The sequence below is a fragment of the Leiobunum rupestre genome, chromosome 6 (genome assembly GCF_980474605.1).
Source record: "Leiobunum rupestre chromosome 6, qqLeiRupe1.1.hap1, whole genome shotgun sequence".
Lineage (NCBI taxonomy): Eukaryota > Metazoa > Arthropoda > Arachnida > Opiliones > Sclerosomatidae > Leiobunum > Leiobunum rupestre.
This window is the reverse complement of record NC_143389.1, coordinates 48019325-48089797: the sequence shown is the minus strand read 5'-3', so window position 1 is coordinate 48089797 and position 70473 is coordinate 48019325. Positions and strand designations below refer to the sequence as shown.

Genomic DNA, 70473 nt, shown 5'->3' with positions numbered 1-70473 from the left:
AATACTCTTCGATTAGAGCTTTTACCAAATTCGTCAACCACTAAATTTGGGTTTTCTTTCAAACAATTCGACAAATCCCGATTAATGGACAACGTAGCCAGATTTTAAAGTCTAAATTACCCCATAGTTGTTCAAAGACGTGTTTCTATTCTTTTCAGGGAACTGAAACTTCTTTCTGAGATATTGTTTGCGACAGGAATGCATTGAACAACCTTGTAGTACTTCCATGGGCATTAAATCGAGCATTAAATAGTGGAAGCAGTCGCTTACGCTGTTAAATTTTTTGGGGATAATTAGATTTCTTGCAATTTTAATTTGACATTTTAAGGAATCAAGGTCGAAATGAAACCTATCGTATATGTGTTACAATGTGTTAGGATATCGATTTCGTATAGGAAGTTCTCAGAGTTAGGGTCAGACGCCATGATACCATTATATAGACCAGAGTTTTCTAATAGCCGGATTTTCATTTCAGAAATAAATTTGTCTATTAATTCGAAATAGGTGGACCTCATCTGGTCTATTAGGGTTTTTGCTTCAGTTTCCCTGGTCCCCGTTGTAATTGTTACCACACTATGTTTTAATCTCCTGTTAGGGATAATTTTACGTTTACGTAAAGCTAATGGTTCGCTGTTGCGACGCTTAATTTTTTTAATCCTTACTTTATTACAATAATTTTTAATTATCCTATATTCTTAAAGTTACCATTCATTTCTTAAAACATCTGGCAGCACTTTATTTCGCTCTTCGTAAAATTTCCTAGCATCTTATCTTTTCGTTTTCACACACGTGGAAAGCATTCTCGTTATCCATTAGCTATTTTACTTTAAGCCCCTTTATATTTTCTATCCCCGTACGGGTGTCCAAGCCCTGATGTTTATCATTAGTGTATTATTTTTACAAAAGGTGTTTTCTCGTTCGCGAAAGTTTTTATTACCCCAACATTTGTTACAATGGCTCTCCTCTACACAGTGTTTTGCGCGCGTTAACATCTTGTCCCATTGTGCGCCATCGAACCCCTCTCTCTCTATTCTTCGATATCCGCTCTTCTCGACATTGATCGGAAACGTAAAGTGTAAAGACTACTCTCTCTTCTTCCGAAAGTGCCGCGGGTTCAAAAAGTGGTACCACACGCGGACACGTGTCACCAATTTCCACAACCGACTTTCAAATATACTTCGACTAATCACCTTTCAAAGAAACGCCTCTCTCAAGCTTCCTTTAACCTTTCACCTTCGCCAATCATTGACCTACAAATTGACATCTTCGAAATTTGATTTAATCACGTGACCTCCCTGTACAGTAAACCGAGGAGTTGGCGATTTTTCAAGAGAGTCCCGCTGAACCAGGGAACCTGAGAACCTCAGGGTAGCTGAGTAGAAGGAAGAGTCCGGAGACAGTTAGTCCCGGGATAAAGCGAGAAGTTAGGAATTAGACTAAAGAGTTCAGGCCCAGTATTAGGCAGAGTTTAATTTAACAAGTAAAGAAGTTATCCAATGGAGTAGGACCAAAGGCCCAACTACGGAAGTACCCATCCAAAGACTCGAGCAGACATCTCAAGTGTGAGCCAACAGACTAACCGCAAAATTGGTGAGCCAAAGTCGAGAACGGTTTCCATTTAATATTACAAAGAGAGAGAGAGAGAGAGCCCGCGTTGTTCCCCCTCGTGATTCCGCGAAACGAACGTAATTTGCATGTTGTTTTTATTTTAGTGTGGTGTATACATTTATTTAAAGTGTGGATATTTGTATTTTAGTGTAGTTGTCAATATTGGTTTATATTATATTACTTGGACACCCGATCATTTGTTTATTTATTTCTTTAACGTGTAATCATACCCCTAGATATTCTTATACCCGGAATAACGTACAACCAAAACGAGAATCCTTCTTGCTTTTGCTGACGCTAGGGACACCCTAGAGCCGAAATTAAATATATAATGGTTAATTACACTTATAGTAGAAGTGTCTGAAATTAGCGTCGCACTGTTACGGTCAGGTACTGCAATAACAGCCGATTTCGCGTTTTTAGTAGCTTCTTCCCAAATAGAATCAAAGCGTTCAGAGTTTCTACAATCTTCTAAGGTCTTGACAGTAAGTTGGCCAATGGCAACGGCTTCCGTAAAAATAACTTTGGAACTTTGTAAATATTCCGACAGGGAATTTGTTACGCCTAATACTTCATCTAATGCAACGACTAATATTAAGTTGTTAAAGTTATGTAATTGGGATATATACCCACGGCACTCAGCAGCCTTGTCGGGTTTTCCGTTTTCAACCAGATTCTCTAAAGTTAAAACTACGGAATCGAGTCTATTTCTAAAATAGTTAATCCCTTTTTTTGCTCCACCATCGAGTGTCGCAGCTTTGTAGCATTTTCAGTATGTCGTACCCTAGATCTTTTTGAGAGTTTTCAAAATATTCACTTCTAATAACCAAATTGCTTTGAAAGTTGTAAATTGCTTGAACCAAACCAAGTAATTCCCTAACTGTCGATATTTTGGAGCAACAGTCAACTAAAACTAAATTTAAGCGGTGGGCGTAGCAATGAACGTACGGACAATGGCCACCTACTGCTTCTTCTACTTCAACCCTTACTCCTTTTACGTGGTGGTTATCACCTTCCGGTAATTTTTTACCCATTAAAGTAGTTAGGGGCTCATTAAACATTTCATTCAGTATATTAGGCAGTTTTTATCATTGGGTATCAGGTCAAAAGGGAGATGTGTTCCCCATTCTCAACTTGACAGTTTTGTGTCGATAACAATTTTCCGGCTTTCCAAAACAAATACAGCAGATAATTATGATGATCTATAATAAGATTATTTTATAATACAATTGCTCCCAGAGTCACATTTTAAATATATAAAAACGAAAAGATCTTTCTTTCTTCTTTTCGTTTTGATATTAAATAAAAATAATGATAAACGAATTCTTACCTGTGTAGCAAAATCTAATCTATGGGGTGTCTTCAATTCGGGCCTTGGTCATTCCCATTTGTAGCTCAATAAACGCGGTTTCAGGTAAATGTTTGATTGGTAGTGCCAAAAATCCTTTTTTTATATTCAATTCATAGTATTGGGTCAATCGCGATACATTATTTTCAGGGGGACATCGGTTTCGATATTGTTTACACCTTGTTTAATCATGTTAGCTCGAAGAAACTCCGCCGCCATTTTTTCACTATTTTCGCCTTCGAACGCGTTAACGAGAGCTCGTCTAGCTCTCGTTGAAAAACAAAACTTTTTGTCTCGTTCAAATGTCTCTGGAACGCGTTTTTGAAAAAGTTTCGTTAATTAACAAGACACGCCCCCTTTTTCGTTAGTTAACGAGAATTTTTCGTCTCTGGAACGGGCCCTAAATCGCGTCGAAAAACGTAATTTTTAAGAACCAATGAGATTGCAGTATTATTTGATTTTATTAAAGCGGAGGAGTATACCGGGGGCCCCAACGGGTGGAATTGGAGAAACGCTAAAAATTATCTCGATAAATAAATACATTCTTGGTAAAAACGTTTCATTTTTCGTTTATAAAAAAAAATTTTATTGTTTATTTCGTCTTTGGTTTTTGATATTTTATGTTTGGTTCTGTAGGAGTCCAGCGATATCCGGAATCTAATAGGAAAACGTCTCTTACTGCTTTTCCCATAGATATAAGAAATGTATATAAAGGTCTAGATAAATTTCGGGGCGTCTAAGCCTAACATAAAATACGGATTTGACACCTAGCAGACACCGAGGAAGGCACGTGACCAAGAGCGCGAGCTCTCTTAGCATTTTAGTACTAAGTGCTTGACCTTTCCGCCGGCCGTAGTGTTTAGACACCATCTGTTGGTGACTTTTAGTATAATTTTTAAGCAGGAGACAATGGCTCTCGCGACGATAGCACGAGCTTTCTTACCGATAGATAGCGCCTTATAAGGATAGCCTGCATAAATTACGCGTTTCTGCTAGCTGTCAACTCCGTATTCACTCCCTTTGAAATATTTTATCTAGACCTTTATATACGTTTCCTATATCTATGGCTTTTCCCCTTTTTTTCTGTCAGATTGACGGTGGTCAAGGTTCGTTGAGAAAAATGGACGGTGGTCTTAGAGTACAGTAGGGTACTCGATGCGGCGAAAAATAATTTTAGAGTAAACTAAATCCAAATAAGTTTAAAATTGTCTTTACACAATAGAAACGAAATAGAAAATCACGTTTTCAATGAGAATTACCTTAACATAATTTAAAATATCGAAAAAAAAACTACTTTTAGAGGGAACCTTGCAGCGCAGCGCGCGTAAAAGGCGAGAGAGTAGAAACCGTCCGAAGCCTGGGTCTAATAGTATCGCTAGATAGCATGTGTGTAAGGCGACTTTCGATAGAGAACCTGTCAGTGCACGTAAAGTATGTGTAAGAGGGGAGGGGATTGAAAGGCTTTTTTATGCATTTGCGGGAGAGAGGGAGATGAGAAGAATGAAAGGCGGTTTTTTATGCATTTTTTATTTAATTCTGTCCAAAATGAAATTCATGGTTTCCACAACTTCAATTTCAATGACTCTACTGCCTAATTTTACAACTATTTCCCCAGGCATTAAAGTAACTGGAATGAAATTGGCCATTTCGTTGAATTCATCGTCGCTGTCGAACGCTGGGTCATCCAAAAGGTGTCTCCTTTGGAAATAATGAATTATTTGTAGATCGTTACATTTGTAAATAAGTTTTTTAATTATTTATTTTAGTTAGTTCTTCATATATTTTAATTAGGTATTTAATTAGTTCTTTATATATTTTAATTAGGTATTTAATTAGTTTTTAGGTAATTAACTACTAATTTTAAATTGTTTATTTACATTATTTAAATTTAAATTTAATTATAATACGTACTTTGCTGGTGGAGCGGCTGCTTTTTTGTTAGGGGTTGTTTGTGGCGATTGAGTAGCGAATGTAGGATTTGTTTTGGCAGCAACGTTTTGGGGTGAGGCACGATTTGTTTTTGCTCCAACGGTTTTAACAATACGGTTTTAACAGGCGTTACTCATTAAACGTTGGATGGCATAATCTTCGATCCAGGTTTCAATTTTGAGCGCCTTTTGAAGGTTAATAGTAAACCCGGGCTACCAACCAAAAAAAAAAGAACTAGAGAGATTAGAGCTTTTGTAACTTTGGCGATGTATAAAATATGTTTGCTCAATTTAATAACTATTTCTTGTATGCTCTTATTTCACGTCTCGCTCGCTCCGCTCAAGTCTGTGTCAAAATACCCTTTGGGTTTTTGTGACGTCCTAGTTTAGTTAATACCAACATCAAATGATAGGTAGCGTCTAAGTAGTTGGAGTATTTCAATTTTAATATTAGGAAATAAATTCCATAAAATATGTTTCGTGCTCTACAATATTAATGATGTAGCGCTTTGTCATACGTTCTTATTACACAAGAACAGTAGTATGCTCTTATTCGACGTGTCCCTGAGACCAGCTATTCAAATCCGTCATTCCAAAATATAAATGTCTATACTATCTTTCGATAGGTCGTGAAGTCTTCTATAAATGATAATTTAAATTAGTTTGACCGTGTCATATTTGAGAAAATTAAAGTCGAAAAACGCGAAACATAGTAAACGCCACTATTCTTTGGTAATATTAAATAATTCATAATTTATCCCATATAAGAGGTACACGTCTATACTTGGTGTCTTTCGATAGATCGTGAAGTCTTCTTTAAATTACGTAAATTTAAATTAGTTTGACCGTGTCATATTTAAGAAAATTAAAGGCGAAAAACGCGAAACAGAGTTAACTCCTTTATTCTTTGGTAATATTAATTAATTCATAATTTATCCCCTATAAGAGGTACACGTCTATACTTGGTGTCTTTCGATAGATCGTGAAGTCTTCTTTAAATTACGTAAATTTAATTTAGTTTGACCGTGTCATATTTAAGAAAATTAAAGGCGAAAACGCGAAACAGAGTTAACTCCTTTATTCTTTGGTAGTGTCTCCGCCGTTATAAGGTTTATTTCTATAGAAGGTATCTTTAGATAGATCGTTAATTGTAGTATTTTCAAATAGATTTGATATACTCGCTCCAGGATTCGAAAAAATTCAAATGATTTTGTTCGCGCCTTTCTTAATCCGACTGGAACTGCACTGCAATTTATTTATTTTTTTTGCAAATTATTGATTTTTCGCCCTTTTTTGATCTAAAAGTAGTTTTTTTGGATATTTTAAATTATGTTAAGGTAATTCTCATTGAAAACGTGATTTTACATTTCGTTTCTATTGTGTAAAGACAATTTTAAACTAATTTGAATTTAGTTGGGTCTAAAATTATTTTTAGCCGCATCGAGTACCCTACTCAGCCTACTGTACTCTATATTTTATTTTTCCGACAATTGGAGATTTTGCCGAATTGACTCTGGGACCGCCCAAGGTGATGGGGACCAAGGGGGGCGCATTCAATATACGGGTTTTGAACGATTTTCCGAAACGGCTTGGAGAGAGAGAGACAGTGACGTCATACGTGGGCGACTCACATTTTTCGGGTAGCTTCTTTTTGCAAAAAGATGTCCGTCAGAAGCCCAAAATTCGAGTAGCGGGTATAATTCTAGGTTACTCGAGAAAAATAAATCTATTAAACGACTGGTATAGTTGCCTTTTACCGTGCTTTAAAAATCTTTTTAAGATTTGTGTACAATGTTACGTGGTTTTGGTTTAAGGCAACCTTATATTCATTTATTATTTTAATTTAAACAAACCATGATTATACATCAATTAACTATTTCTTAATTTGAAAAGCTTGGAAATTTAGATTAAAATCTCATAGGAAATACTCAAGCTTAGTTGCTAAATAGTATTTGTAATAAGCTTATCACATAATTAGAAAACTAATTCTAATATTTTATTTTATTTTGGCATTTAGTATTATGACATTTTAATTGGCACAGACTCAGATTCGCACAATACCAAAGTCATTTCATCAATTAAAACACTTAATTTTAATTAATTTTTACAGTATGTGAAAATAAAAATGACTCGCTGAGAAAGCTTTTAAAAACTAACATATTTCAATATCACAGTCATTTTATCAATTAAATCCAATATAACTTTTAGATTCATTTTTACAGTACGTGAAAATAAAATGTTTTTCGCGAAGAAAGCTATTGAGTGGTAACATTTCATTTCAATACCACAGTCATTTTATCAATTAAAACAAGTTTACTTTTAACATTTTTTACAGTACATGACAATAAAATGACTTGCTGAGAAAGCTTTTAAAAACAAACATATTTCAATATCACAGTCATTTTATCGATTAAATAATATTGCACTTTAATATATAATGCACTTTTCAATTATTTATGTCCGATCTAAAAATAATGAGAGCTTTAGAGGTTCATATCATTTCATTACCAACCAATAAGAAAATAAATTTAATTCTAGTTCATAATGTTATTACGTATTATGTTGTTAATTTGAGCATTTTTTTAGCTCTGGTTCTATTTTTTTCTTGCTCCTCCTGTTGATGTTGTTGATTTAAGTAATTCATTCGTACGATTGTTCTAATTTTAACATATGAATGGACGATGTCAGATGGATATTTACATGGAACATTGCGGATAATTTTTTCAACAACACTTTTCACTATTCCTTGTTCATTGGAGAGTCGGTTATTCGCCATTTCGATAGCATGAGCCTCGATGAAAATAGACTCATACTCTTTTACTTCATTTAAAAATGTTGTTGAAGGTTTCACGAGATTTTTCAAAGTTAATTGAGAGACCCACGATGGTACATTATAGTTATGCTCATTCGCAATTATACTGCTACATTTTAGATCTAAATCCGGATATTTGTCCAAATACTTTCTTGCTGCCCATCCTGCTAAATATTCGATTCCTCCTTCTTCAAATTCTGAAAATATCTTTGATGTTTGAGGTGAAATGGGTTTTGAAATTTTCTTTGGCGGAGATGCGTATGGATTTTTGGCTTCTGAACTATTTCCAATTGGTTCAATAACATTTTTCTCCCACTCAGAATTGATATCGTTTAAATCGTTTTCTTCAAATGCATTCTTAAAAATGTCTGCGGTGAAATATTCATCTGGTGCTTGGGAAATGGTATTTGAATTTGTTTGGACCACGCCAGGGTTTTTTCCCAAAATTATCATCCTAACCCTGTACAAAGCATTTAAGGGTGTAGGATGATCATCCAGACCTCCACGTGATCTCAACTGTGAAAAAAAATTTTCCAAACAGTCTTGGTTAAGTCGATGGGTTAATAAATATTTTATGTTATATTTGTTTCGTAAAGAATAATACAAGCTTTGCAATGATTGTATTGAAATTATTAAGCCTTTCTGAAACATTTGAAGACAATGCTGGGATTTTCCCACACACCTCATCGAAGTAACCATTTTCAACATTTTATCTAAGGCATTTGATTGTTTTTGGGCATAAATTCCAAAACCACATTTCAAATCTTTCTTATCAAATTTCTTATAACTATTAAAGATGTCGAACCAACTATCAACAATTTTAATAAATTTGGCAAGTTCTAAATAATGAGGGAGTTTTTTCTCTATACCTAATCTACTAATTGCTGTGGCTGTTGTCTGAGACAGTAGCTCCGCTGCAGTCCGAACATTTTGCCTCTCAGTTTTTACACATTCTACGTGCTGTTTGGTTAATTTTGGGCAAGATTGTAATTCATTAAAATCCAATTTCAGTAGAGCCTTTACTGGTTCTATACCAATTGTTGTGCCATTTGTCAATTTAAATCCGGTATCAATTAACCAATTCCGGATCAATTTGAGAAGGTGTGGTGCATCGGCAAAAAAATAAATTAATTCTTCAGGCTCAGCTGGGTTAAAAAACCAGGTCTTATGAACTGATATCCCAAGGGAATTCCATAAACTCATATTGCCTCCACCCATGTCGTTCACACAAGCTACAACTTTAAATCCGGCTTTGTGAAGCTCTGATACAATTTTAATTAATATTTCTTTCGTCATTTTTTGGTCGAATCCCAAGTATATGGGTTGCTTCCACGGTGAAAAGAGGCTTCGAGCCATAACCACTTGCAGTTGATTAAATCTTCCTAATATTTGATCGTGTTTAGTGTCGTATTCTAAAATGCTACGCACTTTCACTTCATCAAAGGTCAAAACTAAAAGTTTTTCTACCTCTGGCAAGCTTTTCGCCCTTCCTGACATTAGATTAATTATGTCACTGAGAATTCCGTGAGTTAGGTCTAATTTTGCTGCGTATCTTTTTAGTGTGGCTAAATGTGGTAAGGGAATTCCTCTTTTCTCTCTCATGTAAATGTAAGCTCTTTTGCTGAGATAACGGAGACTAAAAGCATTAGCTAAATCCTCATTTGACCACTGAACCTTCTTCTTTCCTGTTAACATCTTGATTTGGCTTTGCGAAAAAACATTTTGCAAAGTCGACTGCCTTTCATTGTACAGTTTTTGATATTTAAATTTTTCTTGCCCAAGTCTTTTAACATTTTTTTGTAACTTAGTGCTGGAAACTTTCTCTATGGCTATGTTTGTTGTCAAAATCTTATTTTTCTTCTTAGATTTTAAAAACTTTTTCTTTAAATTACTGTAGGAATTGGCGTATTTCTTGCAGCGATTGGTCATTTTCTCATGGGATTCTTTGTACTTCATTGCTATTTGTTTCCATATTTCAGCTTGCCCATTATTTTCCAATATTACATTGCTTGGTTTAGGACAATATTTTGAGTTTTGTTTATAAGAAAATCTAGTGTCTGAGATTGAATCGTTGGTGGTCAAGTTCTGAGTAGGTGAAAAACTATTATCTGAGATTGAATCGTTGGTGGTCAAGTTCTGAGTAGGTGAAAAACTATTATCTGAGATTGAATCGTTGGTGGTCAAGTTCTGAGTAGGTGAAAAACTATTATCTGAGATTGAATCGTTGGTGGTCAAGTTCTGAGTAGGTGAAAAACTATTATCTGAGATTGAATCGTTGGTGGTCAAGTTCTGAGTAGGTGAAAAACTATTATCTGAGATTGAATCGTTGGTGGTCAAGTTCTGAGTAGGTGAAAAACTATTATCTGAGATTGAATCGTTGGTGGTCAAGTTCTGAGTAGGTGAAAAACTAGTATCGCTGACATTTGATGCAAAACTTGAATTGGCACTTGAGTTGTTTGGAATTGATAGACTAGGGTCCGATGTATTTTCCAGATTTGATCCACTAAAATCAGTACTAGAATTGTTTGTATTTCGAAAATCTTTGGTATTGAATTTGCTAGCTTTTGTCATACTCCAAGTAGCCAGAGTTTCTTTATACTTAAAAACTTTAGGAATGTCATAAACAATAGTGCGTTTGAAAACAAGAGAATTTTCATTATTGTTTAACAGTATAGGAACTTTCGTAGTAAATACTTGAACTTCTTTAGTAGCACGTGGTGTAAGAACTTCTTTAGTAGCACGTGGTGTAAGAACTTCTTTAGTAGCACGTGGTGTAAGAACTTCTTTAGTAGCACGTGGTGTAAGAACTTCTTTCGGAGAACCCAGTTCAGGAACTTCTTTCGGAGAACCCAGTTCAGGAACTTCTTCCGGTGTAAACATTTGAGGAACTTCTTTCGGAGAACCCAGTTCAGGAACTTCTTCCGGTGTAAACATTTGAGGAACTTCTTTCGGAGAACCCAGTTCAGGAACTTCTTCCGGTGTAAACATTTGAGGAACTTCTTTCGGAGAACCCAGTTCAGGAACTTCTTCCGGTGTAAACATTTGAGGAACTTCTTTCGGAGAACCCAGTTCAGGAACTTCTTCCGGTGTAAACATTTGAGGAACTTCTTCCGGAGTAAACATTTGAGGAACTTCTTTTGTAGTATGCGTTGTGAGAACTTCTTTTAGAATACAAGTTTCAAGAATTTTTTTTGGAGTATGCGTTTCATGAACTTTTGTACTATTTAAAATATTTATATTCTGGCTTTTTTCGTCTGGATTTATGAAATGCAGTTGAAGGCTCTTTCCTCTTTGCGTAGTGCCTTTAGGTGGATTACAAAAGGATTGATTTGGTTTTATTGCCAGTAAAGTTAAGCGCGAGTTTTTATTTTTCAAATTTGATTCTTGTATATTTTTTATGGGTAAATTTTGACTTGGTATTGAATTTTTCTTCAAGATATTCCGGGTTTTCACGTTCAGCAACTGTGATTTGAGCTTGTTTTCAAAATCGTCCTCGTTGAAATGCATTGAGCAAATTCTAGCATTTTTTACATTTTTAATGTTGCGAGAACATTTCAAGAGCCAAAGATTTTGTATGTTTTCATCTTTGGGGAAGCAATGATATGAAACACCATTGTTTTTAGTTTTGCCAATACCATTTGTACACCCATTCACTGAACAGTACATTCCAGGCATGATGACTTGCTATCACAGTAACCTTTAAAGTAATAAAAAATATATAATACTATGTATTGAACTTGATTTTGTAAAATATTACTATGAAGCTATGATAACTTAACAAAAAAAAAACATTTTTCTTCTCACTAATAAGACGCCTCAATAAATACTATATCAATCACTGATAATCAGTTATTGCGGTTTTGAAACTTTATATTTAGGCCTTCGCCACACACAGGGCGCAAAAGACTCTTTTTAACAGCTCTAGATATTTATTGAAGCGCCTATTGCATAAACATTTTATTATTAATAAGAAATACCATTTAAATTATAATACGAAAGAATATTAATGATACGTAATGTACTTACGACGATATTAAAAATCCCCTTTCTTTCATCGATGACAAGGCGGAATTTTTATGGCTCTTCTTCTCGCCATGATTCTGACTTCCCTATGAAACCGGCTGCCCCAAGGTTACTAGAGAAAACGCGACTCCTGTTGCGCCCACGTATGACGTCAAAATCGAGGCACAAAGTGTCTCTACCCCCCGACCTGGAAAACTGGCTTTCGGGCGATTTTTTGAAGCGGGAATGCTCCAACCTAATGGTGTATTTTTCTCTAGTAACCTTGGATGGGGACCGCCGTCTATTCGCCGAAATCATTTTCAACGAAAAATATTTGTTGGGTAACGTAGGACTCAATAAGACGAAATAACGGTTAGACTATACTAAAATACTTAAAATAAAAACAGATGGCGTGAGAATACAATAGAATTTCTCTGCTTTGGGAAGTGCGCATTTTTAAAAAACACAAAATTTTTCGCCAGTTCTCGAAATAGAAGGTCTTATAAAATAAGGGTCAATTGGTTTTCCCGATATATTTATATTCTCGCAAGGTAGAACTGATTGGTTTTTAATTATGTTAATCTGCATTACTAGGCCTATCGAAAGAACCAATAATTGGCCGGTGAGCTCCGATACGAGCCGAGCGAAATTGATTTTAATTACGGAAAAAGTTCTCGAAATAGAAAGTCTTATAAAATCGGGGTCAATTGGTTTTCCCGATATATTTATATTCTCGCAAGGTAGAACTGATTGGTTTTTAACTATTTTAATCTACATTACTAGGCATATTGAAAGAACCAATAATTGGCCGGTGAGCTCCGATACGAGCTGATATATAACGATTTTAATATTGGCAGTAATTTCGAAATCTAGCCCGATTGTCCTACATTTGAGGCGTTATATCTCCATTCTAGTTTTTCCCAATAACAGTAAGCTGTAATAGGCCTTATTAAGGTAGCATTAATTAACAAAAATGGATAAGCAATTTATAGAAATTAATTTGTGAAATAATTAACAAATCTTTTACATTAATATATGTTTATTTTTATTGTTAAACATAGTTAACACCTTTTATTTACCGTTTATAATTTTTCTGAAAGTCAGATTAATACGCGGTTTCAGCGCGGAGCATCTTGGTAGAGAATGGTACCAAAATTCGTTGGTTGGGTGGTGCATTAATAGCAAAGAACCGTTTTCGAGTTCCAGAGTTTTTTAATTGTTTTTATTTTTCTTTTCTTTGTTTCGCACCAAATGTTTATGTCGCACAAGAAAGTCTCTATTCTGTCCTAGAGAAATTGATGCAATTGGCACGGTAGCGTCTAGATCGGGTTCATTATCTTGGTGTTCTCCAATGAATTGATAGCCATCGTTGTACCTGTTGACCAAGACAAAGTTGAAGTCTGCCTCTGCAATTTTGGAATGAAGGATGGGAGGCCAAGGTTTGGCGGGAAAAGTATTCCCTGAGTAGCTGTAGGTTAATCCGTTGTTTCCAAAGGCAACCTGCTGGCGAGGAATGCTTCTGAATTGTCCACGTATTTTCACCTGGGACATTCGACCCGTAAAATAAGAAATATTTTTTTCTAAATGATCAAACATTTTTTCGGCGAAACCCCTTTCCAAAAGGTTAAAATATGATAATTTCAAATTGTTTCCCGAAATTAAAGTTGGTGGAACATCGAGATTCGAGAATAGTCTTTTTCCGTTTCAATAGTCCACACATTAGCCTTTGTTCGTCAGAGATTTCGTTCCTTTTAAATACAAATGTATTATTATTATTATTATACTTTTTTTACGTTAAGCCTAATCAAACATTTATTATTATAACTTTTATTAGTTTTTGTTTTTAAAGAAAAGTGAAATAAATATAATCAATAAAATATATTAAAATTTAAAAATGCCAATATAGGGCACTCTGATTGTTTATTATGCCTTGTTATACTATAATCGTAATAAAAATATATGATTTATTAATATTATTTTTTTCTGCATCTTCTGGCGTGATGTCCACCGCCTTTTGTCAGTTTACTAAAATTTAGAACATCCTATTTTTTTAATGAAAGTCGGTTTCGACCATGACCAATTAAATCATTATGAGGCTAATGACAGAACACATAATTGAGTATTTAATTATTTTGAAATTTGAAAATATTAAAAATTATAATTTGCCTGGCTATTTCGCCAGCAATGAGATAAAGTAGTGGGGAGTTTCCCATTCTTTCACTGAAATTGTTCAGTGTCATACTTAAGTTAATACGTTACTTACGCTACAATTTTATTCTTACCGTGCAATTTGTTTTGGTAAGATATCCGTACTTATCGGTGCTTTCCGTTTAACGATTTCTTTAGTGGAGTCGCTTTTAGAAATCTCTCCGAGGTCCACGGCCTCATTTTCCGGGAAGAGTTTTCGGTATAAGAATTTCGCTATTTTTAAATAAATTCATGAATGAAATTAATTTTCAAATTTGCTATAATAAAAATTCAAAGTATCTTACAAATGAGACAGGGTCCGAGGTTTTCCGTGTCTTTGGTGACAGCGAATGGTGCAACTAATTGGTTTCCGTCATTATTTTGAACAGCAAACTCTGCCCAGCCTATATGGTTCTTGTTTCCAGTTTTGACTTTTGGTGATAGTTTCCGATGGCGAGCATCGCTCCACATTGCCAAGGTCGTTTGGTTTCCAAACGAATTGTCTACGACTGTCGCGTTCATCCATCGTGACCCAATTTTGATTCTGACTTCCCTGAAGCGGAAGATATCAATTTACGTTTTAGAATAATTGAATTGTAATTTAAAATATAAACACTTTCATTAATTTATGAAGAAAAATCTAAGCTATTAGAAAATTAAGCTTAAATTAACTGATATATAGACTACTCGAGAAATTAATTATTAATTAATTTAGGAATTTAAATCATTAATACGCATAATGATAAAATCAATATATATTATATCATAAACAAAGATTACCGTATAAAAACCTTTTTACCCTATTAAAGTATTGTTAATTTCATTCCAATATTAATGAACTACCGCAAAAATGTTAAATTATTGGCTTTTATGTAAAACTATAATGATTAAAGGTACCAAAATATTTTATACTCACATTGATAGAAGAAACTTGGTGCAGGTTAGAAAAAGAAGCCACTAACAAAAACCAACTATCAAAAACTAACTCCCAAAAACTATCAAAACCTAAACCCCAAAAACTATCAAAACCTATATCCCAAAAACTATCAAAACCTATAACCCAAAAACTATCAAAACCTAAATCCCAAAAACTATCAAAAACTAACGAAAAAAACTTTTGGTAATTGGATATCGCTCGAGTGCTCTGTAGTAGAATCAAATCGAAAGTGACAAGAGCAGAAATACATGAACCGAAATTATCAGCGAACAAATTTTTCTCGGGCGGCAATTTCCCCGTGTGACAGGGGAGGGTTAAATAGGGAGACCTTGTTAATTTTCCGCCTCCCGCGACTACAGAGAAAATTTCGAATGCACCACGGGTAACTAGACCGCCATCTAGTGAGGCTAAGATAAATTATTTCATCGAAGAAAATTGTGAGCAACGTGGTCTGCAAACCTAGGCTTAGCCGTGTTTTGTTTTTGATAGAGGTCAGTGGAACTGTGGAACGCGGTAGCTGCAGCTAAAAGTAAATAAATTTAAACCTTTTTAACTATTCTTACCAGACCATTTATGTATGAAAGAACAGAGAAATACTTAAGTTTTATTAGAATTAGAAAATATACCAATTACTTAATGGAGCTACTTAAGATATATGAAACCCAGATAAAAATATTTAGGCCTGCAGTAGTAAAGAATATGGGAAGACCAAAGAAACAGAAGGCTACGGAAGAAGAAGAAACTGAAATAAACCACGAGAAAAGAGCTAGTAGAAATAAGAAATAAAAATGATGATTTCGTTTACGAGTAAGGCTGCATTTACGTTGCTATTCAGTTTTATATTTCAAATAAAACAAGTACAATTATTTTAACAAAATAATACAAATATTTATTGTTTATAATTCTTAACGTAGTCAAGTTAGTCTAGTTTTTATTAGTCGTGAACTGGGCTTCATTAACTAATAACAACTGATTACGATGATATTTGTTTGAGCTATTCTTTCCTCGGACGTTGCTTCTAATGGTGACAGCCTTTCTTCCACTGACACATGATGCACTTGTAATTTTTCCCCAGCAGCATATTTCATTTATTTGTTTTTCGAGAAAGTTTCGCTCGGCCGTCGCCAGGTAGCGTATTCAAACCTTCTCCGCGGAGGTGGGGAGGTTCTCTTTTCGAGGAGGGGAAGGTAGCACGCGGCCACTAAGATGGGGGAAAACGGGGAACTTGCCTCCCGTGTTAGAGGAATAGGACGCTGATAATTTCGGTTCATGTATTTCTGACAAGAGTTAATGAAAAGTGTCTCTTTATAGGCCACAAAAACAGCGGCCCACTCCCTAAAAGGTTTTACTGCCCCCTCCTATTGACAACGAGGGTCAGCCTGCCCCGAAAGGATTCGGTTCTCGCTTCAATTTGGGGGTTCAAAGCGGAAATGCTTTCACGGCCATTTAGCGGAATTAGCCGGGGCCCCTACTGAGAAGTCAAGTGAATGGCGTAGTACGGTGTCTGAAATTCCCGTAAAGGGGACAGTAGACATATTGGGAAACCCGGAAATGAAGTTTATAAGAAGTTTAAATCCTTTTTCCACAATAGACTACAGCTGTTCCTGTAAAATGGTTTATATTACTTGATATATTGAAAAACCATTTTTATTTCTAGGTTATGATGTTTCTAAGTGCGCGTCTAAATTTAATTTCCAAAAGTTTAAATATTCTGTTGCACGAAGTATTTTTAGAAACGGTTTAATTTTTGTGATAAAAATGCAATTGAAAAGTACGAATATAAATGAGTAGTGACGTCGATCGCCTCGATGTCCAAAACGTTCGAAACGTTTTAGGAAGTTGACCTTGAACGAAATACAGTGAATTTCCTGGATTCCAGGAAACTTAATGCATCCACAATCTAGCGAATTAACTATAATAGTTTTTGACAATAATCATTTGAGTCCTAATAAGATTTAAACTTTTATTAAATTTATTGGACATTAACTGGAGCTACTTGTTTTCCAGTAGTTGAAAACAAGATGTCGTGAACAATTTAGGTTTTTCATATTTTAATTGATTAAAAGGCCTAATTAACGCAATGAAACCTAGTAGAATATAGCTTAATTTATTTTAATTTACACAAAATTTTAAATATTTTAATTTACTCAAGTAGGTTTAAATAATGCGCAAAGAATTATTAATCAAATATACTTCTAAATGCCAGTGGTTATTTCCAATTTTTATTGTCACAATTTGACATATATCTCAAACTACTCTCGGAATTTCTTTCCCCTCGCTTATGAGTAGGGTCTTCGAGCCGGTCCCAAAACAGTACAGTGGAAGGCCACCGCACGAGCGGTGAACGTACAAAGGCAGGGCGGTGTCGGCGGTGAAGCAGCACCGCAAGGTGGCGTCGGCGGTGAACAGCCAAACCTACACGGTTGAGCGGTGAACGTGTAAAGGCAGCAGTCTTTTTGTGTATTAATGGTTGACGGTCAGCTCTTTACCCACCTCCGGAAAAGAAGAGCTATAATCCTGATTGACAGTCCACGCTTTCCGTTGGGTGGAGAACTAGTAAAGCTAGGACATCACTGGTGGTGAACGTGTAACGCTATAGAGAGTGGTGAACATGAAAAGGTACAGACTGTACCCTTGCTAAAATGAAAACGTTATAAAAGGTAGCAGCGTTTCTCTGTATTATTGATAGAAGGTCCCCACCTGCAGAAAGAAGAGTTGTAATCCTGATTAACGTTCTCCGCTTTTTCACCGCCTGTATGAAGCGCGTACGTTTCTCCGATACTATTGTACACGTTCTACCGTACGAAGACCGTATAAATTACGAATTGAGAAATAAACATCATTTTAATATGCAAATTAGATTAAAATTTGAACCACTAATTTTCCCGGTATTATTTAAGTTGCGAATGAGTGGTGGTAAATGTTACAACGGTGGAGCGAAATCCATGGGTTTTCCCAGTTAGAATGCGGTGCTGATGTAAATACAATGACGCAATAACTGAGTATATAAAATTGACCGATCAGTGGATAACCAAACAAACTCGAAGAAGATTCAAGTCAAGAAGAATAACCCAACAAGAACTATGTAAGTAAAATTTCCATAATCCTGGAGAAAAATTAGTTATGTAATTTTTGAATTATAGGTATAACAAATTTCATTTTTGGACTATAGGTATAAAAAATCGATAGTCGTTGATTTTGAATTCTTTGACGGGCGGACCAGAGATGAAAAGCCGGAGAAAATAGTGAAAGAAGCGTCAGCATGTTCGGCCGGAACTACACCCCGGGTCACATCGTGGACTTTCCTCCCGCCGTACCCCCGAGCTGACCTACCTTCCCGCACTCAACGACAGAACACTTGGGTCGAGAAAAACGTTCACGGCCTCGCTTGGGATTTTGGATTCACCCCGTACGGAAAACTAGAAGAATGCTTATCAATGGCCACTCGAGGCTATGACCGCGTATTTTGTAAGGGTGAAGAAAAGTGTCTATTTTTATTTGAACTAATACACCGTGAAGTTATAAACCTAAATGGTGTAGGGTGTCCGAAGATTACTGAATTAGATGAAGACGGACCCATGTTTGCATGTCTTAACCCTCACAAAACGAACTTTTTAAGTAGGAAATATTCATGCGCTCTTGAAAAGAGTACATTATTTTCCGAGTGGGTATATAACAAGTTGGCAAGCCAAAATATACCTCTCCTCGGAAGAATGGTCCCTAGTGGTATTAATTTCTCGACACGACCCCCAAAGATATCTCCGCAATTCAGGGTTATTTACGAAAAACGTATTCTCGGTTCAAACCCTGCCCGGTATAAAATTTTAATTTAAATTTAAATAATTGAGACGAAACAATCGAGTTTAATTTATTCAGAATATTATAAATTAAGTAGTTACAACAGCGAGTTAGACTTACTAAAACAATGCACAATTGAATTTAACCCTTTTTACAGTACATGTTTATCAGTTGAATATAATACTAAGCAAATTTTAATGAAAGAGATATCTACAGATGGTATTTGTATTTTTCTCGCTTATGAAATACTTGCCGCATCTTTAACGCTCATTTTATTTCAACGCTCGTAGACTTCCAGTTGACGTTGTGACACATACCGCATGAAAAAGACCAATGCCGTCCAATTTCCAATATCATATAATGACTCGCACACCCAGGAAATCATTGACTGCGTTAGAAATCGTAGATATCCAAATATCCACACCAAATATATTTACAAGAAGCAAAAACCTTACCATCAACAAAGCACAGAGAGCCACTTGACTAACCGCCAGCTCTTAAAGCAATTAACGTTAAATTATCTCCTTTGAATTAACACAACTATATATAGGTCGTTAAAAATACCCGTAAATAAATAACAAAAAAACTAACAAAGTGGACCACCCACAGGGTCTACCCTTTAACCCTCTTATCTCGGCTGACTGCGCTAAAACCAGATTTAACCTTTAAAAAAACCAGATTAGGCCTTCATAAATTCATTAATAAAAAAAGACTTTATTACCTATTATGCTTACGATGCGTGTCTTAATTTCAGTGAACCTAAGGAGCTATCGGTGGTTCTGTGGTAGAGCGCTCGACTGCCAAGCCGAATGGTCTGGGTTCGAAACCTAGGTGGCGCATTTGTTTTTAATCAATAGAGAAACGCTAAATTAGAATTTTTCGATGCAATAATTTCAATTTCAATTCTATTTCAATTAAACCAAAATTTCGTACTCTATTAAATACGCTTCCGATAAAGCTGAAGGTCAAATTTTCAATAAGGCGTAACAAGTGTCGGTGGTTCTGTGGTAGAACGTCCGCCTGTCAAGCAGGAGGTCTCGGGTTCAAATCCCGCCCGATGCGATCGCAAATTGATACTAAGACGAATACCGTGTACAACTGGTGGAAACCCTGCCATTGGACGTTGAGAGGTAGCATTACACTCAGCACTCGGTCCGTCCCAAAGTCATTAAGAAGAAATTGGAGAGAAAACGCCCATATAAACACAACAGACTCAACATGCACAACCATCAGAACACAAACACAACAAATTCAACATTACAAAAACGTAAAACATCAAACCGTCACGACGGTGAGCGAAAAACACCATCCAAACCAAACCGCAAATGAATCCGTTAACGCTCACCGTCACACGGTGGTTTGCCAACCCTTCGAGAAACTGCGAACGCAGTGATTACACTTTGCACCGAAAATGCGAACGCGTTCGCAGGCCTGACAGACCCACAGACAGACACGGTGGTTGTATAACCCCTCCTAGGGGCCTTTGTCCCCTCGGAGAGGTAAAAATATCTAATTTTATTTAAATTTAGATTTCAGTCTAATGGTCCAGAGAGTTTCTCAGGGAAAAGCTCGAATAAAGTTTTCCTAACAATCTCCTCTGACCAATGTTTTCGAAACGTGACGGCAGACAGAACTAATCAATTTTTGACCAACTCCTTAATTCTTTAATTTATCTCTCGGAGCTTTCTCAAATTTGTTATTATACAATAAAATAACAGTAAATTAAAAATTTTGGTATATATCATTTAAGGCACATGATCTGAGGGTTAGTTAATTTGAATTACTAAATAATTGAGTTGAAATAAAAACCAAAAAATATAAAGAACATGGAAGTCATCGTAGTCTCAAAAGTGACAATTACCAAAAGGGTTTGGTCCTTTTGTATTACTTGATGGTATTGTAGCGAATGAGTCCATCTCCTGTGTGCATACACCAACCTTTTACACGTGATTCTGCCAACCACCCTTCCCCACGGCTTTTTGATTTGGAGATTTTTCACGTGTTAAAAGTGATTTCGATCGTTTAGTTGTTGGTCTGTTTTTTTGAGGTTCATTAAGGATCTGAGACGTTAATTGTTAGTTTTTTTACGGATATATTGAGTCTTAAATTATAGTAATCTGCGTTTTATTAGTTGGAAGTTTTTCGCTAAGTCTAAAAATTAGGCCTCAAGTTTCTTTTGGAAACTCGTGCGTTAATTCTGTCACGCGTGACTCGGCGCGAGTAACTATTGAAAATGAACCAAGATGAAACTAATGAGGTAGAATAAATAGAGATCCAAATCCGCCTTCCAGAACTTACCGTTTCGCGGGACAATATTTGTTGAGTTGAAGAGTTAGGCCTAGTAAATGAACTCAATCAAATTGACGCTTTAGTAAAAGCCAATGATATATTGGCATTACTAATGAAATTGTTGGATACGATACGGAAGATATCTTCGTAGTGGCGAGATTGAAGTCCTTGAAAACCATTTCGTAACTTTTTAGTTTAGATTTACGAATAAAAAGGTGCGTAAAAATGCTCCGACTAGGCATTTATATCGAAAACTATTTTGGATAGTGCTTTGACATTTTCAAGGTATAATAATTTATTTGGAAACGTTTGAAATCCTAAAATTCAAAATTAAAATAACAATATTTCAGTTATAAAACTCGTCTTTTTAGTCAATACCGCATTTCTATGTTGGAGAGTTTAATAAGGAGACGGGTTGTTGAAATTGAAAAGTAACCGCTATTGCGTTATTCAATGTCATTTTTTAAGTACCGCCATATACGCTACAATATAAAAAAAAGAGCTGATGCTACAACGCCGATATTACGGATTTGTTGATTCGTCGCTCGACAAAAAGACTAAAACCGCGTTCACACGTATACCTCGAAACCGCTTTGAATCACTTTAAAAAGGTTTCTGGAAAGTGTGAACGCGTGAAAATCCAGTAATAAAGCGCACCAGAGCGCTTTGAAGTGATTTCGAGGTGTATACGTGACCGAGACTTAATATTTATAAAGGGGCGTAAAATTCAAAGCGGCTCGAGGAGGGATGCGACCAACGAAAGCTACGCCACTGTTAAAAATATTTTTTGGATCGAACACACTATTTGTACGTCTTCAAGTATTCTCTACATTTTACCTATTGTCATTTTCGGTCCAATATATATCAGTAATAAATTAAATGTTTCTAAATCATGAAATATTTTCATTTTATATCTGAAATTTAAGAATTAAATATTTCCCAACTAAATATTTATAACCTGATAACTTTAAAAAGTTGCATCTAAATACCTTTTGGATAAAAACCTTTGGTCAGAGCAATTTTGGAAAACAACCCTACCTTTAACACAGCCACCAAACCCGTTACGCTTTCCCACTCACTCTCCGTCAAGTTGTAGTTTTGCAAATCATTTTCAGATTTCAATAGAGCTTGAAGTGGCTATAGTATAAAAAACAAATTCTATTTGTCAAGCCGTACAAGGAAACTGATTCCTTTAAGTGACTAAAAAATTACGGTTACTGCAAAGATAAAAACGTGTACAATAAATTTGTAATTGTGTTGAGGTTACAACGTTGCCTTTCCATGTACCATCAACAAGCCTACACATTTTTGTCTTATTTACTTTCACAAATTATCGTACAAAATCGGCGGAGCGTTAGTTTTTCAGTGCGTTCACCCATTATGACTACTATTGGACCACAGAGGCGGAAACGGGACGACAAATTACTTATCCTTTTATTTGAGTAGAACGTAAGTTGTATAAATTCAATATACTCGCCTGTTTTAAACGAAGAGCTCTTTCGAGCATCATGTACGTCGAGTTCCAACGGGTCTTTACATCTAAAATCAAGCTGACGTCTCCCAACCCAAATGAATCAACCAACCGCCTAAAAGCCTCTTCTTTTACATTTGAGAAGCGTACCTTTACAATCGCTGCCCTTATCTGTAAACATTAAGATTTTAGAACTTTCATAGTTCGAGACAACTACGCTACTTAAAACCTTAAATGATGAGATAAGTATTTAAAAAAATAGGTCGTTAAAGGTGGCGAAATATACTTATTATATATTTGTGGTTTTAGTATTTCAAGATGAAGCCGATAGTTGTTATATGGATAATATTGCCACCAAAGTTAATTACTACAAGAGATTGAGTACTAAATGTGTGCTTTAAACAAAAGACTTTTACGTCAGCCTAACTCAAAGTGTCCAACAGCTTATTGAAGTACTTTACCTTAGCTACCGTGTTACCAATGTCGGAGTCAGTTTTTGGCACCTCGAAATCGTCAGGTCCATATTCGTCATCGTTATTTGGCTTCGGTTTGGATTTAAGGTGCTCTAGTATTGCCGTTACAGAAAGATGAAGCACGTGTGCAAAGCAACGAATTCGATTTTGCGTTCGATATCGAAAACCTAGGTTTTCGCTTCTTTTGTTAAGCTCTTTCGAAAAAGTCTCATTATTAGAAGCGTTATCCATTGTAATTGCTAACACCTGCGAATGACCAAAGCAATCGTATGACCATAAGCGAAATAATATAATAAGTATTGCTTTAATGCTTATTTTCTAACCAAACGCCTTTGCGACACTGATACTCTCTTCAAGGTGCGACTTGAACTTTGATTATACCGTCCATAGTGAATGATTTTGTTAAGCACTTTAAGCCAAATATCGTAGAGCACGTCCTGGAGTCGCGACGGACTACGGCAGTGGGGCTTAGGAAGGCTGGAACCCCGGGGCGGAAATGTCTCGTAACACTCCCATCCCATATTAATTTAAATTTCCAATTTAATATTAAACTTTTTGCGTAAAGCTAATAGCACCCCCAGCTACCCTGGAATCCGGGACGGACCACCCTCTCGTCCCTCCTTACGCCGCCACTGGACTGTCTTTATTTTAGAGCACACGTGCCAAAAAAACATACATGCAAGTTCATGCCGCCGAGAAATACCCTCTTTTTTAATATTTTTATCATTTCAGCCTAATATTCCCCGTGCTTATCAAAGAAGGAAATTAAGGGGTGGAATGGATACTTTACCTTCCCCTGTACTAGCCATGATGTCACGGGGGGAATATGAAACGTGAAGAATGTTGTTTCAGTCGTACGCCTATTGTCAAATGGTACCATGGGCGTTTTAAATAATTTGCTCCAGCCTAGTTATCGGCGGCTTCAAATTTCTCAGTATCTACTCCTTCCCTTAATCTTCTTTGCTATTGTAAACATGATATTTTGGCTTAGGCGGAATGCTCGCATTTCTAGACACTAGGGGGATCTGTGCTGATAAACCATCTTGATTGCGAAATAACTATTAAAAATAATTTTCGTTGTTAATATTGTTAATTATAAAACTTAAGAGTCGCGATGTTACTTCTGGTAGTAGGCTTAACGCGGTAAATGTACAAAAGCACTAAATTGTTTAATAAAACCTAGGAATTGTCACAAAATAGTGATTTTAAAAACTTCCAAACTAAATATAAAAATGCACTTGTAAGGAAATTTATATTCAGTAGAATTAAACCAACTAAAGTTTTGGACGCGCTATTTGTTATGCATAAATGCGACCGAAACCAGTCTGGTAATAATATTTTAATTTAAAGAACCCAGTTTGAAGACATTTTAAAAATCACGGTTATTTCTTTAAATAAGGAACTATTGTAGAACTTAATTAAAAACATCTATTCAGAGTATAAATTGACTTAAAATAGCGTAACATACCTTGGTTATTTTTCTTTCGCTGACTAAATCTAAAAATTTGTCACAAATATTTACTCCCGTGTGCCTTGTTGGAAAATGTACAAAGCCAAGGAGAGTGCTTCGTAATTTCCATTCCTCACATATCCAATGAGCCGTTACGCCTATAAATGGAAAACGATTTGGCGATGTCCAGCCGTCCAACGTAAATGATATTTGACTAGAAACGCTCTACACCAAGGAAATAAAGTAATTACCAAAAATTAAGTAGTACATTTAACTATCAACCTATATGTTTTTTTTTGGAATCCTTGAGAATCAAGAATGACGCGCTTATATATATGATAGTATTATAGGTAACAAACATAAGTATGACACTTCCTATTCATTCAATGCTAATTTTATAATGATAGTCACGTTGTCATTGGCAAAACAATCGTCCGTGAATTGCTCTAGTCTTTGTAATATGCCAGGTAACGAAACTACAGATAAAGCCCCTTGAAAATTAAATGATTTAAAAGTAAATAACACTTTGATAAATTTATATCCCGACTTAATTATTCATAGTAATGTTAACTATTATAAACATTCGCTTAATTTCAGAAGGTAGTTACTTTAGAATTTGAAAAAAAAACTGGTTTTCGCCCGTATTGATTCAGAAACTGGAAGCTATTTTTCCCACGGATATAGTAAGAAAGGGCGTGTTTTCTTTTTCAAAACTTTCAATTACGCAATCACTTTACGACAGACTATCATAAGCCGAAATCATTTAGCGTCATACTTATAGTTATTAAGTTGCTTACGATAGTATGCGGATGTTAACTAACTGATTTCTGCTATTCGGGATACTTATCTGTACATCTACCCTTCCCATTTAAAAGTATACGGGCTTGATATGGTAAAATTTGGTTTTGTCACCCCAACAAATACGACACTTTTTGGTACATTATTTTTTTTTAAATAATGCTTTACCTACCTTGAAAATATCAGAAACTTTTTCTCTTTCCATGGCGTGTAATTTCACAATTTCAGTCTTTACAGTTTTAGCACTAAGCTTTAAACTTGTGGCCACTCCGGTATTAATTGGATTGATTGAAAGAACAAGATTTTGGAACAAAGGGTCTTCGGCTACGTCGAACGGCTTATCTTTAAGGATAATCCACTTATATAAGTTAATTTTGGCATTATGCAGGGCAATGGGATCCGGCTAGAAAAGAATGGTACACCAGGATCAGTACCAAATTAGCACAGTGAAGTGCATTTCGAAATATGATGCCGAAATTTACAATTGAATAGTTCAAAGTTAAAGGGTAACGCAAGTTGGCGGGGGGAAACGTAGTTGAAGTCGTTTGTATTGTGAAAACGATGTACACACCGAAGGTAAGAAAAAAAGAAACAGCAACGTGCTTTTCAAGACATCCGCCCGCCAAGTTGCGTTACCCTTTAAAATAGGATTTTTGTCTAGTCCCTGAATTTTAGATTTTCATTATCACTTAAGTCAAAAGCGTGAACTAATTACTATTGACACTACGAAATCTCAACTTTTCAGTTAACAATTTTGTCACTACCAATAAATTTTTCTTTGTGGTGCCTACCTAACCTATTTCTACACTTACTACGGTTAAGTGGCGTGGTCAGAAATTTGACAACCCGGAGGTCGAACTATGTGAAAGCTAAGTGGGTGAATATTTAGTACACTAAAAAGGTAAAACCAAGGAAATCCCACATATCTACGCCACTGGGCTTAGTCTACTTGGTCTGATGGTAAGTAAACTATTTAAGTAAATAAGCCATCTAATACATTAATAGTAAGCAAAAGGAAGGAAAGAGTGAAATCTACAAGCTAGTACTTGACGCTACTATAAGAAAATTAACAACAATTATCCCCTAACTGAATTTCAGAGTATCCCAGGTTTAGTTCGGCACAGAGACCCCGAGTTCCTAAAGCACGCTCAAGCTAAAACATACTACTACCAAAGACAATAAAACACTTTTAAGTTCGGTGGCACATCCAATTCTGTGTCAGTGTCGTAAAAAGGTTCCGTCGGAAAAATTGCATTAACATCTCAGAAAGTGTCACACTTACAATTGTAAGTTTTTATATTACTTACGGTACTACTATACACTGCTTTACTCGTGAAATTTGCCGTATTCTTACAACGCATTCGCCGTTCTTATTATAATTTAAACTTTCCTCCCTTTTATGTGGTGCAAACGATCACTTCGTCATATCCTCTTATTTCCCCAAGCTTAAGGGTATAGCATTGGAATGACGCTCAACCCCAGATAAGGACCGTAGAAAAGTTTTAACCCACTCACTTTCGGAGTTGATTTTTTGTCCATTTGCGCCAGTGTTTTTGTTTTCGCAATACCATGATTCGAATATAAAGCTTACCCTTGATAACTCAGCAGCGCCGAGATACTGAGGATGTTTCTTTTCAATATGATATTTCATGTTTCCGGTACTGATAGCCGAGTTTGATCCTTGTGAATATGACGTGCTTGTTAAATAAATTCAGATTAAAATTATTTATCAAATTAAGTGCGAGGGTATACGATTTACTTACTTATCACAGTAACGACACTGGGCCACTTTAATATTGGAGCTACCATCATCGGAGTGTCTATACGAGACAGTGTAGTGTTTCCAAACGTCACTTCGGGGAACAAAACGTTTCCCAGGTCGCGTACTGCTTTCACCGTCTGCCATGACTACTTAATTAAACTTTATTACCGGCTACCACGACTTATATATTGTCTCGGAAAAGCTACGTCAACCCACGTTAACCATTCGGATAACGAATAAAGATTAAATATGCAAACAAAACACCATATTTAACGGATTTAAAATTTATCTTTAAATAAAAAATACCATTTCGGAAACGAATAAGTTATACTATTAAGTTTTTTATCCAAAAAAATAGGTCTACTATATTTATCGGATAATTTATTTAATTAACAATTTATAGATAAACAAACTGGTTGATAACCACTCTTAATTAATGTTTTATCGATTTTTATCTATGAATAAATGGACTTTGTTTATTCGAAAATGTGTTAATCATTTGTTTGAAATATTTGTCAATAAAAGGGGTGGAAATGTAAACGTATAAAGTTATACGTTACGCTTCAGATTTCGAATATATTTATTTGCGAATAAAGAAGGTCTATTTTATCCAAATGGATATAATATTATACAAAGTGAATAGACTTTATCCAATCGACAAAAGTTACAGGAATTCCGAGCTCTACTAGTAATGTAGATTAAAATAGTTAAAACCAATCAGTTCTACCTTGCGAGAATATAAATATATCGGCAAAACCAATTGACCCCGATTTTATAAGACCTTCTATTTCTAGAACTTTTTCCGTAATTAAAATCAATTTCGTTCGGCTCGTGTCGGAGCTCACCGGGTAGTTATTGGTTCTTTCAATAGGCCTAGTAATGCAGATTAACATAATTAAAAACCAATCAGTTCTACCTTGCGAGAATATAAATATATCGGGAAAACCAATTGACCCCGATTTTATAAGACTTTCTATTTCGAGAACTTTTTCCGTAATTAAAATCAATTTCGCTCGGCTCGTATTGGAGCTCACCGGCCAATTATTGGTCCTTTAATATGCCTAGTAATGTAGATTAAAATAGTTAAAAACCAATCAGTTCTACCTTGCGAGAATATAAATATATCGGGAAAACCAATTGACCCCGATTTTATAAGACCTTCTATTTCGAGAACTGGCGAAAAATTTTGTGTTTTTTAAAAATGCGCGCGTCCCAAAGCAGAGAAATTCTATTGTATTCTCACGCCATCTGTTTTTATTTTAAGTATTTTAGTATAGTCTAACCGTTATTTCGTCTTTTTGAGTCCTACGTTACCCGAAAAATATTTTTCGTTGAAAATGATTTCGGCGAATTGACGGCGGTTACTCTGGGCAAGGTTCGTAAAACTGCGTATTTGTAAGCACTTCTCGATTGGCTCACTCCTGTAATCCCAGGCGTCCGGGAGGCAGAGTTTGTGGAAGGCCGTGTGAGGACGACTACCACTCCCCCAACGGGTGGTCGGGATACTTCCGCCACGGGTGTCCCCACCCCTGTCCCCACGTATCCCCCCGTTGGCGTGGCCGTTACACATATTGTAAGGTTTTAAGGAATTCGTCATACAATTGATGGACGTAAATATTCCTAACCCTTGCTCATAGATTTTAATTCACCAAGGCGGGGGGAAGATGGCGACAAAATGCGAGTCGTGGCCTTATCGTGGAGTGAATTAAATCTGAGAGAGGGGGTTACATACAGGGGAAAGAAAAAAATAAAAAAGAGGGGGAGATTCGAATTCAGAATGGAAACCCTTTGTCGTTAATCAATCACAAAATCTTTATTTAACACTCAAATTTATAAATAACACTAAAATACAAAAACAAATGAACAAAATTGCGGGGGGAACTGAGGGGATAATCTAACTTCGCTTCTAGTGATGGTTAGGCCATCTCTACTATGGTTCTTTTAGCTTTTTCCAATATACGAGGGGAATTTAAACATTAAAAATACACTCTTTGACCTTAAATTTGTTAATGAAACTATCTCTTACTATTTTCTATGGGATCAGTTCCGGTATCCCTACTCTCAGGCATCTTGGTTTCAAAGGATGGAGGGGGCAGAAACAAATATACACTTATACTAAATAATAAACACTACAATTAAATTACTAAAATTAGAGATTCGACAATTAAGCAATGGCAATATTAACTCAAAATAAAACAAAACAAAAATGGCTACAACGAGGGTACAATGCGAACGGAAATATATAGTCCAAACTGTATAGATACACGAAGCGAAATAAACTCTCAACCTCGAGGGGGCTTGCTTTAAACCTTTTTCTCGAACAATAGCGTGGGGTTAAACTTTCTTTCTAAAACTTTTTCTCTACTTTCACTGGCTACTTCGTATTTCGACCCTGGGTACTCTACAATGGGGGGTAGGGGGGTTATGATGGAAATTCTACTCATCATTCTATTTCGGTGTCCTCCGCTACGTTGTCGTCTCTCCGTTTACGGGTTTTCTCTTTCCTCGGTTTACGTAGGATGCCCGACACACGCACTTCACAGAACGGGACGTCTTTGGGGATTGCTTGTTTACGCGTTTCTTTATTCACACTTTTCTTTAATTCTCTTTATTTACTCGTCTACGGTTTGGCGGCCGGATTGCGGGTTTCTTCCTATATTATTTTACTTCACAAGCTGACGGGGGCGTAGGTACTTCGGGTTTCGGTCTGAAATGTCCGGCTAGGCTAGGGAATCGGTCTCGGTCATCTGGTTTTCTTCCCTCGGTACGTCTAGATTTTGGGTGATCAACAGGTGATTCGAGGATGCTGAGGGCATAACGCTTCCCGGATTCATTACTGATCGGCTTATACTCTTCCGGTCGGAATGTCCTGGCTGTGGGTCATCTAGGCAATCATGGAGGGTTGTTCCGATCATGTGGTTTGCGTTGAGGGTTAATTAATATTTAAGCGCGACTTCATCGCACATTATTTTATATTTATTTCGACATGGTTTCTCCGGATAATGCAGGTGGACTTCCTTCCTGGTAAAAGTTGAGTTCTGTCGAGTTCTGCCAAAAGCAGAGTTCTCTCCAGTTCTCTACCGTCCTGTCAAGCTTTCTAAACTTCTGTCCAGAATTCTCAACTTCTCTCTTTTTGGGGCTCTGTCTCTTGGTTTTGTTCGGATTATTGGGGGGCGGGGTTGAAACAAAAAGCAACTGGTGACCTCCCATTTTACCTAGGTCATTGGTGTATTTAAGACTCGTGTCTAGTCATGCGGTGGTGACGTTGTCCGATTTACGAAAGTTCGCTTGGGATTGCGGGGGGGGGGGGGGGGGAAATGCCAGAGAGTCTCGAGGTTCCCGATTTTCTGTCTCCAAGCGGAAACGTCCGGGCGCCCTCTTGACCCTATGGCGGCAACCTTGGAAAACGTCCGCTTTTCTTGGGATCTTGCTACCTGATAGTTAATATGAAGCTTGTGGACTTGAAATGACTTCATGGGATCGCTGTAAGCTGAGGGAGCTTTACTGGTTTAGTTCGGAAAGTTTTAGGGAAATCTGGGCTGGGAAAGTTTGCTGAATGTATTGCACCATGGTCTTGTGACCGAGATAAAAACACTTTAATTAGCGAGGGATTAATTTTAGCGTTGCCGAAGGCAGGGATTTAGTTTATAATTTATATTGAGAGAATGGTTTAATTAATTATCTTAATTTTATATTTTATCGTGGGGTTTGATCGAGTTCTATAAGGCTTATAAACAATAATTAATTTGTATGTATGGTTCAAAAGTTATTTAAGTTTTTAGTTTATCATTAAATTAAATTTATATTTAACACGGGGATTAGTTTCATTAAATAGAGCTCGGAATTCTAAGATATTTGACGTATGGGGCTTTACGAATACTTAACAAAAACTGTAAATTTAGAGGGTCAAGAGTGCGGGGAAAACGTAATAACAAAAGTAAATAAAACACAGAAAAAGTAAAAAAAAAATAAGTATACGGGGGAAAATGAACCTGAAGGGTTACATATCCCTCCCCTTCGTTAGTGTCCGTCTCGGACAATGCAAAAGTTCAATTATACAGTAAGTAAGGTGTCGCTAGTATCTTAAAACCTTTTAGGGGTACGACATTAAAAATATGTATATATACACGACACCAATTGTCAGATGAAAGAAGCACGACACTTGAATTGTTAGATGAAAAAAAAACACTTGAGATATAAAAAAAAAACACTCGATTGTTGGATGACCGCAAAAAAAACCAAACACTATAACTCAATAATATATATATAAAGAAAATACTGCATAGAAAAAAAATAATCTGATGGTCGTTACCATAGTTTGTGGGTACCCGGCGTAAAATGTTAAATCAAATTAACATTATTTGGGGGTAATTCCACTACTTGTTTAGGGATGGTAGTGGTGGAGTCAAAATATCCATGTAATTGCGGGGGCGAAGGCGGACGATTGGGGCATTCGCGGGCAAAATGTCCCGTCTGAGAACAATGGAAACAACGGTTTTCGTAAGGAGGTTGCGGGGGCGGGGGTGCTATGGGGGTAGGAATGATTTCCTGTCTATAATTATTGGGCTGATAGGATCTTTGGGTCCGGCAAACGCTCGCGGTATGGCCAGACCTTTTACAAAGGTGGCAATAGCTAGACCAGGGGTGAGCGGGAGCTTGTACCGGAGGACTATTGTTCTTCTGGAAAACACCTATTACCGGCTTTAATTGGGTGACAACATGCAACAATTCGTCGACCGAGGAAAATTTCTTAAGATGGAGCAGGGCGGCAAACTCTGGTAACATGCCGGCTTTCATTTGGCGTAAGACGGTGGTTTCGCTAGGTCTACATAGCAGGCGGGCATAAAACACTTTTAATCGGCGAATATAGGCCTCGGGCTCCTCATTAAGTTCCTGTTTACATGTTTGAATTTGATCCCATATCCGGTCCTCATAATCAACCCCAAGATATGCTAATTTAAATTGGTTAACGAAGCTATCCCAATCTTGAATTGTTCCTGAATTATCGCGAAACCAATCACTAGCTTGGTCTTCGAGGGTCAATGGTATAAGGGGCAACATCTCGTTTAAATCAATTTCGGAGGCGCGGGCATATTCCTTTAATTGGAAAATGAAATTGAGGGGGTTCGCTTTGTCATCGCCTCTAAATCGGGCTTTTATGGGGGGGATCTTAGGTCCACGGCGAAAAGACATATTCTGTGACCGGAAATGACCAAGGTTATGAGGGGTCTCTTGACTTGTCCCCGGATTTTGGGGCGGTACCTTAACGGGATTTTGATAGAGGCGCGAAAGAGAGGGATCGTTCTCGTTTACTGTAACATAATTTTGGGGTGGCCCTTGAATTCCACTAATGGGGGTCGAGGTGTTTTGCGGCGCTAAATTTCTGGTTATCGCGCCTGATATAACTGCATCGACGGTCCCTATCCTTTCCGACAAGGCCCTCATTGCATCGGCTTGGCCTCTAGCGGCGTCTACCTGGTCTCTCATCAATTCACCCTGTACCTGGATAGCTCTTACTATTAAATCAGTCGCCGGATTATCGGCTGGGGGCGGGGGTGATCTATTGAGCATCGTGCGGGCTAGATTTTGTATTGCGGCCACTTGCTCACCAACTAGGTTACTTTGGACTTGGACCGCTTGGAGGAGCAAGGTAGTCGCTGGATTATCTGGTGGAGGGGAAGGTGGGGACCTATCAAGTAGGGCACGGGTCATCTCTTGCATCATCTGACCTTGCGCCTGAATCATCTGCATGATCAAATTGTTCTCCGGGTTAATCTGGGGCGTGGGAGGAGATCTATACATCAATTTTCTACTCAGGATTATTACCCCTCTTCCTGCATATATAAACGGTCTAATTATCCTAGCCTTATTTTGGTATACGAAGGTAAGGAAAAAAAACAAAAGCGCTCCTAGCATTAAAAGGTCTCTCGCGGGATATCCAATGACAATATCGATAAATCTGAGGGACTCCATATCGCGTTCTTTAAAGAGATTTTATCGAGGGGGGTTTTATACGCTTCTGGCAACACACTACGGATGCTAATACTTATAAATACACTCTTGGGGGAAAAACAGTGAAAAAAAAGGAGATATCGTGATCAACCGACTGACAAATGTCCCTTTATTCTGAATCCTGCCGACTGCGCCATTATGTAAGGTTTTAAGGAATTCGTCATACAATTGATGGACGTAAATATTCCTAACCCTTGCTCATAGATTTTAATTCACCAAGGCGGGGGGAAGATGGCGACAAAATGCGAGTCGTGGCCTTATCGTGGAGTGAATTAAATCTGAGAGAGGGGGTTACATACAGGGGAAAGAAAAAAATAAAAAAGAGGGGGAGATTCGAATTCAGAATGGAAACCCTTTGTCGTTAATCAATCACAAAATCTTTATTTAACACTCAAATTTATAAATAACACTAAAATACAAAAACAAATGAACAAAATTGCGGGGGGAACTGAGGGGATAATCTAACTTCGCTTCTAGTGATGGTTAGGCCATCTCTACTATGGTTCTTTTAGCTTTTTCCAATATACGAGGGGAATTTAAACATTAAAAATACACTCTTTGACCTTAAATTTGTTAATGAAACTATCTCTTACTATTTTCTATGGGATCAGTTCCGGTATCCCTACTCTCAGGCATCTTGGTTTCAAAGGATGGAGGGGGCAGAAACAAATATACACTTATACTAAATAATAAACACTACAATTAAATTACTAAAATTAGAGATTCGACAATTAAGCAATGGCAATATTAACTCAAAATAAAACAAAACAAAAATGGCTACAACGAGGGTACAATGCGAACGGAAATATATAGTCCAAACTGTATAGATACACGAAGCGAAATAAACTCTCAACCTCGAGGGGGCTTGCTTTAAACCTTTTTCTCGAACAATAGCGTGGGGTTAAACTTTCTTTCTAAAACTTTTTCTCTACTTTCACTGGCTACTTCGTATTTCGACCCTGGGTACTCTACAATGGGGGGTAGGGGGGTTATGATGGAAATTCTACTCATCATTCTATTTCGGTGTCCTCCGCTACGTTGTCGTCTCTCCGTTTACGGGTTTTCTCTTTCCTCGGTTTACGTAAGATGCCCGACACACGCACTTCACAGAACGGGACGTCTTTGGGGATTGCTTGTTTACGCGTTTCTTTATTCACACTTTTCTTTAATTCTCTTTATTTACTCGTCTACGGTTTGGCGGCCGGATTGCGGGTTTCTTCCTATATTATTTTACTTCACAAGCTGACGGGGGCGTAGGTACTTCGGGTTTCGGTCTGAAATGTCCGGCTAGGCTAGGGAATCGGTCTCGGTCATCTGGTTTTCTTCCCTCGGTACGTCTAGATTTTGGGTGATCAACAGGTGATTCGAGGATGCTGAGGGCATAACGCTTCCCGGATTCATTACTGATCGGCTTATACTCTTCCGGTCGGAATGTCCTGGCTGTGGGTCATCTAGGCAATCATGGAGGGTTGTTCCGATCATGTGGTTTGCGTTGAGGGTTAATTAATATTTAAGCGCGACTTCATCGCACATTATTTTATATTTATTTCGACATGGTTTCTCCGGATAATGCAGGTGGACTTCCTTCCTGGTAAAAGTTGAGTTCTGTCGAGTTCTGCCAAAAGCAGAGTTCTCTCCAGTTCTCTACCGTCCTGTCAAGCTTTCTAAACTTCTGTCCAGAATTCTCAACTTCTCTCTTTTTGGGGCTCTGTCTCTTGGTTTTGTTCGGATTATTGGGGGGCGGGGTTGAAACAAAAAGCAACTGGTGACCTCCCATTTTACCTAGGTCATTGGTGTATTTAAGACTCGTGTCTAGTCATGCGGTGGTGACGTTGTCCGATTTACGAAAGTTCGCTTGGGATTGCGGGGGGGGGGGGGGGAAATGCCAGAGAGTCTCGAGGTTCCCGATTTTCTGTCTCCAAGCGGAAACGTCCGGGCGCCCTCTTGACCCTATGGCGGCAACCTTGGAAAACGTCCGCTTTTCTTGGGATCTTGCTACCTGATAGTTAATATGAAGCTTGTGGACTTGAAATGACTTCATGGGATCGCTGTAAGCTGAGGGAGCTTTACTGGTTTAGTTCGGAAAGTTTTAGGGAAATCTGGGCTGGGAAAGTTTGCTGAATGTATTGCACCATGGTCTTGTGACCGAGATAAAAACACTTTAATTAGCGAGGGATTAATTTTAGCGTTGCCGAAGGCAGGGATTTAGTTTATAATTTATATTGAGAGAATGGTTTAATTAATTATCTTAATTTTATATTTTATCGTGGGGTTTGATCGAGTTCTATAAGGCTTATAAACAATAATTAATTTGTATGTATGGTTCAAAAGTTATTTAAGTTTTTAGTTTATCATTAAATTAAATTTATATTTAACACGGGGATTAGTTTCATTAAATAGAGCTCGGAATTCTAAGATATTTGACGTATGGGGCTTTACGAATACTTAACAAAAACTGTAAATTTAGAGGGTCAAGAGTGCGGGGAAAACGTAATAACAAAAGTAAATAAAACACAGAAAAAGTAAAAAAAAAATAAGTATACGGGGGAAAATGAACCTGAAGGGTTACAATATCTCACCCTGATTAGTCAGTTATTGTGTGTGTTCTGGTGTCTAAGGCCTCGGGTCGACACTGATGTTTGTGTATCTCAAAAAAAAAACACTTCTCGATCGAGATCTCTCTCGATCTAGTGATGTAAAATACCCGGGTATTTATAACGCAGGGTAAATACCTTGGGTACTTACCCGGGTAAATACCCAAAATACATAAATACCCAGGTGTTTATAAACACCTTTAATTTCTTTGTTAAATATTTTTTAATTTATTCAATTAAGAATATGGTAATTGAAAAACCCACAAACACATCAAGTTATTCTCATATTAAATATTAATTATGGTTTTTTTACTTTTTTTGCAAATTTTACATAGTAACATTACATATGAGATAACTATTAAATATTATGTATTCATTATCTGGATGATCACTTGAAAGTTCAGTCTCTGCTGCCCCTGGCTCTCCTCAGACTCCTCATCATGACTATTTTATTACCAGGCTTAACACTAACAGTAACATGAGCAATTAAGGATTTTATTCATTTCATGTGGGCCATTAAAACATTTTCTGATATACTTTGTCATTTTGTTGACGTTAGAATGTTTGTATTCCTTACAGCAATATATATGAAAGCAACACCTTTTTTTTATCTTTGAATAACTCCCAGGCTAGAAATAAAATTGACTAATATAAAACTGCTTTTAAAAATGTAGTTTGCCCAAATTTCCCTACCTAATAAGCCCAAACCAAGCAAAAGATGTAGACAAGGAGGATAACAGATAGCTCCACTCGACCCGATACTAACTAACGCCCTAATCATAAAAACCCTAGTTTTGGGTATTTACCCGTGCATGGGGTAAATACCCGGGTAAATACCTATTTAAAAATACCCTACCCGACTTACATCACTATCTCGATCTCGAATCGCTCTCACGAGATGTCGAAAAACGCTATTCTATAAAATATTTGTCGAAAAATACTACTCGAATTCGATGGACTTCTCGAAGTCGATCTCGTCGTGTCCGAAGCCATAGAAATCTCATAGGTAACTAGAATGCTGCCGTGTAACTGGCAAATGGGCCAAACGCCGTGGCAGACGATAGCCAGATCTCAGCCAATCAGAGCTCAAAGAGTGGTTCTGCCAAGAATTTAATGTCACCAGAGAGAATGACGCCTCCTATCTCCCGCTATAGTAGCGGATCCAAGGAGGATTATTATCCTCCTTGGCGGAACCACTCTACGGCCTCTCATTGGCTGAAGGTTCAAGGCGAACTGGCGTCAAGCTCGGCCGTAGGCGGCAGCATTCTAGTTACCTATGAGATTTCTATGTCCGAAGCTTACGAGATCGCTTTCGACAGAGGTTTCAACCAATCATCGTTGGTGGCGGAGTGGTTAGCACTTTCGCCTCGCAGCAAGAGGAGCCGGGTTCGATCCCAGCTTGTGGCACTGGGTGAAAACTCGGAATAACTCCTTCTGCGTTGAGTTTGCAAGTTCTCTCCCCACTGGTTTAAGGGGTTTTCCCCCGAGTTCTTCGGTTTCCCCTTCCATAAAAACTTGTCGAGGTTAACGGTAATAGTTAGTGTAGGGAGCTGTTGGCTTGATCTCTTGGAATGCAGGGCTTGCCACCACCCTCCTACGCATTGTAACCCGGCCACCTGAATAAATGGCTTCAAAAGTCGCTTGATGACTTAGGCCTAAGGTGGTGCCTTGGGTATTAGCCTAGCTGATTAGAAATAAAAAAAAATTACTACCTCCCCCCCCCCTTCTCCCGTGTTGCCAAAAAGCTACCACTAACCAAACCGTCTTTCTTAGGGAAAAAAGCAATGGCGCTTGCTATAGCTCGGCTTGTATTGTTAAATATAGCCTTAGAAATCGATAATAGGCGTAATTTTCAAAGATAAAAGTTATAAGAGACCAAACAATAAATCCTTTGGACTCAGAGCTCGACGTTTGGATAAGAAATAATAACTTTATTCATTTTTATCCACAAACGAAAATTATCCGATTATTTTACATGTTAAATTGCTATATAGCCGTGGATAATATCCATGGATAAACAGTTAATCGTAATTTTTATGGTTAATCAAAACTTTAGCGGTAATTTAGCTGTTTCGCCGAGCTCTATTTGGACTTTAAATATATACTGTAGTATTACAATGAAAATAAATATCCTTTCTCTAAACTATAAAACATGGGCGATGTAATCAGCTGTTTTTGTGATGGTGTATTCTTATTGGTTGGAAAATAGAGAGCCTATGCGCGATTACAACCGGAAATATGTAGAACCCTAGTGGTCTACTCGCTTGTCGAGAGTCGAGATGTATCACTTCGAAGTCGATTTCGATGAAGTATAGAATAGCGATTATCGAGAAATGACTTCTCGATCGAAGTGATCGCCTTCGACATCGAGAGTGAGATCGGGATAAATTAGAGAATAGCCTCCCTGGTCTCCTTACAGAACGCTTGCCTTCGTCTCGTTACTGGCGCTCCTCGCTCTACGGCTGTTGGGGCATTGGAGGTGGTTTCTTTCGTGCCACCCCTATCCCTCCATCGTGATTTCCTGACGCTGAGGTATGGAGTTCACTGCCAGTCTTGTCCTTTAACTCATTGTCTTACCGACTGGATGGCGCTTACCAATACCACGTCCACCTCGTTTCGTGGTACGTTGGCTCATCTTGCCTTGATCCATAGTGTTCCTGAAGTCTTCCAATCGCTCCTGCGCCAGCCTTTGGTGCCGATGTATGCCCCTTGGAATAGGGCCCCCTTTGTCTTTGACTTTGATTGGTGCCGACATGCTAAATCCACCTGCTTGCCCCCTGCACTCGCGGCGGACTTCTTGAATCGCCTTCACCTGTTTCCAGATACGATGTGTCTAGTTTACACGGATGGGTCTCGCCTTCCACAGGCTGCCTACTCCGGTCTCGCATTCCATGTCTCTAATCATGACGTCACATGCTCCTTTCGTACATTCGCGCTCGATCACAACATCCTGGAAGCAGTAATCTGCTCCGACTCCCGTTCGGCCTTGGCGTTACTCAGCCGCCCTGATCACTCCGATCCCCTGCTGTTCCCTCTGTTGGGCCGCCTTCGTGGTTTCCCCCAGGCTCTCTTTACTTTCCTCTGGGCTCCGGCGCATGTCGGAATTCTCGGGAATGAGTTGGCAGATCGTGCTTCTCGTGCTGCGGTGGAGTCACCGACTGTGCCATTTGTTTTTTCCCCCGCCGATGGCTTTCAGTGTCGGAGAATCCTTGCCACGGGCCTTCTCTCGTCCTGGCAGACCCACTGGGATTCGCTCTCGGTGGGTCGTTTCTTATATTCGGTCTGTCCCTCCCCTGGTTACCCGACCTTATGGAACTTGCGTCTTCGTCGCGCCTTGGAGCGTTCCTTGTTTCTGGCGCTCGTGGATCGTTTCCCAACTCCGGCGGTCTTGTTTCGCTTCAATAGATCACCTACCCCTCTCTGCAGGACGTGTGCCGTCCTGGGAGATCTCACCCATTTTGTGTTTACCTGCCCCCGCTTTGCCGCTATTAGGGGGGCGCTGATGCGTCGGCTTACCCCTAATAGTTGCTCCCTGCATCATGTCTTGGCCTTTCATACTCTCCCTCCCCGACAGTGCCCCCCGCTCTTGCGCGCGCTCGTTATCTTTTTGTTCAAACTTCTCAATCTCCTCACCATTTCTCCTCCATAAGCATTTGTGCCGCCATCCCCGCTCCTTTCTATTAGCAGAGAGGGTAAAGTCGCTTCGCTACTGAGAGGCGTCTCTTCCTATTCCCGCAATGTTAAAATTTCGTTACCAGTTTTTGACGCACGCGCGAATAGAAGAAATTACAAATGAAGTTCAGGATCCCACTACCAGGGTGCTACAGGGTGTCGTTAGTTAAATTTTTTTAGAAGATTTTTGTTACATCCGCAATATGGCACCGATTATTTTCTTATTTCTGATACTAAAAAATTTAAATAAAATGTGAAATGGTTGTTTCATGTGAATTTATGACGCAAGTAAGTACAACTAATTATTTTTAAATATTATATTTGAATATTGAAGTGTCAATTCTTTTTAACAGCCTAAAATAATGGGAAACATAAATAGCCAAGGCCTAACAACAATAACAATAGAAATTAATATATTGGAAATGAAATAAGATCAAATAACTTAATGAAAATAAATAAGAAATAAATATATAAGATAAAGCTTCGAAGTAGTTCAAAAAAGACGAATATGAGGTATGAGTTTAGTGCTGTATCTTCATCAATTTCCTGTCCAGTCTTTTCTGTGTCTTTTTGTAATCATGATCGAGATCTTGTTTTTTCAGGGCACTGTGCATGCAAAACTCAACGAAGAAACTTATCATGTTTTGAAATACAGTCGGACATGTTGAATCTATTGATGCTTGAAACCAAGTCTTGTCAATTCGACGTGTAATAAATTTTTCCATACGCTCTTTGACATTTGGCATGTGAGATAGTAGTTTAAAGCTATAGTATCAAATACCTAATTTGTTTCTGTAATAAACTTTAAAAAATTGTCAGTAGGTACTATAAGGCTACCAAAAGAAGAGTTCTTTGTTGTTTTAAAAAACTTGAAGAAGGAGAGCACATTTGTAGGATCAATAATTGGATTGTTCTTTTTGAGTTGGCTGAGGCAAGAGGAGCATTGGTGGTTTGAAAAACAGCGATGAATTAAATATCCTGATATATAGCTAAGGACATTTTGTTTAAGTAGACTTGGACTCTCAATTGAATTGCATATGCTCTGTTCGAATGTGTTTAGAAGATGATGACAATTGCGTGTTTAAATCTAAAGTTCTTTTACCATTGTGATTAACAACTAAAGTGATGTAATTTATTAAAATTATTTATTATTGAGATAGACAGTTTCAAATTTCAATTACCCTTTTCTGAATTTTCGCATGAAATACTGTTGGACAAAGTGTAATTATGTTCATCTAGAACATTCAATGTGTTTTCCTCTGAAATTGGTTGTGATGCGTTTGTGACCAACGCGCTTTCTTCCAACCCATGTTCATATGTCGCGTATGGATATGCTATACATTTTAGTATATTAATTGTCAGTAAATTTTTTAAACCACATTAAGAACCCTTAGATGTTTTTCTTTATACTTCACTAACTGTACTGGAAAATGAGTAGTGTTAATAAAATATTGTTGGCACAGCTGATGGTATTAGACTATTTTTAGTTTTAATATTCATAAAACTCGTCAGTGAAATGATTAGAGCAAAACCTATGGTTAAAGTGTATTCCGTTGTTTTATTTGTCAGATTCTCGTTTTTTACATTATCCAACTATGATAGGGAACTGAAATTTCAATAAGAAAGTTAAAGTAAAAATAAACCTATGTAAAAAACGCGTATTCACCGTTCTTTTTCCCTTGGAAACTTGAAAAATGATAATCGAGAATTCTTATTTTTCGTATTAGAACAATTTACGGCGGAACACAATGGTCCAGGCATATTTAAAACATTTAAAAACTACTTAAAATGTAAATTAAAAACGAATCAATTTTTGCGTCGTACTAAACTGAATATTGAATCGCGCGCTAGGACTTCCGGATACGCTTGCAGCGCCATCAAACGTTCGGATCCTATGGGCATTTTCGCCGAAAAAAATAAATACGGATTTTTGAACGAGAGACGCCTCTCAGTAGCGAAGCAACTTTACCCTCTCTGATATGCAGAGAGGGTAAAGTCGCTTCGCTACTGAGAGGCGTCTCTTCCTATTCCCGCAATGTTAAAATTTCGTTACCAGTTTTTGACGCACGCGCGAATAGAAGAAATTACAAATGAAGTTCAGGATCCCACTACCAGGGTGCTACAGGGTGTCGTTAGTTAATTTTTTTAGAAGATTTTTGTTGCCGGGAGTAGTGGCTCACTCCTGTAATCCCAGGCGTCCGGGAGGCAGAGTTTGTGGATGGCCGTGTGAGGACGACCACCAATCCCCTAACGGGTGGTCGGAATACTTCCGCCAAGGGTGTCCCCACCCCTGTCCCCACGTATCCCCCCGTTGGCGTGGCCGTTACACATATCTCACCCTGATTAATCAGTTATTGTGTGTGTGCTGGTGTCTAAGGCCTCGGGTCGACACCGATGTGTGTGTATCTCAAAAAAAAAAAGAAAAAAAAAAGAAGATTTTTGTTACATCCGCAATATGGCACCGATTATTTTCTTATTTCTGATACTAAAAAATTTAAATAAAATGTGAAATGGTTGTTTCATGTGAATTTATGACGCAAGTAAGTACAACTAATTATTTTTAAATATTATATTTGAATATTGAAGTGTCAACTCTTTTTAACAGCCTAAAATAATGGGAAACATAAATAGCCAAGGCCTAACAACAATAACAATAGAAATTAATATATTGGAAATGAAATAAGATCAAATAACTTAATGAAAATAAATAAGAAATAAATATATAAGATAAAGCTTCGAAGTAGTTCAAAAAAGACGAATATGAGGTATGAGTTTAGTGCTGTATCTTCATCAATTTCCTGTGTCTTTTTGTAATCATGATTGAGATCTTGTTTTTTCAGGGCACTGTGCATGCAAAACTCAACGAAGAAACTTATCATGTTTTGAAATACAGTTGGACATGTTGAATCTATTGATGCTTGAAACCAAGTCTTGTCAATTCGACGTGTAATAAATTTTTCCATACGCTCTTTGACATTTGGCATGTGAGATAGTAGTTTAAAGCTATAGTATCAAATACCTCATTTGTTTCTGTAATAAACTTTAAAAAATTGTCAGTAGGTACTATAAGGCTACCAAAAGAAGAGTTCTTTGTTGTTTTGAAAAACTTGAAGAAGGAGAGCACATTTGTAGGATCAATAATTGGATTGTTCTTTTTGAGTTGGCTGAGGCAAGAGAAGCATTGGTGGTTGGAAAAACAGCGATGGATTAAATATCCTGATATATAGCTAAGGACATTTTGTTTAAGTAGATTTGGACTCTCAATTGAATTGCATATGCTCTGTTCGAATGTGTTTAGAAGATGATGACAATTGCGTGTTTAAATCTAAAGTTCTTTTACCATTGTGATTAACAACTAAAGTAATGTAATTTATTAAAATTATTTATTATTGAGATAGACAGTTTCAAATTTCAATTACCATTTTCTGAATTTTCGCATGAAATACTGTTGGACAAAGTGTAATTATGTTCATCTAGAACATTCAATGTGTTTTCCTCTGAAATTGGTTGTGATGCGTTTGTGACCAACGCGCTTTCTTCCAACCCATGTTCATATGTCGCGTATGGATATGCTATACATTTTAGTATATTAATTGTCAGTAAATTTTTTAAACCACATTAAGAACCCTTAGATGTTTTTCTTTATACTTCACTAACTGTACTGGAAAATGAGTAGTGTTAATAAAATATTGTTGGCACAGCTGATGGTATTAGACTATTTTTAGTTTTTATATTCATAAAACTCGTCAGTGAAATGATTAGAGCAAAACCTATGGTTAAAGTGTAGGTATTCCGTTGTTTTATTTGTCAGTTTCTCGTTTTTTACATTATCCAACTATGATAGGGAACTGAAATTTCAATAAGAAAGTTAAAGTAAAAATAAACCTATGTAAAAAACGCGTATTCACCGTTCTTTTTCCCTTGGAAACTTGAAAAATGATAATCGAGAATTCTTATTTTTCGTATTAGAACAATTTACGGCGGAACACAATGGTCCAGGCATATTTAAAACGTTTAAAAACTACTTAAAATGTAAATTAAAAACGAATCAATTTTTGCGTCGTACTAAACTGAATATTGAATCGCGCGCTAGGACTTCCGGATACGCTTGCAACGCCATCAAACGTTCGGATCCTATGGGCATTTTCGCCGAAAAAAATAAATACGGATTTTTGAACGAGAGACGCCTCTCAGTAGCGAAGCGACTTTACCCTCTCTGCTATTAGGCTACGGAGCATCTGTGACCTGATGCTTTTATCGACTATCACAAAAAAAAAGCCTCCCTGGTCTCTTTCCCGCGCATTTTTTAAAGGAATAAGATTATAAGAATTTAACCAAGATTTAACGCGGTAATCAAGGTTCGTAAATCGTGCATGCTCTGCGCGGTAATAATTTTTGGACGGGGCTCGCGGCTTCGCACAGTAAACACTTTTTTGTTTGTGCCTATTTATTTTATACTCTTAATTAAAATATATATATATATATATATTTGCATAATAGAGAAATGACGGATCGAAATTCTATGAATAAAAATTTAGACAAAGTCAGGTACCAACCTGCAAGAAAACTGTTCTTGAATCAAATTAAAAAGCTTAAAAAGGTAGAAGGTAATCGCTACACGCTACAATGTCAGAACAAACACTTAACAGTGGAACAAATCTGGTGTGAAGGTAAATTATATTAACTTTAAGGGGCATTATTATTTCCCCTTCCGTGAAGATTTCAAAGTTATAAACACTTGAATCTCAAAATTGTAAATTCAAATTATTTTAACAGTGGACTGCATTACTTGGTAATAATATTTTTCTCTATGGTGTAATAACATTTATTTTTTACCTTTGGAAACTGTAATGAAATGTTAAGATTTAACAATGTATTTTTAGGCATCGTTGAAGTTTTTGAAGGAAGTAAATTAATACTAAATGATAATTCAGGAGTTAAAGCTGAAATCACTATTGCAGACTCCGTACCAATGAGAGATTGGTTGGAACAAGGTAAAAAATGTTTTGTATGTTTTATGTACTTTCTTGCCCATTAAAAATATTAAAAACATTTTATAGGGAAATATGTATCAATTACTGGAATTATAGAAAATTCAGAAAGGAACACGCCCATAATATCTGCCATAAAAATACATCCTTGCCAAACTGATAATATTGCTAAAGCAAAAGAAATGTGGAAATTAGAAGTTACCGATTTCTGGGAATTTCTAATTTCAAACCAAAGTTCTTGAAAAAATAATTTATTTCCACATTCAATCAAAGTTTAAGGAACATAAATATCTAAAACGTTCATTAATATATCAGAGCTATATGTAAAGGAAGAAAATAAAAGGGGGAAAATGTTCTCAATATTCAAGACTTAATTATTAGACATTTACAACTTCAATATTTTTACACGTTAATGCTTATTAATGTGAATATACTCTTAAGCACAACATTTCTATAGAACTTTTCTATGATTTTTTAAACAATTACTTCCACCCACAGCCTTTTCCAAGAAGTAAATTTAATATTTGTTAACTGTCAGATCTATCTTCCGCAATTAACAACAAGTTATTTTATTCATATGACAAATAAGGGTATTTTAATAGTTTTGAAATTGAACCAATTTTGAGTGTATGGTCTAAAAAGAGCAGTCAACCAATCTCTCCTAACATTTGAAATGGCTATAAACTGCCCATATTTGACCAGTAGAGGAGATAAAAAGCCCCTTTAAAAAACAATCCCTTCCAATTTACAAGACAGCTTAAATTTTTTTATATATATACAAATCTATTTCAGTATTTTACAGCTTTTTGGAAGAACCTTTTGGGATTTTTTTAAACTTTTCTTCATATAAAAATTTACCATGGTCATGGTTAAAAGGATTGTTTATAATACAGTATAATCCCTCTTAATTAGATAATTTATCTTATTAAAATTTCATTAAAATAAAGTTTTAGAATTTACAAGCTTGCTAATGCATGATTACACTAACACCAAATCTAAAGAATCTAAATCAGTAAATGAACCAATGAATTAGGGGATATATTTGTTATACAAGCCTATGCCACTAAAATTTAAATATAACTAACTCTAACTGAGATGCAATTTAAGGATTATATTTTCCCATAACTATTTAGATAATTCTTATTGCGGTAAAGGTATTTAGATAGAATAACTGAACTATGGGATTAATAAAATTTGGCTGCCTGTGAGTTTTCTTTGTACATATTTCTATAAATAAAACGCATTATAAATAAGGGTTGTGACATATTAATGTAATCGTTTTGTATGTCAAGTAAAGAAAACCCAAATGGATTTTGAAAAAACTGCCAAAACAAATGCTAATATTGCAAAAAAAAAAACCCTTTTGAGCAGTTCTTCCGAGTATCAAAATAAAGAAAACAAGGTACTAAGAAATTGCGCATTCACTGCTTTTTCCCTCTTTTTCCTGGCTATTAGATGTACAGAGTTCTTTAGAGAGAGAATCATCTGATGAAAGGTCCCTACCGTCGTCTTCATCTCTGAACACTGGGTTTTCAGCAATACTGGAACCCTGATCAGTCGTATCTTCCGTAGGTAAGGGGTCACTGCTGGTGGTATTTGTTTGGAAACTTTCATCTTGATCATCTTTATTATCGTCATAATCATCCAAATCATCTTGTGAGAGAGAGTTTTCGTTCGAAGTATCAGCCGATGATTGACTGTGTAGCTTGAGCATCTGACGTTTGGCAAGGCTCATTCTTGTTAGAGCTTTCATTTGATTTCGAATTGAAAGCATGAATGTTTTGTATCCAAGGCTTAAAGTGGATTAATTAAGTTAAGTTTATGTAAAACTTGTGGTAATGAAAAATAGAAAAGCCTTACCACTCTGTGTTCGCCCAGCGATCGAGAGCTGCGAGTGCTGTTCTTAGGCGCTGAACAGTATCATTAGGTAAATCAATTTGTTGAGCAGCATTCACAACTCGTACAACAGCCATTGTATCCCTAAGAATAACTGATACAAGCAAAGCCCATTCTAGACACCCAGCTTCAAGTAGTAATTGGAGTAAATATCTAAAATCAGACAAAAAAATTTTACAAAAGTATTACAATAATACTACAAATAGAAAATTCAGAAACTTGCCTAAGTTGGACTTCGTATTGCGGAGGTCCCCGGCTGGCTAACTCTAAAGTAATTGCTTCAAGGTCAGCCGACAGAGGTAAAGAAGCCCAGCTACTGTTTTCCTCCAGAGTAGTGTGACTACTCTCTTCACCCCAAACTGAACTTCCCTCTGACATTTCCAGGGTTAAAAGACTTTCATTTTCTAGTTAAAAAGAAGCATGGTTACCTTTACATTATCTAAATAACGGATAAAGAGAGTGACCTCTCACCAGGAGATCTTCTAGGTAATAAATGAGCTTCAATGGTGTGGGAATAATTTGATTCATGGACAGAATTCCCAATTGTTCCATTACTTAAGTAGCCACTGTCTCTTATTTGATTGTTTTTCAACATTGCAGGATCAACGCTTGATCTGTTGATGCTTTCGACTAATGGTTTTAAATTTTCATCAATACTACTAGTTCCTAAAACCGTTTGAAAAGTAATTGATGAGACCAAAATCTAAAATGTTAGAAGTACCCGAGTGTACCTACCAGAATTTTTCCTCGGCAAATTAGTGGCAATGGATATAGGAAGCATTGGAAAAGGCCACTGAAAGTCATGATGCAAAGTTCTCAAGGCTAATATAAAATCATCAATTTGGGCTATTCTTGACCTTATGTATTGGAAGAAGTAAAATTGTAAACAACAAAAACAATTATAAAAATTGGCAATCACAAACCTTTCTTTTCTAAAAAACGTAACCAAATGAAAATCAAGATGAGCAGCGAAGAAGCCCAAATCTCTTAGCCTACCAATAGCCAACAACTTTTTAGCATGTCTGGTTAGAATAGTGTCAATGAAAAACTCTTCCGCAGAGGTGATATCTACAGAGTCCTTTCTTTTTGGAGGGATATTTTTCGGTTCACTTTTCATTCTACCGAGGTCTCTGTGAATGGATTGAGTACCACTGGCTGGTTCGGTAGATGGTATGGAACTCACTTTAGCAACACTCAAAGCGGTAGTCCCACCACTACTGAATGATCTTCCTCTGGTTAAAGACACAGTTCCCATAATCAAAGACAGATCTTCCTCAGTTGGAGAAGCTGCATGAGCGATGGAAAATTTTGTGGTATTGGAAAGAACGGCCCTTGGAGGAGATTCAACATCACTCGGATCTAAAGTAAAAAAATATATAGCAAATGTCAACTAATAAATCAATTCGAAGTGTGGATTGCGACCCATTGGTGGTTCAACAAGTAGTCCAAAGTGGTTAGCAAGCTTGAAAGATAAACCAGGGACGTAATGGCCATCTGAGGCAGATTAAAATGATCCTACCCATGATATAATCGCCCATTAAATTAATATCAATTGCTCTAAAATTGAAATTACACAGATACAGTACCACCCAAAAGTACATATGCTTACCAGATTAATTGGTTCATGTCTAAAATTTTTTCGCGATATTTTGAAACAGATTTATACACAAAAACAAGGCAAATGGTGCCGCTAACCTTTACCTTTGCTAATTCCGCAACCATGATGATTTTACATGTTTACCCCACGTGTCCCATAAGCTATTAAAGGCGCCTCGAAAGATATGGGCATCGGTAACCCTTTCCTGAATCTCCAATATGTGTTAAATAATTGGTATAAAAAAATTATCAAAATCTGTATCGGAATTGGTTGAATTACGAAATCAGGCAAAAGAAGTAAAATTTAAAACACTGCAAATCAGAGTTGAGGTAAGGGGTCAAAATAATTTTTGTGATTGTAGAGGGGTTGTGGATTGAAAAAGTTTCAAAATCACTTGTAATAAAATATTGAAAAATAGCGTTAAAATTTACCTATTGCTCTTAAAAACCTCACAAGTTCCTTCGATAACTGTTATAACAAAAAATTTATTATGTAAACTTAAAGGTCAATGAAAAGTAGTCATTGGTATTACCTCCCATTTAGCATTATCTAATGTTGCATCTAGCAACAAAGTAGCCAAGTGACGACTGACTGTTGAGTTTTCTAGGCTCTGAAGTATGATAAGGTATGAGGCCGCTGTTTCGAGCAGATTATGGTGAAGGCACTCCTAAAAATCATTAAGTAAATAGGTTACGACATAAAATGTTATTAATAAATCCTTTTGCAATTACTTGAAATAAATCTCTGGGGTTTCCAACCGCTGAAAAAAGATGAGGCCATAGTGCCAACTCAGTTTTTCTAGCGCATTGAACGATTGTTTGGAGATAAACTGGAAATTCTTTAATGAAGTCAATAACTCTAGGTAGAAGAGCATCGGGAATTGGTTCTGAAGATGTTGCTTCTTCCTCCAAAACTTCATGGAGGAGTAATTCTAATGAATGAGCAAAGTAGGACAAACTGGAACAGCTACGAGCAATTTCCCAGGCATGGTATCCTAAATTCCTCCGTAGTAGTTGCCTTAAAATATGATGCAAATACACTTGACTCTAGAGGACACAATGAAAGATATTTAAAAAAAAACATGAAATGATAATTAAATTAGTAGAAAAAATATAACCTTACCGATCTTGAAATTATGCTTAAAGGAGCTTGTAGGTTGTTGTCAACTGAACAAAATAAGGAATCATTCTCAGCACCCAAAACCATGGTTTCTTCAAAAAGGACGGCTAATTGGAATAAAAGAAAGTCAAAAATTAGGCAAAAAGACCAACTACGCATTCAAAAAAGGAGGGCATAATCTTACCGAGTGGATAGATAGGAACCTGGATGGGAAGCATGATTCTTTTGGACATGAAATTATGAGATCGAGAATTCTCCCCATCTCTAGGAAATAATGGAAGCCAAACTCTCATTCCATGAGCTCCACAATGGATCCAGAGAGCTTCGGTGAGGTGAGGTGTTCTCCTACTTGTCCGAGATGATACCCAAACATTTTCTACTGACGAAGCCAAGACAGTGGGAGCACTGAAGAGTGGAGCAGTTTGATTATTGTTCTTTAAATCTAAACTTTTTTGAGCGGGATCTTGTTGTAATAGAAACAACCGACCACAAACATTCAACAAGATGCTATCTACCCTTTTACCTATGATAAATTAGATGACAAAATTATAATTGGAAGCGATTAAACAATGAAAATTGGAAAATTAAACACACCAGATTCAGTTCTTAAGGAAGTTAATGTCGAGGAAACAACACAAGCTGGATGAATAACTAAACTAGAAACATCCAACTCCAATATTCGAGCCAGTTGTAAACTTGGCACTTTTTAAGCAAATGCATATTATTATGATTATATGATTAAGTAAAATCTTAGTGTGTAAACAGAAGTCTATATTATTTTTCATAAGTATGACAATTCTTATTGTAACCATTGAAAATGTTTACTGAAACCTTTTTGCGACACTCACTCCGTAATGGGCTTCATCGCTGTTTATACCTTTTCACTTTAGCTTAGCTTTAGACAGAAACAAATATTTTATATTTCTATTAAAATCAGTATGTGAATAGCTCTCAGTAAAATATAGCCATACTTATTGAATAATAATATACACCAGGAGACATGACTAGGAGTTGACAGCGGTTGCCGCGGTGAATGGAACCCGGCGTCGTGAACACAAAAACCCGTTTTTCCCAATAATTCCGCTTTCTACCCACCCCTCGAATTTTCTCTCTGGAGTTTTCTTTTTTTCTCAGCCGTCGCGTAGATACTATACTATCAACATTGCGCCCTCTGGGAGAAAAAAACCCTTCTCGCGGGCTTCCGCTGAGGAGGCTCTACAATCCAGTCAGAACTGGTTTTTTCTTCAGCGGTAGTTCCCACAATCCTCGCTAGAGAGCGTCACTAAAATATTTCATCTCGGGTCCATCTCTGAGACACGGTTTGGGGGGTAAAAGTTTGAGAAGGGAAAGACATGTCTTTCGTTAACAGCGCGCGTTGGGAAAAGCGCCCGGCTGTGAACTCCTAGTCATGTCTCCTGTATAAATTTATGATGGAAAGCAATGTTAAAATTACGTGGACTTGTTTTTTTTTGAATTTGGAAAAGAGTTAAATGAGAATCTGCGCAGAAACTGAGAAGACGATCACCCAGTAAAGAAAGCTGAAGAACTTGGTTGGCAACTTTAGTAACCCTAACGAATTGATTGTCAAGCTTTGCTTCTTTTGGGTAAATTCGAATCTGTCAAATTCAGTGAAACATAAGAAACAGGATTGAGGTTTGAAAATATGTCACTGAGGAATCGTACTTCATCTCTATTATCTCTGAGATTATAGCACCCAACTATTATGTTATCTTGCCACCAGAGCAAACCACCCATCACTACGAAATCCTGCTCTTGGGTTTCATTTCCAAATAATTTCCACTTTTTTAAGTGTAATGAGTAATGGGCCAAGCCAGTTTGACCAGCAACGGCTATATGTTGACCTCCAGCATCAATCGTAGAATACTGAAAATGATAATCTCTTAACTACAGTTTAAATAAAAATATGCTTAAAAACATTCTTACTCTGACAGGCCAATTATTTCCTAAATATGTATATGGTATCTTTAAATAATGAATGTTATTCAAACATTAATCTGCTGTCTTATTTATGGCAAAACATTTCTCATAAAAACAAATCTTACTGGCACAATGACCCACTGCTTGTTTCCCACTAATCTAGCTTGAATATCCGAATCAACAGTATTATATATTTCTTCATCCTCCGCATTCCCATTAGCATTGTCGAGATTCAATGAAAGAAAATTCATTTTTGAGCGTTTGGACCCTTGCACTTGATTAATTACATCAGAGCCAGCTCCGATAAACAAACGATCTTCAGCTTGAAGAAAAACATGTTCCCTTCCAGTCTATAAAACAAAGAAAAAAGTGTATCATTCTCTAAACTAATTTAGAGAACATAAATAACTCAAGGATGCATCATACCATTCCAGCATTAACAGTTAGAGCACTCTTGGCAAATTGTAGTTGAGCCACTTTGGGCTTTTCCAAAGGATCACTCTCATCACCGACACTTTGCGTAACCATCCACAAATGATAGCCTTCAACACCCCAATCCTACCATCAACCCCCCAATTAATTTAACAATTTGCAACAAAAAAATAAAAAAACGTACAAGTGAAGATATTTTAAAAGGATTTTTTTTCAACACATCATTCAAACCGTAGTCCCAGCCTAGCGTACACATTAGAAGAGCTCCAAAAACACTCCACAAAGCCAATCCACCCTTTTCCCAAGCCATGGCTAAGGCTGCACCATCTGGTGACCATCTCATATAACAAACTCCACCAGCAGCTGATACAACATCTAAATTAGATGAACGAAACTTTGATTAACAAGAACAAAATTATAACTTTGGTATGGGTAGTTTTGTTACTTCACCTGGAAAGTCTTTACTCGACAGAACCAGCCTGTGAATTAACGTTAATGCTCCTGTGAGATCATCAATGTTGTAGACAACACCTTCCGATGTTTTTAAACCATAGACAGTAAGCCTGTATCTATGATTTACAGATGTACAAGTAGCGTTGTTTACTTCTTGGGCCCACACACCTTGAATTTTCTGGAAGCGATAAAAATGTTAAAAAAATAACATAAAAAAAGATCCTTTTAGTTTGCAAATTGATTTACAAAAGGGTCTCGTATTAAATAAATTAAGAATAAACATTTTACATATATTTTATGAAATAATAAAAATTACAATATAATAAAATTTTCTATACATACACTTGGATCAAATTTCAAAGTGGGTGCAGTTACAAAAGCAGCTTTCCCATTGGACAATACAACGGAAAAGCCTCCAATGAGTGGAGAGTATTCTATGTCTTCCACATAAACATTAGGCTCTTCAAGCAGAAAAGCTACATAAAAGTCAAAACATCATTAGCAATTTGTAATTATTCATGCAAAATAAAAAGTAACTCGCCTCGGGACAGTTGTTGATCTAATGAAAATGGTATATGGTAGAGATTCCAGCAAAATTCCTCATTTAATTTCCCATCCCAGCGTAATCTCCAAACTTGACTAGTTGCTGTTGCAACCATCATTTCGTCACGTATGCAAGCTAGTCTAATAAGAAAAGTGTAATTGTTTACAACTAAGACACCAAATGAAATATTTTGTTTGTATGCACACCCCCTAATTTTTCCTGGAAGGAATGTCGTGAATGCTAAAGAAAATATTAAAGGTGGAATCTTCTCCTTAATAAATAATTCAGCACTATCTCGTTTGAGACTAGAGATGCTATTAAAAAAAAATCAAGTATAACATTTCAAGATGTAAATGTATAATGTGCCTTTGTATTTACTGGCTGTCATGTTGTTCGTAAAGTCCTTTGATGGATTCATCAACTCCCAACTGATAAAAAAGCAAATGGCTTTCTGAAGTCTGTAATAATTGAGGCAAATATATTACTTATAATTTAAATTATATAATAACTTTTAAGTGTAACAACACAAAAGTAACTTACAGTTACTACCAACATGGTCGAGTCTGGTTTCCATTCTGCAACTTCATTTATCCCTAAAGATGTTAATGACTCTGCCGTTCGATAATGACAAACTACTTGGACTGTAGGCTTTAAGATAAAAATATATTTTTTAGAAAATGTATTACAAATGACATAAGATTAAATCAGTAATTTTTACCTTGGCATACCAAATACTAATGGAGTTATTACTTAAAACCGCAAATAAAGAGCGATCCCGATTAGTACACAAAAATTTTAATGTGGAATCAGTGTGAAGCGCAATCTGTCCAAGTTGAGGGCCCAAATATTTCGGCCAACCAAATGGAAAGTACATTGTTCCAGCGGCCGAAAGGTTCAAAAATATTTACCACAAAAGAAGCACTTTACGCCGAAATAAACATACAAGTCATACATAGGGGTCATCATACTTCTAAGACTTTGACATAGGCATTTTCTCCATGACATAGGTGACCAATAGAAATATTTATGAATTATAGTTTTATAGCATTTTATTCCGTTTTTAAACGACTAATCTCATTTTATACCATTCACTAAACAAAAAAAACTACGTGTGAAATTTACTAAACATCGATGACAAGTTTAAAAGAATCAAATCACGACAAAGGACGAGACAACAGTCACAACACTGCAAAAGCGGTGTTGTCAAGGGATCCTCAATAAAACTTGCAAATCTTCACGCACAAAGGAAGATTCATATCGCATATTTTACGAACTACCCCTTTAATTTGATTACGCAATTTTTTTTTATTATATCCTAGAGGGGGGGGGCAGAATAATTACAATATGGCATTGCGTTACCGGCATGTCAATACAGAGGGCGGCAAAAACATGCTCGATCCTGCATTTTTTTTCGGATTGCTTTATGTTGCCATCTATTTTTGGTTGTAAAAATAAAATCCCATTGTTTCTGAAACTTCACCCCTACTGACCTTTTCTGACGCAAATTTATTTCGTCAACGTTCTACTACAGAATTAAGATCAAAACTAATTGAAATCTCTAAGAAAAGAAGTAAAAACGTTTGGGATATCAAAAACGCATTCAATCCTTATTAGGTATTTGTTCTTTTTTTTATTCCTCTTAAAAGAACCTCATTTGTTTTGTACCTATAATCTTGGTGCTTGGCCTATTCATTGAAATCCACGTTTTTTTGCCATAGAACCCTTTGAATAAATAATTATGAAGAAAGAAAAGTCATCTGAAGTTATTGCCTACAGTGAAATAGCTGCAAGGCAAAATGCTGCCATAGTTGAATATTGTAGAACATCTATGTCAGCTTTATCAGGCTGTACAGCTGGACTACTTGGCTTAACATCATTCTATGGGTTTATATTCTATTTCATAACCGCAACCCTTTTGTGGTTGATGATACTGATGAAGGCTGGAGCTGAATGGAAGAAATTTTTCCGTAGCCGTTCAGCTTTACTGACTAGTGGTTTCTTTGGGGGATTATTTACTTATATTTTATGTTGGACATTTATCTATGGAATGGTTCATGTATATTAAACTATTCAATCACCCTTTGTGTCAAAAAAATTCCATGTTTTACATTTTCCTTTCAATAAAACATTTTAATATATAAATCAATTAACCCTCAATGTTATACATGACTTAATTCAGAGTGTTTTTATTCAAGTTTAATTGATATGAAATATTACATGACGATGGGTATGGAAAATTTACAGCAATGAATTATATTGGCTTGATCTTGAAATGTAAGCCAATTAAAGAAAACACTAAACATTTTAAGTCTTGTACCAAATAATAGAAACACCTCAAACCATCTGGATCCCTAAAAATAAGTCAGTTAAAATTGATATACACTTTTGTTTTCACCAATTCTTACTTGCTCTGATTAACATCAACAAGAGACCCAATCTTTGAAGTTGTAAATGATACATGTTCATCACCCATTACAATTTCAAGTTCCTACGAAGTAACAAAAATAAATATTTTAATTTCAAATTTTTAAACTGAAATATGAGTCTTTCAAAGTAACCTGTCGTCCAACTCTATCAGGTTGTGGCCAAAGAGCATCATCTTCTTGCATCACTTCAGCATCTTCAATAATTCTCTTTAATTCTTCCATAACGCATTTATGAACATAAACCTAAGAATAAACCAAATAATTTTCTACCATTTGGACTTTTTATAATTAATATATACACACCTCTTTTCTAATCATTGTATCATTTTTGTAGTTGGAATTATTTGCATAACGCAGTTTTCCTAGAAAAAATTGAGCCAAGGCTTAAAGTTATTACAAAAAAAAGGCTTAGCGTAAAATGGAGATAGAAAGAAAAAAACACGTACCATCTGGCCGAAATTCAAATTCAAGAAACTCATGTCCAAATTTACCTTTATGACCAACATAATATCGAAGATAAAAGTCCGGGTTTGACATTATTATTTTTTAATTTAACCGAATATAAAAGACAAAAGAATCAAAGCTCAAAATTATCCCTGGTTCAAAGCGTTGAAATAAAATCGTCTGCTTAGTACTTAGTCAGCACACAGCAGGGTGGGAAATAAGGATTTTGTTTGAAAGTGGACAGGTGACCAGTGACCCCCCTGGCCTAGAATAAATAAACTGGACCATGACCAGTGCACGTCGTCTGCTAAATTATAATAGCGTGTTTTAACCATAGAAATGTCATAGGTAACTAGAATGCTGCCGCCTACGGCCGAGCTTGACGCCAGTTCGCCTTGAACCTTCAGCCAATGAGAGGCCGTAGAGCGGTTCCGCCCAAGGTTCGTAAAAATGCTAGCCGCACTATAAGGTTGGCTCACGCGGACGCGCTGGGCGCCGGTTGTGGGGGGAAAACCTTTGGGGCGGGAAGAAGAGGCACGCCTCGAGCTTTTGACGTCACAAATTCCGAGAGAGAAGAAACAAGATCACCCCGTCCGAATCCACGCGACGGCCGCCGGCAACGCGAAAATCTCCGTTAGGCCTAATATTTTTGCGTCTATGCAAACAAAGCCGCAGCACGATATGAAATAAACTTTTGGAACTCTGGAAGATAAAAGGTACGTTAAATAAATAATAAATAGAATATATAGTACAGAAATAAATATTTATTGTTAATTATTCCTCAGTTTAAAATATGTAATTGTTTGAGAACTGTAAAGGTATATTAATCCCAGATAATACTTTTTTTAACAAGTCTAAAACAATTCTTAGCTATATGAATCTTTAGGCTTACCGTTAATGATTTTTATAATTATTTTTCATAAATATGGAATAGTTTGCGCTATTTAAAATTTCAATTATGCCAATAATGAAGTGTTGCGGTTGCGTATTGGGTTGTAACAACTCCAACCAAGAAACTAGTGACCAAGATACTACAAATAACAACTTCCATAGAGATATAAATACTAGAAATAAGTAGTTAGAACAATGTGGTAAACCAGAAGGCATCAATATTAAAAATGCTAGAGAGTGTTCAAGACATTTCAATAAAGAGAGCGACGCTCAACGAAGGGCGGATAAGAGTAACATACGAGTAATTAAAAATTGTAAAATAATAAGGTTGTTTAGAAGTGGCTTTGGCTATGATATCATTTGTAATAGTTTTTAACAAAAAATATGTATGTTTTTAAACCATTTGAAATAAAATAAGTACAAATTAATTAATAATTTATTTCTTATGAATTTTAAATAAGTCTTACACATTTTATGTACTTATCTAATGAAATTAAATAGAATGATAAGTAAAAGAATAAAAATAATATAAATTGTAATAAAACAATTAAATATAAATTTTAATGAAAACAATTAAATATAAATTTTAATGAAAACAATTAAATATAAGTTTTAATGAAAACAATGAAATATAAATTTTTATGAAAACAGTTAAATATAAATTGTAATATAATATTAAATATAAATTGTAATAAAAAAATAATACAGTTAAAAATTTATGTTTGTTTTATCATAGTGGTTCAAAAAAAACCTGCGGCAGACAGACAATGAGACAAACGAAAATATCGCCTTAGCCCTCCCGAATTACTAGCTCCTCAGAGGACTTTGGAATTTGTGACGTAGTACGCTCCTGCGCGCGCAGGGTTTTTCTCTCACGGCCAAAATGAGAGAGACTAACGTCGCGATCCGGCGAATGCGCCCCCGTTGGGTTCCGCCAAGGAGGATAATAATCCTCCTTGGATCCGCTACTATAGCGGGAGATAGGAGACTTCATTCTCTCTGGGGACATTAAATTCTTGGCAGAACCACTCTTTGAGCTCTGATTGGCTGAGATCTGGCTATCGTCTGCCACGGCGTTTGGCCCATTTGCCAGTTACACGGCAGCATTCTAGTTACCTATGAGATTTCTATGGTTTTAACTTTTAACGGTTTTTAATAGGATGAATTCTAGGGCTGTGCGAGTCATAGAAATAGAAATGAGATCCGGTAATCTCAAGGGAAACGGGCAAGCTAGAAGGCTTCCATGGGAGTGGAATCGCTACTAATCCACGCCGGAGTGCGCCATCTATTGAAAAAAATTTAAACTTTAATTTTTTTTAAATAGATGGCGTGCTCCCACAAAGAATACTGGCAGTCTCATGGCAGCCTTCTTACTCGTACATCTCACCACCGTTTAATCTGGCTTCTAGTCTACCTGAACTGGACCTCGAATAAGTAATTGGAAAACACTCGTCGATTATCGAGACCAAAAAGTTGAATAGTCGGGTATCCGATTACTCGAATAAGCTGCTGTAAGTTCAAAGACGGGGTTTTGCCATTTTATTGGGGTGGAAATAATAAAGGGTACCTACAAGACGTACAAACAACAAATGGTTTGAATGACCTTGGGAATGGATAACGGTTTTTAATACGTAGTGCGCCTGCGTGGTTTTTATTCAAACAATATAGAGTAGTATTACCTCGTAGCTTTGGCCATGGCCGCCATTTTAGGCACGTTTTTTTCTCTATAGGAAAAAGCATGGGTGACGTTGCGTGATGTAGCTGTCTACTCTATTATTAAGTTTTTGTTTTGGTTTGGAGTGTCACTTCATTAATTCGGATATCGGCCGGCGTTAGAACTTAGAAGTCTTAACTTCCTAAGCAATATACGGACAGACGGTACATTAATAATTAAAAAAAAAGTATATTCTATGGTTACTTTACTATTAATTACTAGGATTAGGCTATTATCCTAATATACTAGTCTTTTTATATCCCACTAGTCACTATAAGGTTACTGAAGTTCTGAAAATTGTGGTTAAAGGAATATTTTTACTAATTTAAAATTTAATTTCATAATTACTCGAATAAGACCAGCTCCTAATCAAGTATACTCGATAACCCGACTCGTTAAAAATATTACTCGAGGTTTTTTTTAATTACTTGACTCGAATAAGAAAATTTTCCCTTAATCAAGTACTCGACTCGACTTGAATACTCGATGAAAAAAAATTTCGTACTCCATACCCGACTCGATGACCTAAAACGACTACTCCCACAGTCCTAGTTAATTCGAATTGGAGTGTACAAACATGCCACAGCCGTCGTTACACAGACCTTCAAATCCAAAGACTAATAATATAACATTTGGACCTACCATAAGTGGATCATTCTCTCTAAGCAAGGATCCTAAATTTAGGATCCTTGCTCTATGTAGACAAAACGCTATGCTACCTATGACTAGAGTCTTTGTCGGGGTCGGTCTGGCAGCCCTTTACAACTGCCCTATACTGTGTATCACCTCAACTTCACTGTGAATTTATACTGCCGAATCTAACGTTTCTTAGATCTCTTATGGTACGTTTCACGTCTGAAACGTGTCTCGAGGGCCCGAGCAGGGTTGTACAACCCTGGCCCGAGAGAGATAAATTTTGGGGGTTGGCTCCTCGAATTCCCCCCCCCAAACCTATACCATATTTGTTCAAGGTCAGTTTCAGATCCATTGGCAAGGGTAGAGTTTTGTTTAATAAACGCCCCTTTAGTTGCCGTCTTGACCACTCGGTGGCGCTTCAGCCGAAATATTTTCAAAAAATTTATCCCTGGAGTCTGCTCTCTCTACAAGCTCTGACGTCACGAAACCCAGACTAAGCAAGAATGATCCACTTATGGACATACCAATTGCAAAATATTCAAGCAGAACCACTTAAAAAAATTAAAACACCTCGAATTAATTAAGTGGTCCAGTGGACCACTAACCCACCTCCGATTTAATTAATAAACTGGTCCGGGCAATTTTTAAACTGGTCAATTGCCCACTGCCACCGCCTTATTTCCCACGCTGGCACACAGACCTCTTATAGCGTTTTCCATTTGATTGCTCAAGATTCGCTCTGAATCTGTCTCTGACGTCATAGATCTCGCCCCAATCGACATGAGTAAAAAAGCAAATGGAGCATTCCATGAACATATTCCCACGATTTGTTGTTTTTCGTCTGCTTGTAATTTGAATTTTCGCGTCTTGGTATGCCAGTTTGCCAAAAAATCTAAAAGGAACACGCGAAAATTTGCTCCGATCTCGATCTCGATCCGTTGATCTGTTGAAATCGGCAGATCGGTTTTGGGCGATCTCAGAGCACCCGAGAGCGTGAAATGGAACACGCGAAACTTGATCGGAGCAGATCCGAGCCCGGTAATGGAACATAAAATGTTGATCAGAGCGATCTAGAGTGCTCGAGAGCAGTCAAATGGAAAACGCTATAAGTTCTAACCCAGCTTCAAAACTCAGTCGAGGAGCTGGGTAATACTATTTTAAGATTTAAGATTTATTTACTGACAACCCTTTTGGAACAGGGCGGCTCACTCACAAACGAGGAGCATAGTCGGAAAAAAAATAAAAATACATACACAAAACCAGCATCGAATAAAAAGCATTTAAATAAAAAATACATATATATAATACGATAAGAGCGAAGGAAACCGATTAATTATTATTCAAACGCCGCCAAGCGTCCTTGGCCTTCTTCCACAACCCACGAATCCATTTGACCTGATGTAGATCTGAAATAGTATTACCGAAGCCTACAAGCACGTCTGTAGGGAGGTGTTCGTGATCCATCCGCCATTCCGAAACTCCCGGGAGGTTCTCCAAAGCTGGACACGTCAAAAGGATGTGACTTAGGTCTTCGACCTCATGGTTACAGAGTTTGCATGCCGGCAAGTCACCGAAATGTTGGGCCTGTCGTTGACCAGTTAACAAAGCACCACAACGGGTATCAAAAATTAGGCCACTCTGCTACGCTTCTCTCTTATTTCAGCCTTCACAGTTTGCTTGCAGATTCCCGCACGTCCATTGTTACAATAGTGGCCCATTGATGTTCGTTCGTAGCCTCACCACTCCTTTTAGTGCCAATACCGTAAATTTTGTCAAGATGTTCTAGCCGCCCAAAAAAACCTGTTCTGACATTTTCTTGTCGCAAGGCCCGAAACACGATACCAGGAAACATGTGGCTTGGCATCAACATCAGCCGACCCAAGTATTTCAATTTGCTGACCGCCTCACGCTCACGCATAGTGCTCCAACTAAGCTCCCCCTTAATAGCAGCATTCGGAGTACAGGGACCCGCAGACAAAGCACTCCTACCGGTTTTCTTTGAGCATAGTCCAGCGCTGCAATGGAAGCTTTCGAAAGTGCCATCACCTCATTTGCAAACGTAAGGGCGGGAACCGCCACCGACTTCCATAAAGTGCGCCCGACAGAGTAGTTGTTGTACGAATTTTTCACCAAATTCTTCACTGCCCATCAGAGACTCGTCGCCTTAGACACCAACTTCCGTTCGTAGGCTTCCGAATAACCATTTTCATTTGAAGAAAAAATAATTCCTAGGTACGTGTACTCTGTAGCGACCTCAATTTTACCTCCATGCAAAGTGAACGTATCTCTTCCACCCTCTGAACCAAAGATCAAAACCTTAGACTTATCACTCCCAAAGCGCAATCCACACTCTTCCGCAAAAAAGGTGCAAGTATTCAACAATTCCTGAAGGCCTCCCGCTGAATCCGCCAATAAGAGAACATCGTCCGCGAAGAGTAAGCAACTCAAACGACGTCCATATTCCCCGTTCACAAAAGCACCATGAGAGGACCACTCCAGGTGATCAGCCAATCCATTTATGTAGATAACAAACAGTAGGGGGGGGGGGCAACGGGCAACCTTGACCAAGGCCAACAGAAGTCTTCATAGGAGCGGTGGTAACTCCTTGCGCTTTATAAACACTACTACTTCCTGCATACAAGCGCTCAATGCTGTTTATCGTAGCATAATCAACTACCATGTTCTTCAAGGCCATCCAAAGTTGGGGTAACCTAACACCATCATAGGCCTTCTGTAGATCAAGGAAACTGCAATAAAGCGGACGCTTCTTTAGTTGGAAAAGTTCAATAAGTTGTGTTAACATGAACAAATTATCAGCAATTCGTCGACCATGTCGAAACCCATATTGCGCCTCGTTTAAAAAACCATTCAACTCCATATAAATAGCAAAAAATTCCTTCCACAAAATTGTGTACACCTTATACATAATAGAAGTAACGGCTATCGGCCTATAAGAATCCAAATCATCTTCGGGCTTTCCTTTTCCCTTATGAATCAAGCTGACCCGACACTCCTTCCAACTACCAGGAATATCGCCAGACTTTCGGATTTCATTATAGATGGACAACAGACATTGAAGAGCTGAAGAACCAAGAGCCAGAACTAGTTCCCCGTAGAGTTCATCCATCCCAGCTGCTTTACCCCTTTGTAATTTTTTAATAACGGCCAAAAACTCCGGTAGTAAGAAGGGTTCATTGAGGCGTTCGGCTGGAGTTACAGTTGGAATTTTCACCACAGAGTAGGACGACTCAATAGCGTTTCCTCCATGTCTGCTATATATTCTTGAATTCGGGCTTGCATGACGAATTTTTCATACAGAAGAATACCAAACTTAATTAGACAAAATGCGACTAACTCTAGTCTTAAGTATCGTAATAGTCATATTAAAACCTTAAATCTTTGTTTATTCTACTTTTTTATTTTACTTAACTATGTTGTATTTTTGTGTATAATTAATTGCTTGTGTTTAACTAACGCGTGGCTGTGCTCCCTTAAATAAAGGTGAGCCACTCGGTTACAAAAGGGTTGTAAATTTTTTACGGGCCAATCATAGATATAGACAACGCCGCAACGTATATAAAGGTCTAGATAAAATATTTCAAAGGGAGTGAATACGGAGGTGACAGCTAGCAGAAACGCGTAATTTCTGCAGGCTATCCTTATAAGGCGCTATCTATCGGTAAGAAAGCTCGTGCTATCGTCGCTAGAGCCATTGTCTCCTGCTTAAAAATTATATTGAAAGTCACCAACAGAGAGTGTCTAAAGACTACGGCCTGCGGAAAGGTCAAGCACTTGCGACGTTAGTACTAAAATGCGAAGAGAGCTCGCGCTTTTGGTCACGTGCCTTCCTCGGTGTCTGCTAGGTGTCAATTCCGTATTTTATGTTAGGCTTATGGCGTTTTCCATTGGGACTGCTCCGAGCGTGATCCGGATTTGCCTTCTACGTCATCGCTCTACCACGGAGAACTCCACTAGGTGCTCGGAGGACTAGACTCCCAGCCCTCCCAATGGAATACGAATTTTTCTCGGAGTCACTTTGCTTAAAAATTGCTCTTTTTTGGTTGCCCCGTCCCTCGAGTTGGGGCAGCTTGGATCAATCCGCGAGGAAGCAACAGTGCCAATGGAAGACGTGCCTCCTTTTTGGAGTTGCCCTTTTTGTCCCAATGGAACACGTTTTATATTTAGGAGCGCTCAGAGGACTCCAATGGAAAACGCCATTAGACGCCCCAAAATTTATCTAGACCTTTATATACATTTCTTTTATCTATGGGGCCAATAAACAAATCTTGAATCTTGAATCAATTGTAGCAAAATTTTAAACGGAGAATTAGGCTTAGCAAACTAAACCCGTCTCGAAGTTACAGTGATTTATTAGACAAAGTAAATTAATGTAAAAATATTATTTTTAATAGGCTATTGTAATTGTTCAATAAGCTATTGTAATTGTTTAATAAGCTATTGTAATTGTTTAATAAACACCATAATGGGTCGAAACGTTTTAGTTAAAGGTTGTATTAATACCGGTAGAAACAAAAATGTTCAATGCATAAGTAAGTGTATATTAGAAATGAGAAATAGAAGGGATTTATCTGAAGCAATGATTTAATATTTAGATTCCCAATTAAAAGACCGACTTTAGTAAAGAAATAGCTTGAGGCTATAAGGCAACTTGATGCGACACCTGGTCCACAACAGGAAGACGCGATTTGCGTGGATCATTTTGATCAGTCTACTTATCGTGAAAACGCGAAAATAAGAGTACTCTCAGGTAAAATGAATGAAAGAAAAATAATGTTGATACATGGAAATTGCAATAAAAAATGCAAAGTAGATTTTGAAAAATAGTAAAGCACGGGGCAAAGGAATCCACAAATACATTTAAAAAATAAACAAAATTACAAAACCTGGTAATAAATTAAAATTAAATTAAATGGAAAATTTCTAAAATAAGCTTATATTTAAGGATACACATTGGTTATTTGTAATGTTGCTTGAGCTGGTGCAGGTAGAAAGGATAAATATCGCCAACATTAATATTGCTTAACAACGAAAGGCCTAATAATCCTACGGAATCATGAAGGTTTAATTTATCCATCTGAGAGTGTTGTTAAAATTCTTCAAATAAAGGAAAAATTCATAAGAAGCATTAAACTGGAAAATCAAGGCGCCTTACCTTAAAAATTGAGTTCCTGGTTCGAAGGTGCCTCAACCATGATCATATTTGACCATGATGAAACACTTATCCCAGATTTGAATGATCACATGTTTGACCAAGAGGTTAGTTTGAGCTATATCATTTAAATTTCCCCGTCCCTTATTATTAACTTTTACACCGACTTAAGACTCAGTAAAATAGCGAAGAATATTAATGAGAAGGTGAAAAGGGAATGCATTAGGAAAATAGTAAATTGATATTGTTCAAAGGTCAAAAGTTATTTTCCTTCTAACAGTTTGGAGTTATGTAAGAGTAATACAATATTTACTTTAAATTATAATCAGAATATTACACGTTATTTTGAGTTTCTTCCCAGTAATTTAAATATCTAAATTCAAATTACCACTAACATACACGTGAACACGTGCAAATTGCAAAAACAGTATATAAGCAGGCGATATTTGCGAAAATATAGTTTTTTGGGAAAGATAGAAGGCACCACCGCCGAATGATAAAGTTAACAGTCAGTGAAGTATTTGTACCGCCACGGCCAACTTTGATCACGCGCTGTTCGCGCTACTACGGCCAACACATTCGTCGAAATTCCGCGAGCAAGGATTTTCCCCCTATAAACTGTACTATAATGTGTAGGAGGTCAGCGCCACGCTCGGTGGTTATATTGTCTTCAATGTAAAAACTATACTAAAAATAATAATCCGCTAGGGGCGCTGACGTCATACACATCTTTTGCTCATAGATTAACACAGAAACGTCAACGAATGAGATGGCCGCTGTAGCGCGAGAGATGCGCGAGAAATCAAAGTTGGCCGTGGTACCGCGAAACCCCTATTTCTGAAGCTGACCATTGAGTTGGGAATATATAACTAAAAACTAATTCAAAAACGCAAAAAACGTGAATTAATAATTTAAACGCACGAAATTAATAACCAGTTAGCAAGCAAAAATATACCTCTCCTCGGAAGAATTGTCCCTAGTGGTATTAATTTCTCGAGACGTCCCTTAAAGATATCTCCGCAATTCAGAGTTATTTACTAAAAACGTAATCCCTGTTCAATCCCGCCCGGTATAAAATTTTAATTTTAATTAAAATAATTCAGACGAAACAACCGAGTATAATTTTTTAAGAATATTATAAATTAAGTAGTTACAACAGCGAGTTAGACGTACTAAAACAATGCACAATGGAATTTAACCCTATTTACAGAACAAGTTTATCAGTTAAATATAATACGAAGCAAATTTTAATGAAAGAAATATCTACAGAGGGTATTTGTATTTTTCTCGCTCCCCTAGGAGGGGTTATACAATCACCGTGTCTGTCTGTCTGTCGGGCCTGCGAATGCGTTCGTATTTTCGGGGCAAAGGGTAATCACTGCGTACGCAGTTTCTTGGCTCACTGCGTTCGCAGTTTCTCGAAGGGTTGGCAAAACCACAGTGTGACGGTGAGCGTTTACGGATTGCTTAGCGGCTGGGTTGGGTTTGGTTGGTTTTTTTCGTCAACGCTCACCGTCGCGACAGTTTTAACTCAGTTTGATTGGATATTTCGTTATTGTAATGTTTATCTGTAGGTTGTGAATTATCGGTTCGTGTTGTGATGGTTGTGGGTGTTGAGAATGTTGTCGGTGTGGAGTTTGTTGTGTTTGCTTTATGAAGGTTGTGGCTGTTGTGTCTGTTGTATTTGTATGGGCGTTTTCTCTCTAACTTCTTCTTAATGACTTTGGGATGGACCGAGTGCTGAGTGTTATGCAACCTCTCAACGTCCACCAGTTGTAAACGGTATTCGTCTTAGTATCAATTTGCGACTTTTTGGCGCCGGCCGGGAATCGAACCCGGGTCTGCCTCGTGCAAGAGATGTACCCTAACCACTCAGCCGCCAACGCTTGTTAATTTCCGGTGTTTTTCTAAAAAACAGCTTTGGCGAATGTCCTTTACAAAGTTATAACGTTAGGTACTATAATTTATTCTACATCATTTTAAATATTTATAAATTAAATTAATCTTATATTTAATTAAATATTTATAAATTATATTAATCTTATATTTAATAAAATATTTATAAATTATATTAATCTTATATTTAATTAAATATTTATAAATTATATTAATCTTATATTTAATTAAATATTTATAGTATATATTAATCTTATATTTAATCAAATATTTTAGTATTTTAATGTAAAATTTGATCGTGATCAGGAATTGAACTCGGGTCTTATTTTAACAATGCGGATAGTTCACCGCCGAGCCATTGACTTCCTTTGGGATAATTATAAAGTAAAACAACAATTATGATAAGGCGGGTTTTTTTACTAAACGGATTAATACAATATCTGTATATATTGTTTATTGAACTTTGTTTGTTTATTCTTTGGTACGGTTTTTCAATCAATGCTTTTAGTTTAAAATTCGCCCGTAAAGTTCAATCGATAATATATACCGGCAACACTGCCAAGAGACGAGTTACAGCGCCATCTAGTATTTTTTCCCTGAAACACAAAACCTCAGACTTCCCCCTTAAAGCGAGTTTATATTTGGGGGCTAGGACGTCATTTTCTACGAGAAAGTTTTATTCCTTTAATTAGGCTATTATTTTCTAAAAATCGGTTTTTCATTTCTGATATAAATTTATGGATTATTTGGTAGTAAGTTGATCTCAACTGTTCATTTAAGGTCTTTGCTTCAGTGTCCCGGTTTCCTGTTTCACACGTTACCACACTATGCTTTAGTCTTTGATAAGGGATTATTTTTCGTTTTCTTACATCTAAAGGTGCAGTTTTGGGATCGGGAACCGTGATAAAAACGGATTCTGCTAACTTAGAAGCTTCGTCCCAAATTAAGTCGAATTTTGTAAATATTCCGACAAGGAGTTCGTTATACCTAATATTTCATCTAAAGCCGTAATCAAAATCAAGTTAGTGAAGTTTTGTAATTGCAATATGTACCCTCGACACTCGGCTTACCATTTTCTACCAAGTTCTCCGATGCTAATAGAACAGAATCAAATCTACATCTAAAGTAATGAAGACCTTTTTTTTGCTCCACCACCTAGTGTCGCAGCTTTGCGGCATTTTAAGAACTATTTCGTAGCCCAGCTCTTTTTGAGAATTATCAAAACATTCACTCCTAATAACTGAATTTCTTTGGAAATTATAGATCGCTTGAACTAGTCCGAGTAATTCCCTAACCACGACTTTATTGGAGCAGCATTCACCCAAAACTAAATTTAAGCGATGGGCATGGCAATGGACGTACGGACAATTTCCACCTACTGCCTTCTCTATTTGAACCCTCACCCCTTTTTACGTGCCCACTCATTACACTGGCCCCATCATAAGTCTGAGCAACGCAATTTTCAATTTTCAGTCCATTCTCCGTCAAAAGGGTAATTATAGCCAAGCTGATGCTTTCAGAGTCGAACTTATGCAAATCTGTGTATGCTATAAATCGCTCTACTACCACCCATTAGGGTTTCGGGAAAAGACGCGAGGTTAAGTTGAACGGGCAGACAATCCTTATCTAAACTAATATCTAAAGCAATTAATCGTCTTACGTTTGAATTGTCTTTCTTTGCACTCGAGGCTCTATTAGAGGATTTAACCAAAATTTCCGATAACTCAGAATTTAGAACTACCTCCTTAGCCGGACTGACATCGACATTGGGTAAAACGTCAACAACATTTTTTTTTTACTGTTTTCAGTCTCTGTAAAACCTAGATTCTCCCCTGAATTCAGTTTTTTTATTTTAGCTGACGGTTGAAGAAATCGTTCCATTGCGTCTTTCTGACTACTAACTATGCTCGCTTCTCTCTTAAATTTTTGGCGTTTTTTGCCCCCCAACATAAACTTTCGGGAACTCATTCTGGTTTTAGTTTTTAAAGTAAAAACTCCAGATATTACGCCTTCTAAAAATGGTACCACTATAGTCTAAAAAAAAACAAGTTTTAAGAATGGTACCACCCTCGGCACCACCAATAGTTTCGTTCAAAATATCTAGCTACTAAAAGCTTGAAAAAAGCCAACTAACTATATAAACTAGCCCGAAATGTTTTAATTTCAAACAAGCGCAGCACGGCTTCTTTAAACCTCTAGGAGGTAGAAGTCGGCTCTTGCCAAAAATATTAAAACAAAACAGACACCACTAATATAGTTTTGTTAAAAATAACTAGGTACTAAAAAAAAAGCTTGAAAAAAGCCAACTAACTATATAAACTAGCCCGAAATGTTTTTATTTAAAACAAGCGCAGTACGGCTTCTTTAAACCTCTAGGAGGTAGAAGTCGGCACTTGCCAAAAATATTTAAACAAATAGGACCCTAAATTAACTGACTGAGAAAGACTCGAAATGTAGAGAACTGCTTTGAAGAAGCGCACAAAATGAAATGAAACTCTCGTAAAAATAATGTCTTAACACGTGACCCAGTGGGCTAATCACAAACCCCCAAATAAGCTGGAGCTTTCCAGTTTTGCCCCCATGGTGGAGGCCCACCCCTTCTAGGACGATATTGCGCTTATCAACAAACGACATTCTTGACAACACGGTAGCTCTCGGACGAACAGGTGTCAGGTGTCAGGTGCGGGGGCCCCCTTTCTCAATTTGCATCTTGGGGGGGGGAGACATTTCGCTCTTTGAACTTGCCACGAGGTGAAGGGGAGCTAAGGTCCGAGGTAATTTTTACGTTTTACGATAAGGTGCGGCTTATGGAAGCAGCTGTTTTTTCCCCGAATTACAATGATCCCCCTTTACAAATAAACTCGGAATGTTAACACCGCTTAACCTACCCTTTATGGCTGCAGGGGCCCCCTGAGGGGGCTTTTTTTAAAGTGGAAAGCAAAGATTACCGGCCGTTCAAGAATAAAAAAAAACTGGTAGCTAACTAGTCATCTTTTCAATTAATTTTAGACCCCAAGAAGGCACCTTTTCCGTAAATTGGAGGCCTAAAGTAGGCACCTTTTCTTAAATTGGAGGCCCCAAGTAGGCCTATAGTTCTTAAAATGGAGGCCCTATAAGTGGGCCCAAAATTTTTCAATGTAGGCACGTGCCTACTTGTGCCTACCGCTGGCGGCGCTACTGTCTGCGCGGGGGATCATCTTGAAGAGTCGTCCCTATCATACGCCGAAACATTTTCTATGATTTTACCAAAAAAACAAAGATTAACGAAACTACTTTTAATTAGAAGTCACAACCGTGTTTTTCATTCCGGTATCAATGATACCCTAGCCTAGATTAAGGAAAGTTACTGGGTTCCTTCGGTCAGGCAGTTGGCTAGAACCATCATAAAAGACTGCATTACCTGTAAAAGACTCAAAGCGAAGTTGGGTGAGGTACCGACTGCCCCCTTGCCAAAAGATAGGATAGAAGAATCCCCCCCATTTTCAATCCTCGGAGTTTATTTTGCAGGGCCCGTGTTAGCAAAAACTGAAAGAGGGGAGCAAAAGGTTTACAATTGCTTAGCCACCTGCGCTGTAACTCGCGCGTCCACTTACGTCGTTAGAGCTGGTACCCTTCCTTAGTACGAAAGAATTTCTCATGGAGATTAATATCTAGGAGGGGGGTGCCATCGGTGGTTTATACCGACAACGCGAAAACGTTTAAAAAGGCCAAAATAGATCTAATAGTCATTTGGCAAAAACTTGACCATACCAAAATTAAAGAATAATTTTGGACCCACGAAATAAAGTGGAAGTTCATTGTTGAAAGAGCTGCTTGTTACGGGGGTTGGTGGGAGCACCTCGTGCGTTCCGCCAAGTTCTCTCTTAAAATATGTCTTGGTCGAACCTCTTTAATTTACCCAGAATTAGAAACCATTTTATAAGAAACAGAAGCGTTAATTAATTCACGTCCTATAACATTTTGTTACAATGATATAAATGAACCGAGACCATTGACTCCGGCTGAATTTCCGGTTGGTCGTAAGTTAATGTCTCTACTACCAGCCCCAGTTAGTTTAAGTAATCAAAAAGTGCCAAAAAATCGCCTATAATTAACCAAGCGGTTAAAATATCGAGAAAATTTAATGGAGAGAATCTGGAAAAGATGGCGTCGTGATTATCTGTTGGAGCTCAGGTCAGCCCACCACGCGAAAAACACTGAAAAAGAAACTTTATTCAAAGTTGGTGATGTTGTGATCATTCGCGATAAGGTACCGCGTCATATGTGGAATTTAGGAGTTGTTCAAGAAGTTGTTCTCGGTCGCGACAATTCAGCACTTGTGCAATTTCGAAATCAATGACAATTAGACGCGTAATGTACATCGGTTAAAATTATCATATTAGCAGGGGGAGTGTTAAAATTTAAATGGTTAATTACGCGTTTTCAGATTTGTAACTGAAATAATTAAATTAATTAGTATAAAATTTGTATTATATGACTATAAAACTTAAGTGGATTCACCTTTGTAAAAATAATAGTGTTGTATATAATATTTCGATTGTTGTAAATTGTTGTAAATAGGCCTAAAATATTCCTTTTTGTTGTCAAGAAAATAATGTTTACTTCGGAGAGAACATCCTCTCTGGAAGTCGTTCATTGTAAGTCGTGTTTTCAAATGTATTGTGTTTGAGAGTGTGGAAAAAAACCAAAGATATTTCCGCTGCCCTGTCCAAATTTTCCAGGAATTGCCCGGCCACGTATCCCCCCCCCCCTTGTTGAAAGGAGGGGTTTTATCTGAAGGGTAAAAAGCCCTGTAGAACCAAGAAATCAGGTCAGGATAGAATCGAATAATCTTTCGAAGTCCTTAGCTGTAATTCTGCCAAAGCAGATCCTTATTTCCTTCAGCAATAATAAATTTGTTCGGTTATCAAAAATGTAATATTTATTTTTTAATTAACTTCGTCCAGCAAGGGTTCCAAATGTTTCAGTCCGGTAGGAATCTTAAATTAGCTCTCCCCTAAGCCGAAATCGCCTAATACCACCAAATAAATTCTTCACCTCTCGCATCGCCGTGTTTATCAGGTAAAGAGTCGTTTTCTGAAATTTCAAAAATTAAGATAAACATTTTAATATTTCTAATGTTTTTTACCAGATTCATCGGAGCTTGATATCGAAGGAAGGCTTCTCTGAGATTTTTTAGAATATG

At 37.1% G+C, this 70473-nt stretch overlaps 6 protein-coding genes, 2 long non-coding RNA genes and 1 pseudogene across 11 annotated transcripts; 4 read left to right on the top strand and 5 right to left on the bottom strand.

The window, feature by feature from the left end:
• Nucleotides 1–9500: 9500 nt before the first annotated feature.
• On the bottom strand, nt 9501–11975 carry LOC149941279 (uncharacterized). Its single transcript, XM_090179450.1, has 3 exons — nt 11723–11975; nt 9589–11393; nt 9501–9544 (listed from the first exon to the last, which is right to left on the bottom strand). Exons 2-3 carry the CDS (start codon nt 11369–11371, stop codon nt 9501–9503), a joined length of 1827 nt encoding a protein of 608 aa, XP_090035576.1. The 5' UTR covers nt 11372–11393; nt 11723–11975.
• A 935-nt stretch (nt 11976–12910) lies between these two features.
• Nucleotides 12911–13294, bottom strand: LOC149941278 (DNA oxidative demethylase ALKBH2 pseudogene; annotated as a pseudogene).
• A 28-nt stretch (nt 13295–13322) lies between these two features.
• LOC149941277 (uncharacterized) lies at nt 13323–14872 on the bottom strand. Its single transcript, XM_090179449.1, has 4 exons — nt 14802–14872; nt 14191–14438; nt 13981–14119; nt 13323–13446 (listed from the first exon to the last, which is right to left on the bottom strand). Coding segments are annotated over exons 1-4 (513 nt in total). The 5' UTR covers nt 14804–14872.
• A 24475-nt stretch (nt 14873–39347) lies between these two features.
• On the top strand, nt 39348–40230 carry LOC149941276 (uncharacterized). Its single transcript, XR_016481375.1, has 4 exons — nt 39348–39429; nt 39495–39654; nt 39744–39849; nt 39961–40230. It is a non-coding gene; the product is annotated as an uncharacterized LOC149941276 (long non-coding RNA).
• A 1368-nt stretch (nt 40231–41598) lies between these two features.
• On the top strand, nt 41599–42832 carry LOC149941275 (uncharacterized). Of its 2 annotated transcripts, none has more exons than XR_016481318.1 (4): nt 41599–41681; nt 41747–41906; nt 41982–42087; nt 42202–42832. It is a non-coding gene; the product is annotated as an uncharacterized LOC149941275 (long non-coding RNA). The 2 variants fall into 2 exon arrangements; XR_016481317.1 differs by having other exon boundaries at nt 42199–42832.
• Nucleotides 42833–43353: 521 nt separating this feature from the next.
• On the top strand, nt 43354–44481 carry LOC149941274 (uncharacterized). 3 transcript variants are annotated; one of them, XM_090177006.1, is made up of 4 exons: nt 43355–43562; nt 43642–43811; nt 44025–44135; nt 44202–44481. In XM_090177006.1, exons 2-4 carry the CDS (start codon nt 43646–43648, stop codon nt 44372–44374), a joined length of 450 nt encoding a protein of 149 aa, XP_090033132.1. In that variant the 5' UTR covers nt 43355–43562; nt 43642–43645; the 3' UTR covers nt 44375–44481. The 3 variants fall into 3 exon arrangements, with proteins under 3 accessions (XP_090033134.1, XP_090033132.1, XP_090033135.1); XM_090177009.1 differs by lacking the exon at nt 43355–43562 and having other exon boundaries at nt 43643–43657; nt 43697–43811; nt 44202–44479; XM_090177008.1 differs by having other exon boundaries at nt 43354–43811.
• Rich (Guanine nucleotide exchange factor subunit Rich) lies at nt 44394–53310 on the bottom strand. Its single transcript, XM_090177005.1, has 25 exons — nt 52830–53310; nt 52652–52759; nt 52490–52569; nt 52318–52425; nt 52109–52251; nt 51910–52043; nt 51565–51745; nt 51299–51489; nt 51109–51240; nt 50808–51032; nt 50689–50727; nt 50428–50628; nt 50198–50360; nt 49339–49446; nt 48929–49267; nt 48748–48851; nt 48357–48671; nt 48158–48292; nt 48057–48093; nt 46952–47387; nt 46764–46885; nt 46500–46694; nt 46252–46432; nt 45993–46181; nt 44394–45925 (listed from the first exon to the last, which is right to left on the bottom strand). The coding sequence occupies exons 1-25, from the start codon at nt 52983–52985 to the stop codon at nt 45538–45540; spliced, it is 4410 nt and encodes a 1469-aa protein (XP_090033131.1). The 5' UTR covers nt 52986–53310; the 3' UTR covers nt 44394–45537.
• A 277-nt stretch (nt 53311–53587) lies between these two features.
• Nucleotides 53588–54260, top strand: EMC6 (ER membrane protein complex subunit 6). The gene is made up of 2 exons (XM_090177375.1): nt 53588–53725; nt 53830–54260. Exon 2 carries the CDS (start codon nt 53850–53852, stop codon nt 54174–54176), a length of 327 nt encoding a protein of 108 aa, XP_090033501.1. The 5' UTR covers nt 53588–53725; nt 53830–53849; the 3' UTR covers nt 54177–54260.
• A 3-nt stretch (nt 54261–54263) lies between these two features.
• On the bottom strand, nt 54264–55144 carry mago (mago, exon junction complex subunit). The gene is made up of 5 exons (XM_090177374.1): nt 54984–55144; nt 54841–54899; nt 54670–54780; nt 54517–54599; nt 54264–54462 (listed from the first exon to the last, which is right to left on the bottom strand). The coding sequence occupies exons 1-5, from the start codon at nt 55072–55074 to the stop codon at nt 54363–54365; spliced, it is 444 nt and encodes a 147-aa protein (XP_090033500.1). The 5' UTR covers nt 55075–55144; the 3' UTR covers nt 54264–54362.
• Between the last annotated feature and the right edge of the window lie 15329 nt (nt 55145–70473).

What these genes read in the sequence shown, in the direction of transcription:
- LOC149941279 (XM_090179450.1), bottom strand. Translation starts at nt 11,371, where the DNA reads ATGCCTGGAATGTACTGTTCAGTGAATGGGTGTACAAATGGTATTGGC. An exon ending in GAAATACGCCAATTCCTACA is followed by an intron (nt 9,545 to 9,588) that starts GTAATTTAAAGA and finishes AAGAAAAATAAG; the next exon opens with ATTTTGACAACAAACATAGC.
- LOC149941274 (XM_090177008.1), top strand. Translation starts at nt 43,646, where the DNA reads ATGACGGATCGAAATTCTATGAATAAAAATTTAGACAAAGTCAGGTAC. An exon ending in GGAACAAATCTGGTGTGAAG is followed by an intron (nt 43,812 to 44,024) that starts GTAAATTATATT and finishes ATGTATTTTTAG; the next exon opens with GCATCGTTGAAGTTTTTGAA. An exon ending in GAGAGATTGGTTGGAACAAG is followed by an intron (nt 44,136 to 44,201) that starts GTAAAAAATGTT and finishes AACATTTTATAG; the next exon opens with GGAAATATGTATCAATTACT.
- mago (XM_090177374.1), bottom strand. Translation starts at nt 55,074, where the DNA reads ATGTCAAACCCGGACTTTTATCTTCGATATTATGTTGGTCATAAAGGT. An exon ending in ATTTGAATTTCGGCCAGATG is followed by an intron (nt 54,900 to 54,983) that starts GTACGTGTTTTT and finishes AATTTTTTCTAG; the next exon opens with GAAAACTGCGTTATGCAAAT. An exon ending in GTTGATGTTAATCAGAGCAA is followed by an intron (nt 54,463 to 54,516) that starts GTAAGAATTGGT and finishes ACTTATTTTTAG; the next exon opens with GGATCCAGATGGTTTGAGGT.
- Rich (XM_090177005.1), bottom strand. Translation starts at nt 52,985, where the DNA reads ATGTACTTTCCATTTGGTTGGCCGAAATATTTGGGCCCTCAACTTGGA. An exon ending in GAGGTTTTTAAGAGCAATAG is followed by an intron (nt 47,388 to 48,056) that starts GTAAATTTTAAC and finishes TTTTTACTTTAG; the next exon opens with ATCCGAGTGATGTTGAATCT. An exon ending in CGCTGGGCGAACACAGAGTG is followed by an intron (nt 45,926 to 45,992) that starts GTAAGGCTTTTC and finishes ATCCACTTTAAG; the next exon opens with CCTTGGATACAAAACATTCA.
- EMC6 (XM_090177375.1), top strand. Translation starts at nt 53,850, where the DNA reads ATGAAGAAAGAAAAGTCATCTGAAGTTATTGCCTACAGTGAAATAGCT.
- LOC149941277 (XM_090179449.1), bottom strand. An exon ending in CCTCGGACCCTGTCTCATTT is followed by an intron (nt 14,120 to 14,190) that starts GTAAGATACTTT and finishes ATTTAAAAATAG; the next exon opens with CGAAATTCTTATACCGAAAA. An exon ending in TTACCAAAACAAATTGCACG is followed by an intron (nt 13,447 to 13,980) that starts GTAAGAATAAAA and finishes TGTATTTAAAAG; the next exon opens with GAACGAAATCTCTGACGAAC.